This window comes from Pleurodeles waltl, chromosome 12 (assembly GCF_031143425.1).
Source record: "Pleurodeles waltl isolate 20211129_DDA chromosome 12, aPleWal1.hap1.20221129, whole genome shotgun sequence".
In the NCBI taxonomy this organism is placed as follows: Eukaryota; Metazoa; Chordata; class Amphibia; order Caudata; family Salamandridae; genus Pleurodeles; species Pleurodeles waltl.
The window spans coordinates 200,704,659-200,776,747 of NC_090451.1; positions in this window are offsets into that span (position 1 = coordinate 200,704,659).

Here is a 72,089-nt window from a genome sequence, read left to right on the forward strand (position 1 = left end):
GACAAAATAACCAAAAAAATTAAAAGATACATATTGGTCAATAAATGATAACAGTGATTCATCACTATATTCTTTAAACATTTCTACATTTTCACCCAACATCACATATTTATATCTAGTGTACACTAATTTGTTATCCCTTTCTCCTGAAAAATCCCATTGCAGCAACCAGTGCATATTTTCTATATTCAACAATTAAATTATAACATGCCATCATGGCTTCGTAAAAGTTTAGAAAGTAATACATTCCCCTTAACACACCGATGATGGATTGGCCTCTCCTTTTAGCCACTCTCTTAGATGATGGATGTGCATTGTACGGTGTGTCAATGGATTGGCCTTCCCTTTCAGAGCTCTCTCTTTCTCTGTTGATGGATATACATAGTAGGGTGTAGGGTGTGTGGATGGACTGGTCTTTCCTTTCAGATTTCTTTCTCAGATGACGGATGTGTTTTGCAGGGTGTGGATGGACTGGTCTCTCCTTTGAGACATCTCCTTCTGATGATGGTTGTACGTAATAGAGTGTGCGGATGGACTAGCCTCTCTTTTCAGACCTCTCTCTCAGATGACAGGTGCATGAAGTAGGGTGGGTGGATGAAATGGCCTCTCCTTTCAGATCTTCCTCTCTGATGACAGGTGTGCATTGTAGGGTGAGTGGATAGATTGGTCTCTCCTTGCACACCTTTCTCTCAGACGACAGGTGTGCATAGTAGGGTGTGTGGAAGGACTGGCCTGTCCTTTGAGACCTCTCCCTCAAATGTCAGGCATGCGTAGTAAGGTGTGTGGATGAACTGGCCTCTTCTTTCAGGCTTCTCTCTCAGTTGATGGGTGTGCATGGTAGGGTGTGTGGATGGAATGGCCTCTCCTCTCAAATCTCAGTTGACCTGTCTGCATAGTCACTATCCAGAGACAGCCCCACAAGATCGTAAAAATTGTTTTAAAACAATATACATTTATGTTTATCACATCATTAGACCAGTGGTTCTTAACCTTTTGACTTCTGTGGATCCCCACTTAACCACTACCAGTCATTACTGGAAGCCGGGTCCCTGGCCTAAGCATTTTTGATGATTTAAAATGCAAACCAATACACGAAAAATATAGAACAAGCATTCATCAAACAAATATACAAACAATTACAAATATTATTTAATTCACAAACAAATTCAAAAAGTTACATTTGTTTTCATAGAAACAGTTTTTATTGTTTTATTCATACTAATAAGAGTTAAAAGGAATATAGTTGCTCTTTTTTGGCATACATCATATACATTGTGCAATCCCTTTTCCCCTCCTCTGTGGCCCCATCAAGTGCTTGACTCCTGGAGCTAGTCAGCCCTCTTGTTAACCATCCACACTGTTGTGTGTTCCCCATTTTCTCCAAACGTTCTTATATTTCAGAGGACATCCCCTGGTTAAGCATAGAGTTTCCTCCATTTTGGCACACCAGTCTATGCAGTTAGTTCACACGGTTATAGAAGGTGCAGCCCGTGGATTTGAATGCCTGGCAATATCTCTTTTGGCCACCAAAGTGCCATTCGCACCAGGATCCTGTCCCCCCTGAGCCCTTCCAAATCCTCTAGTATTCCCAGCAGTGCAATCCTGGGGTGTTCCTCAATGTGTGTCCCCACTATTGCAGATAAGGTGTCCTCATAATGGTGGTCCAGTAAGTATGTATAAATGGACATCACCACACCATGTGGCAGAAGTCCCCCATGTGCCTTGACATATGTTGCACTTTTGGGAGGTGCGGTTGACAGCCTTCCATAATCAGAGGGGTGTGAAGTATGCCTGATGCAGATGTTTCAATTGCACCATCCAAAGTCTTGCAGATATCACTAGGGTCTGAGAGGCCAAACAGGTATCACGGCGGTCTGCCACATCAAATGTTCCCACTGACCCATCCCACTTTTCTTTCAGTGACTCCAGCAAGTTGGGGGAGTTCAACACCAGGGTTTTATATATCTGAGAGGTCACGCCCTTTCCCAGGGGGGCTTTTTTCCCAGGTGGTCCATGAGCAAGCGTCCCTCCAGTGGGTTATTCTACGGGATGTCCTCCAGGCTTCTTTGGTATTCACTCAGCATGTGGTGAAGTTGTAGGTACTTAAAGAGTTGGGAAGTGGGCATTTGGAAGCCAACAGGCTCTGGAAAGTCTTGATGTGGCTTCAGTCCCACATGTCTCCAAGTTTAAATATCTCTATGTGGGCCCAGTCTTTGAAGCCCTCCAAGCCCAAGACCTGGGCCAGCCAGCAACCCTCCCATAAGGGGGTTTCAAGTTTGAGCTTTTGGTTCCATTCCATCCACCTCTGCACCACCCTCCATACCTAGAAGACCACCTGGGTCACCTTCAGGAGGGAGTAAGGGATGGGTGCCCCATACAGGATCGCTGTCACTGCAGTAAGGTCGAGAATGGAGAGTTCCCCATGCTATGTGGGGCCTCCCCGCCTTCATGCATCCATTCATTTACGGTAAGCAGGTGGGCTGCCCAGTAGCAGAGTCAGACATCTATAACGGTAAGCTTGCCTATGTATGCCGAGTAGATGCATTTATCCAATGCCACTCTAAGGGGCTTACCTGCCCAGACAGATCCACGCCCCATGGCCACAACTGCTTTGGACCACATCTGCGGGGTGTGGAGGGGTAGTCGTGAAGAATGCACAAAAACTGTAGGAGGTTTGGCATTTTAAAAAGGACTAATCGGCCCATTAGTTTAGGAGAAAGTTTCCCCACCGCTCCATGTCTTCCCATGCCTTCTGCACCAGGGGTCGTAGATTAAGGCTCCAGGCAAGGCCCAGTTCCCAGGAAATATAAAGTCTGAGGTACAGGAAGCTCAGACAGTGTACCGGGATGCCAGGTTTCGTCCTGGCAATCACCTCTAATGGGCACCAGGATAGACGTATCCCAATTAACTTGTAGCCTGGAGGCCACCCCAAAAGTATCAATAATGTGAATAAGTCAGGGTCTGTGTCCACTGGGTGGGTGAGGAACAGCAACATTCCATCGGCGTAGAGGACTATTCGATCCACCATTGCCAATGCTCAGTAATATGCAGCTGAGCTTGAGGCGTGACATAAAGGACTCTGACTTGGGCACTGAACTTGGGCCCGAGTCCCTTCTTAGTGAGAGTCTCATCTAAAAATGCCCACTGAACAGTGTCAAAGACCTTCTTGAATTCTTTCAGTAGGAAGGTGATTGGGCCTTTCAAGTCCTTAACAGGGGCTAGCACCAGGTGCACCCTCCATATACAGTGTCTAGTTATGCAGCATGGTATGAAACCATATTGGTCTTGGTGGACCACCTTGGGAGTCATACACAACACACAGTTGGCTAGGAGTTTAGCATACATCTTGACCTCCATGTTGATGAGGGAGATGTGATGCTTAGAGAATCATGGGGTGACCCAATTTGAGTATGATGACTAGCTTTGCCATGTCCATATCTGGGGGGAAAGAGTCCTTAGTACTTGCCTCGGTAAACAAGTTCAGGGAGGGTGGAGGGATGTCTGGTTGGACCTTGCTGTAGTATTCCTCCAGATAGCCATCAGGTCCTGGTGTGTTCCCAAATTTTAGGCCCATCAGGGCCTCTCCAACCTCCTCAAGTGAAATTAACTGCTTTAGGAATTCCAACACAAAACAAGGACAGCCCTACACAATAAGAAGCAGGGAATTCAATAGTATTAATAGAACAGTGGTTCTTATTAGAAATACTTGCAGGTTTATACTATATACTGTTCAAGGATGCAACAGGAAAGGAAAATAAGTACTCACAAACAGAATATTTGAAAAAATCTGTATTTTTCTTGAAAGCATATGCATGACGTGCAAGTTGTCCTAAGTGAAAAGTGAAACAACAAACAATAAAAAAAATTACATTAGATTACCAACAAACACAAAAATGGTGTGCATTTTACCAAAATCACAACAAACGACCACATGAAGAGAAATATCAAATTAAACCAAGCCCTTTTGACAATCAAAGGAATCGAACAATTGGACTGCTTGTGTGCGTCAATGATGCTTCAATCACCTTTGTAATATGGGGTTTCATCAGGACCAAAGGATAGAGGGGACATCTGAATATAAAAAACACGGGTGACTATTTGGTACTTGGACAACAACAATAAAGTGTCTGAATCATTACTCTTCAACACCATACCTGATGGGATCAAAAGTAAAACACAGAGAGTGCACACCACCCAAGTGCTGATAAAGAAGAGGGGAAGAGTACTCACATGGGACACCCTGGACAGGAACTAAGTAAAAAACAAAAAGAAGTAGTAACTTTTTTTGTTTAACAACACGTTCAGAACAGAAGGACTGTTATTGAAAAATGAATACCTCACCATCAGTGATTTAAAGGCTATGGCAACACTCATTGAAGAAATAAAAATAAGGCTTATCCTCAAGTCGATGGTTTTGCTTGAAAAGCAATTTGCTTAGATCAATGAGCTGGGCACCAGGGTTGGCAATACAAGTAGAAAATAGTGCATACATAGCACAGTCCAAGAGAGTTTTTAGGAATCAAATACGCAGGTTGTAGAAATCAAGGCTCACTGCTTACCTAAAATCAGCAAAATTGTGACGGTACTGTGTGGTAAGGAATTAATCCAAGTAGGGAAAGCAGGTTGCAGACATCCAGCTTTGTCGCCCGTCAATGCCAGCTGGAAGATAATTCCCCATTCTTCCTTATGACTGTCTGAGCCAGAGATGAAAGCGAAGCTTGCAACCAAAGCATTCCAGGCCCACAGTGTCCTGGAATGGACACAAATGTGAAAACAAAGTGAATTGGTTGCCAGGGTGACTCATAAAGCGTAGCTTGTACACCCACAAATGGATGGATCCATTGATTCAGGAATGCCTCTGGCGCTGAGCCCTCAGCTCCCTCTGGGAAGCCTACATAGCGGAGATTATTACGGCGGGCCCTATTTTCGGTGTCCTCTGCACGATTGTTAGAAATGGGGTTTCTGGTTGTCTAGGGTATGCAACTAAGCCAGGCAGAACCCACCCACTCTAGTCAGGGCAAGGGAGTTGCACGTCCAAGATAACCCCTGCGCACCCCCTTGGGAGCTTGGCACGAGCAGTCAGGCCTATCCCAGAAGCAATGTGTAAAGCACTTGCACAACACACGCTACACACGTGATGCACTATCCCCACCATAAAGGAAACACAACACCAAGTTCTATGAAAAAATACTGTATTGTACACAACGCAATTATTAGACCAAACACTCACATGTCAGTAATATCCTGCTACCTTGCCAGTTGTCAGAACGTTACACATTAGTTACTCTGCAAAACTACCGTTAGTCACATGTTACGCACAGGTTACTTAGCATTCTGCAACATAAGCAGTAGTCAGGAAAAACGTTATTACACCAAAGCACTTGCCTTAGGAATATCATAAACGCCCATATTAGGAACATTATAAAACGTATGGAAAGTCAGAAAAACATATCAGCATGTTATGCCCATACAAGGAACATTAGCATACATATATAAAATATCATAAAACAGGTAGGTAACATATAAACCAATAAAGTCTTTAAAAATAACGTATGCCATATATATTTTCTTTTTGTAGTACCTGTTTAAGATGAAGGCACCTCCAGTGCCAGGAGAACCAAAATGGGGTCCCCGGCACTCCTCTGCGGCAAACGGGAGCCTCCCAAGAGTTCTGGGTTTGAGGGGGGTGACACGCACACTGTCTGGATTAATGACAGGCCCCTCATGGGGCCTGTGATCGCTGGGGGCCACCCCAGGCCTCAACCGGCCCTCACGAGGGGGGGGCCAAAGTCAGCCAAATGATTTATGACGGAGGGGGGCGCTATGCACCCCCTCAGCTGTAATAATGGGCCCCTCCTGTGGCCTGTGATCTCTGGGGACCGCCCCAGGCCTTCACTGGCCCTCCAACGAGAGGGGGGCCAACACAATGGCACTAGCCCACAAGGGGGCACAAAATTATACCAGAGTTGCAGGGGGCCTCCGGCGAGGCTTGCACCCCGCCCTCGGTCTCTAGTGACAGGCCAAGGGTTTTGTTGGGCAGGGGGAGCCTCCGATGAGGCTTCCTTTCCCCCACCTGGCTTCTGGTGCAGGCTGCGGCCCGCCCGGCCATCACAGAAGGCAAGCACCAGAGTAAGTGCCTGCCTGTTCCCTGGGGGCACTCCTCGGAGCACGCTTCATCCGAGGGACACGATAGGAGCGCACTTGCTACTTTTGTTCCCTTGAAGGTGCCCCAGGGGGACATTGTACAGCGCATCTCCAATGCGCTCAGAAGTCAATGAAGCCCGGGTCACTGCAGTGAAATGGGCAATGCAGTAATGCACTTCCAAAGCACAGGGCATACACAGACCCCGGGTGGCGGCGATGATTTCCTAATGGTGGCAGAGCGCTATCAAATCGCTTAAGGGCACAAAAAGGAGAATGTCAACAAGCCGCTTGGAGAGTATCAGAAAAGCGCTCTCCAGGCACTACAGGGTGTAAAGATGAAGCTCTTCCAGGGACCCCAGCACCCTGCCCCTGGGGGACAACAGGACCAAAAAGGAGCAGAGGGCGGCAGGGCCCAGCAGCTGGCCAGCACAAAGAGGATGCAAGCAAGTGGCAGTTCCGTACAGTGACCAAGCAGGTCACAGGTCAGCACAGCAGCAGCAGTCCATGGTGGTTCCTGGTGAGTCCTTCTAGTCTTCTGTGTCCAGTTCCAGAATGTCACCAAATTGTGGGGAAAATTCCCCTGTACTTATACTCAGTCTTTACAGTGTTTTATAATGGAAGGGGAGAGGAGGTTCCAACCAGTTACAACTGGTTCTGGGAGTGCCCCCTCTCTCCTCCAGCACAGACTCCAAACATCAGTTGGGGGTAAATAACCCTATTGTGTGAGGCCAGGGCACAGTCTTTACAAATGTCGGTGTGCCCCGCCTCTCCTTTCTCTCAGCCCAGGAAGACTATTCAGTGTGCAGATGCACCTCTGTGACAACTCCACCGTCCCTGTGTACTGGCTGTCTGAAAATTATGAAAAAAGCCCAAATGTCACTCTGCCCAGACATGGATTGGAGTCAAGCTGCAAAACACCAGAGTCATAAGCTCAGAGAAATGCTCACTTTCTAGAAGTGGCATTTCTGTCATAGTAATAAAAAATCCACCAGTAAGCAGCATTTCTAATCACCATTACAACCATACCAAACATGCCTACGCTACCCCTCATAAATCAGACAATATCCCTCACACATAAGGAGGACATTTCTAATGCAATCCTATGAGAAGGCATCACTCACAGCCGTGAGACCCAAGTTAGGCTGTTTGTCACTACCAGGACAGGCCACGCAACCTGGCACATGTCCTGCCTTCTACATACATAGCACCCTGCACATAGGGCTAACTAAGGCCTACCCTAGGGGTGACTTACATGTAGTAAAAGGGGAGGTCTGGGCCTGGCAAGTAAATTTAGGTAAAAAAATCAAAAGGGTGCCAGGTCCCTGTGGCAGAAAACTGCGCACACAGGCCCTGCAAGCCTGAGACAGGTTTGAAAGGCTACTTCAGTGGGTAGCACAAGCAGCGCTGCAGGCCCACTAGACGCATTTAATTTACAGGCCCTGGGTATGGAGATACCACTGTACAAGGGACTTACAGGTAAATTAAATATGCCAATTAGGTATAAGCCAATCATACCAACCTTAGATGGGAGAGCACCTGCACTTTAGCACTGATCAGCAGTGATAAGTGCTCAGAGTCCTAGAGCCAACAGAGAGAGGTCAGAAAAAATAGGAGGAAGGAGGCAAAAAGTCAGGGGATGAACCTGCCACAAGAGCCAGGTCCAACAATGATCCTGCAGCGTTTTGGTGCTCTGGACCAATCAGGCCACCTTAAACCACAGACCCCGCACTGAGTCTTCCAACTCTGATATTCTCCTTTCAGCTTTGGTCACTCTGTCTACCACCTGGTGAAGGTCCTGGTGGAGCTTGGTGACATCCATGAGACTTCTCCTATCTTTCTTTCCAAGGCAGTTTTAGAGTCTAGTATGGCCTGGAGGATTACTGAGGTTTTGTACCCAGGTGGTGGTGCTCTGCCACCCTGATCCCCAGTTCACGAGCACCATATACTTGTCCATCTTAGCTTGGCCTTGTGGGGCTTTATCTTGGCCCATCTCAGCAGTTCCTTGTAGACCTCCAGATGGGACAACGTGCAGGACTCCACGCCCACTCTGGCGCCTCTGTGCATCTTGCTGCTGTGTAAGGATCAATGATGAAATCACGTTTGTTATTGGCATCCGACCCGCTTGCTCCAGTGGCCTATACCTGGGCAGCACGAGCGGTCACCTCCCAGTCATCTTCATGTGGCCCACCCAGGGATCCATAGTGCAGGCCGAACCAACCCACCCCAGGTCTGTGGCCGGGGGAGTGGCAAAAAAAGGTGCTGCCCCAGCCCCAGGATGATGGTGTAGGCCTCACTGGGTCCTTCGTCAAGTTTCCAGGTCCTGCAAGGTCTAATCACATGGAATATTGTAGTTGCGCAGATGATGGGAGGCAGGCAGGTCCTGGGACAGGGACTGGGACAGGCACCAGAGAGTCCCCCTCCCTAGCTCAGCCCCCACCTAGTTTGGTGCTCGCTGTATCAGCTGGCCATATGCCTCTCTGGTCCTCATGGTCTCCAGGGCACAGCTTCGGACTGCTGCTTCAGAGCTCCACCTCATCGGGGGACTGCCCCATGGGGCCCATCAGATTGCCACATCCACCGCAGTTCAGGGAGGTCATCGAGTGGACCTGCTTGAGAGAAGCACACTGCAGCACCAATGCTGCTGCTTGCCTCAACTGTCTGCTTGGATGCTCGCCGCAGTTTAATCTAATATGTCCCTCATATGGCTGGGAGGGGGGTGTAGTCAAGCATAGCCCCCGACTGGCACTCATGGACATCCCCTGGTGTGCGGGCTACGAGGCCCAGCCAGTCCCAGCTTCTCCTTGCAGTGCCCTGTGGACTGGGTGATTTCCTTTACCCGTTCTATATCTTGGGGTGATCTCACAAGCTCATCACAAAAGGGCCACCTCAATCTCGGCACTGTTGCCACTGCCTGCTTCAAGCTCCTCTTTGGGCTCCCGATCACAGTCTCATCCACTGTGCCAGGTCTCGCTCACTTGTCCTTGCATGGTCCAGGGAAGCGCCGCTCACTACCTCAGGCCACCTCTTATCGAAACCCTCAGGCTGTCAGAAGAGCTGTGGCCTATATGTAGAAGTGCGGGCCTTGAAGTGCAGCATGGGCCCGGTCTGATATTTTTGCAGAGTGTGGCAGTTCCTAGTTGCAGTGTCGGCCCCGTCCGCCACCTGTTCAAGCCATTGAAGGACCCCTGCCACACCTGTACCCAGTCAGGGAGACGGTCAGGGTCCATTCTGGCATTGAGGGGCAAGCCAGCACCCAGTCAGGGCTACTTCCCAGCGACAGTTGACAGGAGCTCAGCAGAGCACTTCGCCAAGTTGGCTGCTCAGGCCATGCTCCCAAAATGTTAATTGTAATGGGAAGGTTGTAACTTTTCTAAATTCAATTGAGGCAACTCAGAAACCATACTATGTCATGTTCGATGCACTTGCAGTGCCCTCATGAATGAATCCGAGGATACTAACTTAAGGCCTGAATAACAAAGGTAAACTTACACATGTGTGTAAGTTTGCAATTTTTTAGTATTAAAAAAGTACATTTTAATACTAAGTTGAAGAGTGCGCAGACTCCGCAGTCAGGGCATAGAACACAACACATAAAAAGATATGCCATCCCCCATAGCCCATTGCATAATAAAGGGAGTGGGGAACCCTCTCCCCAAGCATTAATAGGCCCCAGGGACCCTTTCCCCTGGGACATTTTGCCATAAAAAGGGAAGGGAGCCACACTGCCCTCCTCCCTGAGCCTTAGTAGGCCCTGGGGATCCCATCTCCTGGGGTCTTTTGCCATAATAAAGGGGAGAGAGGCCACGTGGTCCCCCTCCATGAGCCTTATTAGGCATCAGGGATCCCATTCCCTGGTGCCGATCCTTATATTGAAAGGAAGGGAAGGCATGCATCCCCCCTCCCCAAGCCTATTGTGGCCCCAGAGACCCCAGGCCCTTGGGCCTCTCTTAATGGTAGGTCGGTACCCCGGTGACAGCCCAGGGCACCCGCCAAGCAGCAATTAATATGAACAAAACCAATTAACTTTGCCAATACTTGTTATTTCACCATATGCCACTTTAGCAGCATTTGCATTGTGCACATCTGTCAATAGTAAGGCCTCATAGCACTGAATCACCGGTCATGCATGTTTCCACATGGTTCAAGGGTTCCTCTGAGTCCTTGACGTCATTCGATGATGTGTTTCAGGTACTCTGCTCTGGTCCACAGCTAAGTCTGTGTTATGTTCATAGCGATGTGAAAGCTATTAGCAACAATGCAGTAAGACTGTAAATGTCATGTCTAATGGGTGGGTGGCTGTGTCCTACTGAGCAGTGAGTGCATTGCCTCCATTACACTGAAGGCTCAGATATTTTTCACTATGTCCACCTGCACTTTTCCAACCGCCCCCCAAGTCTCTCGCTCTCTGTCTCTCTCTTTCACTCTCTCTTATATGTAGCCCTTGCATTTTCCTCCTCTTGTCCACACCAACCTCTCGACATGAAGTCAAGGCAGCTTACACTCCTGTATCTGTAAGATTCATCTCACTTCGCCTGTTATTCACTTCTCTATAACCAGGTAGCCTCAACGCTTCTAGAAGGTGATAAGAGGTTTTAATCCAACCCCTTATGCATTTTCGACTCGGACCAGCAGGCAGTATTGGAAATCTTTATCACAGTCAAGGCCATGTGCTTACCTTGAGGCAGTGGTATTATGCATTCAAACAGATAAACAGTAGCAAAAATACAAAAAAAATAAGAATTCTAAAAATCAATAACAATCTCTTCATGTAGTCTAAATAATTACGCAATCTGTTCTGGGAACCAATGCCCTCATACATCATGCGTTTTTTATGGTTGGTAAGGCCCTGATTTGCAAAATAAGAGTCTTTCTGCACACGCCATGTCAGTTTTTTTGTGTGCACCAAACCCAATTAGCAATTCGACCGAATTATTACCGAATTGCTAATTGGGTTTCGTAATAGATACCAAATTGTCATTTGGAAGGGGCATGTTAAGGGGGTGTCCCTTCCAAATACTGATCCCTTTAGGGATGTATTGTTTTACAACCCAAATTCAGTTGCAAAACATTAATATTTTATCACCTCCTCAAGGAAGGTGGCAAGATGCTTCCAAATGGGAAGGAGTCCTTAAAGGACCCTTCTTCTTTGTGAATATTCACAAAAACGTTTTTTATGAGCGAGCAGATGTCCATGAGACCACTACCTGTTCATAAAAAAGGTTTGTGTATATTTTTTTAAAGCATCTTGTTCTCCTTTAAGGAAAAGGGGCTATATTTAAAAACAAATTGCTTTATTTAAAAGCAATCACAGACGTGATCTCCTGATCCCAGAAGGCCACCATGCCTGTCACTGTTAGCCATTCGTAATCGGTCTCAATATAAGCCTATCTCATCAATATGTATGAGATAGGTCAAATTGCAACCCACTACAAATCGGTATTTGAGAATCAACCTATTAATACATAGGTCCGTTCTCAAAATATCTATGGATTAATTAGAAGCCGGTGCGAAAATTGCAACCACTTCTAACAAATCAATTTTGTATATTCTATTTAATGAATCACAAATTGCAAATCTCTATATTTCATCATCTACAATTCCTTAAATGGATTCTATATACGCAGGTCCAAGTACTGTGCATGAAGCACTAATACTCTGTTTCTTGAACTAGTAAATAATTCTAACTCCTCTGTGTCTCATTCGGTGCTTAATTTGTGGTGATCGTTGTCAGTGGCTGGCTCCAGCAGCCCTTGTTGGGGCAACAACTTATTTTTCATAATCAGGCTTTAACCCAGAAATAGAGAGAGAGAGAGAGAGAGAGAGAGAGAAGGGTAGAAGGTGAAGGAAGAAGGAACGGAAAGGAAAAAAAGTGACAAATGAAGAATGTAATAATGAAATAAAACCTTAAAGTGAGATCAATAGACAGAAAGTGTAAGATGGTGGAATTAACACTAAGCAGCATTGCATTCATTATCATCAGCTACCAGCTCTTAAGAAAAACCTTGGATCCCTGCAATTATGAATTTTACAGTATTGCTATCACCACGCACTACCCCATATTAGCCGAGGTAGTCAGATGATTTCCAGAACAAAACTTAAAAGAATAGTCACCCAGTGATAATTTGCATGCTGCAAATTCATCAGGAAATCATGGAAAACGTTTACATACATTTCAGTATGGCTTGTTAAACTCCTGATAGGTATTCTATATCATAAATCTTTCAATTCAATAAAATACCCTTTCAGACATACTAACGGATGAAGGACAACTAATACTATGGACAAATTAACACATTACTTTGCCCCCTAAATGCATGCCTTCTCTGGTTTCGAATAAAATAAAAATGATGATGAAACCATAACCTTGTAGCACATATGTCACGACTTACTTGTTGCTTGAGCCTGGAGTCTGCTAAACGAGTGACGAGGTTCTTGTTCTTGTAGGTTCTGCCTAGGCCCAGATAGGGGCGACTCTTTCTGGTAGCCACGGTACTGCAGGTGATGGGAATGCCAAGGGCAGTCCGTGTCCTTCAGAAGGAGTGCCTGAGGGAAAAAAAACCCTAACAAGGGGAAAAAAACCTCAAAAAGGAATATCCTGGAATAAGAGCAAAAAGATCAATACTTTTAGAACACAAGACCAAAAATGAACAGGAAAACACTGGAACAAAAAGCGGAACCAGTATCTGATGCAAGGGAGAAGGAGCAAAGACGCCATCCAACAGGAAGTGTTGCAGCGCAAGAATGAAAAGAATCACAGCCCTTAAATACCCATAGAACAAGAAACGACCGGCAGGAAGTAAAAGGACACCATATTGGATAGGGAACAATATATAGAACGCAATGGACAAGGCACCATAGTGAGTAGGGAACCAAGGTATGCTGGGAAGAGAGGGGAATGATGGGAAAAAGGGAAAACATAAAAGGGGAGAAAAAACGAGGGCGACAGCAAGAGAAGGACACAATAGCAGGTAAGTGGGGGGAAACGCTATCTGTTAATTAAGGCGCGCCGGGCCAGAAAAGAAACGAGGCCCCATGCCCAATTTGGGGCCTCGAGTAATGCAGGAGATGCTGGGGGCACGGTGCGTCCCAGCGCCTCGCGCCACGGCCCGAGCCGAGTGGCACTGGAGTCTCACTGCGTTTCTTATCTGCCACTCTTTTCATGTATCTCTTTGTGTCCAGTAGATTAGATCGAATCAGTCTATGGATTTTCTGAAGTCGTTTGGAAACGGAGGTGATAGCAGGAAGAGAAGAGGTAGACTTAGGAGTAGTAGGAAAAGAGGTAGGATTAGCCATAGGAACAGAAAAAGGGGGTGACCTTGGAGGCACTATGGACAGTGTTGTTGTAAGAGAATTCTGCGATACGAAGGTTAGTGTTCCAGTTACTCTGAGTAGAATTACAGAAGCAACGAAGATACTGCTCTAGTCCTTGGTTGAGACGTTCAGTCTGCCCATTGGTTTGGGGATGGAATCCAGATGACAATGCTATGTTGATGTTCAGGGTGCTACAGAAATGTTTCCAAAACTGAGAGATGTATTGAAGTCCCCTGTCTGACACAATGCTGTGTGGGAGTCCATGAAGACGAAAAATATGGTGGTTGAATATCTGACTTAGTTCTTGTGAGGTAGGTAATTTCTTCAGGGCAGTAAATTGAGCCATTTTTGTAAAGGAATCTACCGTTACCATGATAACCCAATTTCCTGCTGATGGAGGTAGTGAACACATGAAATCGGTCGAAATTGTGTGCCAAGGAACTGGTGGAACAGGTAACGGTTGCAGTAATCCTGCTGGCCTGGTACGGGGTATCTTTACTTGGGCACATATGGGACAGGCCTGTACATAACTTTCGACATCCGGTGTCAAAGTAGGCCACCAAAAGGATCGCAAGAGTAATTCCCACGTGGCCTTGATACCTCTATGACCAGCAATCGGAGAATCATGGCACATCTGAAGCGCCCTTTCTTGCACTCTTTTTGTGGGGAGAAACAAAAGGTCCCTATAATAATAATATCCCTTCTGTTTGTCTATCTGGGGGTATAAGTCCTTATGTTCTTGTTCAGAAAGGTTTGCATATTCCAGCTGTACCTCAACCAGGAATGATTGAGCTACACCAATGATCTTGCTAGGCTCAAGTAGACACTGTGATGTGGTAGGAGTACAATCAGGATAACGGCGAGACAGGGCATCGGCCAGAATATTTTGGGATCCGGTAATATAGATGACATAGAAGTCGTACTGACTAAAGAAAAAGGGCCTGACGACTGTTCTGGCATTGAAAGTTACGTAAACATTGCAGATTCTGATGGTCCGTTCTCACTTCAAAAGGTTCTTTGGAACCCATAAGGAATTGTCTCCACTCCTGGCAGGCAGTTTTAAGGGCTAATAATTCCCTTTCCAGTACTGAATAATGTTGTTCAGTCACAGAGAGTACGTGGGACAGATAAAAAACTGGATGTTCTAAACCATCATCATCTTGTTGTTTGAGTAATACTGCTCCGATGGCTCTTTCGGATGCGTCAGTAACAACAACAAATTGTTTGTTGGTGTCCGGATGTCTCAGTATCGGTGCTTGAGTGAAGGCCTTTTTTAGACTTTGAAAAGCTGCTTCAGCCGCTTTTGTCCAGATAAATCCATTTTGTAGATTCTCATTTTTTAGTGTTTGAGTAATTTGACTGGTCTGTTCCGCAAAGTCCAAGATAAATTGACGATAGAAGTTGGCCAGTCCTAGAAAACATTGGGTTTTCTTGATAGATGAAGGGGAAGGCCAGTGTAGGGTGGCTTGTACCTTTTCCGAATCCATTGATATTCCATTGGGACTGATGTGATAGCCCAGATATTTGACTTCGGTTTTATCAAACTCACATTTCTCTGGCTTACAGCAGAGTTGATGTTGCCTGAGTCCTTGTAGAACTTGTTTCATGTGTGTAGAATGAAGATCAGGACATCTCGAATATATAAGGATATTGTCTAAGTATATCACAACTGTATGGTTCAACAAATCAGAGAACACAGAGTCCACGAATCTTTGAAATATTGAGGGGGCATTAGTTAGGCCAAAAGTCATAACCCTGTATTCATAATGACCAAATGGGGTTCGAAAAGCAGTCTTCCACTCGTCTCCTTTCTTGCTGCACAAAAGGTGGTAGGCTCCACGAAGATCTAATTTGGTAAACTGTTGTGCCCTTCTGACCGCTTCCAGAATATCTTTGATGAGAGGTAATGGATAACGATCCTTTATAGTGATTTTATTTAAACCACGAAAGTCCAAACGGGGCGAAGATCTTTAGTTTTCTTGGGTACAAAAAAAGGGGGAAGGAGCAAAGACACCATCCAACAGGAAGTGTTGCAGTGCAAGAAGGAAAAGAATCACAGCCCTTAGATACCCATAGAACAGGAAACGACCGGCAGGAAATAAAAGGACACCATATTGGATAGGGAACAATACATAGAAACCAATGGACAAGGCACCATAGTGAGTAGGGAACCAAGGTATGCTGGGAAGAGAGGGGAATGATGGGAAAAAGGGAAAACATAAAGGGGGAGAAAAAACGAGGGCGACAGCAAGAGAAGGACACAATAGCAGGTAAGTGGGGGGAAAGTCTATCTGTTCATGAAGGCGTGCTGTGGCAAAAAAAAAATGAGGCCCCATGCACAATTTGGAGCCTCTGGTAATGCAGGAGAGGCTGGGGGCGTGGCGCAGCGCGTCCCAGCGCCAGGCGCAGTGGCCCAAGCCGAGTGTTCGGCTTGTGCCGTGCACCGCAGCCCGACAACATAGGTCTCAGTAAAGATGTTATCAAATCATCACAAAGAGCATGTCCTTGTACAAGTCTCCTGTAGTCCCTCACTCTCAGCAACATGGCTCACCCAGTGTTCAAGAATACCAAATACTTCTCTGCCAATTACTCGGTGGGTCAGATTGAACCCAAATATAGGCCTGGGCATTCACAAAAATTGGTCCAGATTAGCAGATTGTAACCTTTCATGAAACATTGCTTGGTTAGCATCAGAGAGCTGATTTTTAAGTTTGTAGGGTCATTAAAATTGTAAAGGCTGGAAGCACCATAATTCCACTGCAGCTTACCCACAGTTCTCCTGATGCACAGTTTAAAGTATTCAAATCTTTTCACTCTCCCGTCCTTGAATCAGATGCACATCTTTAGGTACTTTAGGTCCCTTTGTTCATTCTCACCCTCTGATCCCAATGGGCAGATTCTCTATTATGGCTCTGGGGCTGCTTCTCTCTGAAATGTATACGTTTAGTTAAAAGAATATTAAATAGATTGATTTATTCAAATCAGTGTATTCAAGTCTAGGATGCCTGTACTAGGCAGCCTGCCTCCCCTCCTTCTGAGCAATGATGTCCCGATTCACAAAGGTAAACTTAGACCAAAAGTCTACGTTTAGACCTAAAGTCTAACTTTACTCATAGTAAAGTTAGACTTTAGATCTAAGTTTAGAGTTTTAGTCTAAACTTAGATCATAAGTCTAAACTTATACCAAAAGTCTAGCTCTACTACCAGTGAAGTCAGACTTTAGGTCTAAACTATAGACGTTTGGTCTAAAATTAGACTTTTGGTCTCAGTTTACCTTTGTGAATCCGGCCTCAAGCAGGAAGTAAGGCAGTAAATCAACCGCCCTGCGAAGTGATACACAACACAGGGCTTACCTTTCTAAAGCTCTTCAATGCCATGACAGTCTTTGGTGGTATCCATTGTAGGCCAGTGACCCTGTCAGTGTCATGGTTTCAGGCATTGCAAGCTGCATCCCTGCGTTAGGCCCGAAGTCCATCATTCACAAGTTTAGATCCCACCTTTTCCCATTCGTCACATGGTAGGACTGAATGCGAGCACCGTACATGAGATCTGGCACCTAGCCCAATTTAATGATGAGTTTTATAATGCTAAACTTTGTATTAGGTATATCATGCTGAGACACCTAGGGCCTGATTCTAACTTTGGAGGACGGTGTTAAACCGTCCCAAAAGTGGCGGATATACCACCTACCGTATTACGAGTTCCATAGGATATAATGGACTCGTAATACGGAAGGTGGTATATCCGCCACTTTTGGGACGGTTTAACACCGTCCTCCAAAGTTAGAATCAGGCCCCTAGTCATGCTGTGGCACCCCAGGTCATGGCTTTAGGCTGATGACCCCTTTAATAGTGGAGCAGCTATATTAGTTTCCCAGCGAAGTTGATTTAAAGGAGAAACAGGGCTTTTGTTCCCTTGCAAAGTAGATCTAAATACATGAGCTAAGCTCAAAAGGTGAGATATGTGCTTAGAGCGTCCTGATTTGTGGAATACCAGAACAAAGTCAAAAACATTAAAAGCTATGACTTTGCATGTCTAAAATATGACAAGCATATTTGCAGCTTATTAAGGTTCTTTTTATTTAGATTGATTGGCGTATTGGTTCTAGAATGTTATATCACCACTGTGGACATGTTTGGATTTTAAAGATAGTTACATACTGTAGAATGCTTGATGTGCATGGTTGCATTAATCTGGGGATCTGGCTATGCCATATGGAGTTAAAATGTGTCCTATCTTCATGCCCTTAACATTGATGCCAAAAACACAGATTGGTTTCTGAATATTGAATATGAAAAAAGGTTAAGGTAATGCATATCAGTGATTGAATTTCTCTTTCTATTTCACGTTTCACTTAACCTTGCATTCCCTAATAGTATTAGCTATTTCTATTATGTTGTGTTTCAATTTTTTATTGTGCATTGTATTATTCTTGTATAGTGCATACTTTGAGTTGTGCCAGGTGTTAACGAGGGGCCGCGATTGAGAGCTCTGGTGCTGAGGCTGAAGGCAGTGCTGGTGACTGGGTTGGCCTCTGCAGAGCACACAGAGCAATAGTCACATATTCCAATGTTAATTAAAATTCTGTGTAAATGTGTGCTAAGGGGTTGCACAGTTGTCAAAATATTTACAAGACAAAAGTAAAAAAAATATAGTGCTTACATGAGAATAAGTGCAGTGTATGTTTGGGAGAATACCAGTGAGGGAGATACCAGAAAGTGCATTCAGAGGAGAGTGAAAAGAGGCTGTTAAACAGGAAAGAGATGAGGCTGGAGATGTGCAGATGAACAAGATGTGGAGAGAGAAAATGCATACATGTCTAACAGAATGTGCACATAACTGAAGACCAATACTTTTTCCACAGGCCATAATATTTAATTCACAGTCTCAAAATTTCAGAATTGAAATATGTTCAATATTAATTATTTATGACAAATCATTATTGTCACTCATTTATCTTAAACAACTAAAAACCATTGACAAAGCCAATAGTCCGGGCAAGTTTTAGGTGTATGTCAGTAGTAGTGTTAGATACCTGGATGCAATAACATCTCGGAGACAAACCAAAATACAGGTCGGGTGGCACACTATGGAAATCACAGAAATGTATTTTACATGTTCCTTTTTAGAGACCACCCCCTTTTTTCATCCCACTTTCATACCTGTCTGCACATATTTCTACATGACTGATTGCAGACAGCAGCTGCAGGTTCTTCCTAAAGCCTGGTTAGAGCTTTTTCTTCCACAGTACATTCTGCACATAGTGCAAGACACTGGGCAAGCACAAACTTTAAAGAGCCTGAAGTTGTTGCACTGTACAATTTGTACACTATAGTAACTGTTGAGCATATTAATGCAGCAAGATATGGAGTATTTTTTAATGTGGTTAAATATTTCATGGTTACATGTTCACAATTGTTTTATAAACCTTCATGCTTCCTCACTTAGGGTCTGATTTAGAAATTGGCGAATGGGATAACTAAATCCCAATGGATATAATGTGATTTAGATTTTGGCAGACGGGACATCTGTCACCATTGTGACGGAGTAACCCGTCTGCCAATGGCCCTAAATTATTTATTAAAATGTGCATTCAAATACACCATTTCTCTTTTTTTTTTCAAATGTTCTCAGTGGGAGGACCCCCTGACCTCCATATTTGTCCATTGAAAATGCTTGCTCTCTACATAAAAGTCATATCCATCTTTTACGCCACACCACTTTTAAAAGTCACCAGCCACACTGAATGCCAGAAGCCCCCAGATGTTAACAGGCTATGAAGCTCTGGGGCAAGGAAGTGTAGCACTGATAACACCTGTACTGTGGGATGGATGACATGGGGACAACATATGGCATGCAAGAGATCCGGCTCCAACTGGGTACACAGTCCCATGATGGTCTGACAGTTCAGACGATAAGTCTGAATGATGTGGCGTTCTTCCAGGGTAGCAAGGTCGACGACTAGGGGCCTGTACACTGGTGCATGTCTCATTCTCACCATTGCATGGTATCTAGGAATAGGAGAGTGAAAAAAACACTGCTGTATGTCATTAGTTCACATGCCACCTAACACTATACTTGTAGCACACAATAATAATGTGGACATAAAGCTGAAGAATACACAATCCATTTGGGCATGTAGCCAGGATGTGTATGCCATCCTAGATTACTGTTCCAGCCCCACACAAACAGTTTGCCACACATTAAACATGTTACACTTTAATTTCCCAATATCCAGTTCCCCCGGGTGATGAGGTGTACCTAACTTTTTGACGTACAGATATGGTAATTCCGTCTATGTAGCAGCAAGTGACTGCACATGTCCTGTCATTGTCAGAAGTCCATCTAATTACACTGTCCATGAATGTCACATGTGTGCACCCAGCTTTGATGTGTGAACATAGTCAGTGTGTGCACTTGTCACTACAATTTATCCATGACGCACTTATTATTCACCTACAATACACTGACGACATGTTAAATGGTAGCCACCTGTCCTGCATGCATAGGACAGATGGAAGTGACCTCATTCCGCCGGCGTTAGTCATTAAGGCAGTCACAACCGCTGTGCATCTCCTCCTTGGATAACATTGTTGCCTATGAAAGACTGGGGTCAATGAAGATCACCACCGGCGGTGACGGTCATATAAGTGGCTGCCATGACCGCCATTTCTGACACATAGCTCACTTTGACTCCTGACACTCATGCAAGCAAGACCTCCACTGTGTGTGCTGCTATGTACTGTCTCTGGGAGCCATAATGCCATGTCCTGCAGGAGATAGGGCCCCTGCCTTCACCCAGGAGGAGTTGGAAAGACTAGTGGATGAGGTCCTACCCCTGTATGGACAGTTGTATAGGGCACCAGAGGAGCAGGTAAGTTCATGTTACTATCCTGTCTGATAGTGGTGTGTGTGAGGCTGAAAGGCATTGTGATGATGCACATAGATTGGATGCATGCAGGTGGCAATGGTATTGGTGCTATTGTGCAATAAAGACATGGCAGTGTAAGCATGAGATGTGACTGATGTGTGAGGGTCACTGCTGTTGCTGTGATGCCCCTAACTACATAATGCTCTACTTCTGTCTGTGTCACCCATGCAGGCCAGCACCCATCATAAGAAAGGGATTTGGTATGCCATCACCAAGGAAGTGCAGACCCAGGGGGTCCATAGCCGGCGGAGCACCCACTGTAGAAAGTGGTGGGAGGACCTGAGACGCTGACCCTGGAGGACCGCAGAGGCCAAGCTGGGGATGTCCTCCCAACGAGGGAGGGGTGCCCGTCAGACCCTAATCCCCCTAATGGCCCGCATTTTGGCAGTAGCCTACCCTAAGGAGGATGGTGGCTTGAGGGCAGCACAGTAATCACAAGGGGGTAAATACACACTCACACCTTTGCTAATGTTAGGCCTGTATGGGTTTGGGTAGCCTACTAGTTCTAACATGTTTTGTAGATCATTAGTAGATGCACATGGACAATGGGTGGCAGCCACTCTTGCAGGATTTGTATCAATAATGTGTGCCAATACCATGCAGACAGTGACTTATGGGGGGACTAAATCCTTGTTTGGGACTGTCTGGACACCGTTCACATATTGTGAGAGACCAGCTCTTTTCGTCAGCATCAGTACACCTAAGGTGATAAGGCGTTGCCATCTGTATTACTCTGCCACAATGACAGAGGCAATATGTGAGTTCTCAATCAGCTGCCTTTTACGAATGTGTAGATGGCTGCAGGGGTCCAATAAAATACCGACCATATTGTGCAATGATTTTTGGGCATGCTACCTTACCATGCAAGATTCTATTGGGTAAACAGTACAGGATATGTCAATGTAATCAACCATGGGAATGTGGAAAGTACCATCCAATAGTGCATTGTAAGACTCTTCATGAAGTCAATGGGTGCCAATGTTCCTACATTATTAGGTTTTTTTCTGCATAGATTATGTTTCCCCTATGAATTCTCACAGGTATGCATGTTTAATGTAAATGCAAGCCCTGCCATGGCATACCAGCAGCATAATACATTGGTACTCTGTGTGAATGATGAGTAGGTATTTATCCATTCCACCCATTCTTTCTCTCCCACCCTCCCCCCGTTTCCTTCTCTGTCTTTGTGTGCTTCAGCATCATCAGGCAAAGGAGGAGGGGAAACAGCGAGTGGGGAAGCTCCAGCCCATGGGACTCAGAAGGCTGACACCAGCAGAGCCGAGGGGACCAGTGGGACGGAGGGCGAGGGAAGTGCCATCCAGGGACTGACATCACAGATGCAGCAGTGCAATGTCATGGAGGATACCCAGGCCTCTAGGGTGGGGGGGGGGTTGTGTGCTTTCCATCGTTTAGTGATGAGGCATTTGGCAGTCAAAATCACCAACCGCTGATTACCCTCAGGGATCAGACCACTGTTGTGGTCCAGACCTCAAAAGGTTACTCGTGCACACAAACAGATGAACACACCATTGTAAACGTCATGCCTGCACAAAATTAGTGGAGCACAGGCAAGAGTGCATCAATGAAGATTCATTCATGCAGCAAGTATGCACATTAACTGTGTGGAAGCTTCCTCAACACATAGCAGACAGAGTCAGGTCTGATCAAGAGTTCCACACACAAAAAAGTCATAGCATAGGCAGTGTGTGACCCATTGATATCAAAACAAGAATATCTTTAGGACCTAATATTGTATCCAAAATATTATGTTACTCAGAACATTGTGGAATATACAATAGAAGGTAACAATTTAGTGTTTTATACTTGGTAAAAATAATGATACATAGAATATTGTTTACCTAAATACTTTGTATTGTTGCTAGTGTAATTGATCATGTTTTAAAGTATTTTATCATGTTTTTTTAAATGTTATATTATAATAATGGCAGTCATTAATTTACTTTATGTTTTCTTACTTTTTCAAAATTATGTTATTTTAATTGTATTAATTTTTTTCTTGTTTTTGATTTTATTAAGTGATTCATTTTTACTAGTGAAATAATAAATTAATTTCAGTTATGTGTTTTTGGCTTGTGTATTTAAAAAGATCTTAATACATTTTAACGTGATGCTGGGCATTTAAGGGATTGAAGTCTGGAGCTATTTTTTTAAGAACATTTTTGAACTTATATTGTTTTATAATTAGTAGTTAATTGATTAATTTAATTAATTTATCAATTATGCTTTTAAATTAAACTAAGATGCAATTTAATGATTTGATAGGGTTTTAGGTGAATAGGGCTTGAGGATGTTTAAATAAACCTGTCTTACAAATGTGTACATTAAAAAATAATAACTCATTTATGAAATATTTTAATAATTTTCTTTGTTTATTATTTAAATTTAACAGCTGGTTGGATTTGTAGGGCAATTAGGAGTGAAGACTGTTTTTTAAATGTTTAAACGGTGTATGTTTAAAATGAGCAATTAAACATTGCATTAATATAATTAATTTGTTGATTATTTTAATAATTAAAATATGGTAAAATATAATGGGTAATTGGGCTTGTAAGGTAACATGCTGGCAGTTTTTTTAGATTGTATGGTATTTTTTAAATATGTTTTTAAAATAATTAATACATTCGATAATAAATTAATATATTTGCAGGAAATTCTCCTTTTCTGCATGGTCACCTTGGATTCTTTACCTTTGTCTTGACCATGTATGTGCTTGTTTCTGAACTTCTGAACTCTGTATTCATTACCCCTGCTTAAAAGGAGTAAGGTTACTATGCTGTCCCTTTAAACATGTTGAAATTGTCTTAAATATTGTTGGTGCGAGTGAAGGACTGGGCCTTCTCCCTCTTGGACAGGACAAAGGAGTATATTCAAAGGAGCAGATGGCTGACCTCCTGTGTGGCTAAAGGGAAACAGCAAACTGCAAAAGACCTTTTCCCTCAAGTGCCCCGCTGATCAGTGGCAATAGGGCATGGACTGGACAATGCTGTTGGCTTTTGTCAGACACCCTGAAAATCTCTAAGTGCCTTTCCCTGAGGTACTAAAGGCCTTAAAAGTGAGTGTACTCCTGTGTTTCTGGGTCCCAGAAGAAAGTTTGGAAACTTTTAAAAAATGTTTCCTCCATAGCTCTGGTGGGACTCCCCCGAAAAAGTACCCAACCAGCAGTTCCAGCATGAATGTGGACATCCACATCTTTCCTCTCAAAGGTCCCTGCACCTCCAAAAAAAAAACATGAATTTGCATTTTGCATTAGGACTTAGATTATTTTCAGCAAGAAATGTCCAAAGTTCCAGAGCACTAGGGTGACCAAGCTGCTTTAATTATTCAGCTTTCAATTCTATTGCAGCAGCAACAATTTCAGTAGCGACTGCAAAAGAAAGATTTTTCTTCTCAAGAAGTGACAAGTCCCATTCTGCATTGGGACTTAGAAACTTTTTTGAACTTTTGACTCTCAGACTTTCATCATGACCAATCCACTTGATGTATCCAACCTGCGTCCATGGCAGTCAGTTGGCCTGCTTTTTCCATAGACTTTTATTGGCGCTTTGTGTTTTTTTATACTATTTTTACATACAATATTACAAATTCTTACCTCTTGTTTCCCTTAATGAATTGTTGCTGTTTCAGTGTCACTTTGTTTATTCATTTTTAATCTATGTTTCTAATTCAGTTCGAGATTTTTAATTGCTGGTGTTTTGTCTTTATTACTGTTTTTGTACTGTATAAATACTCTAGGCATTGCCCTAAAATAAGCTGGCATACTGTCATAGTTACCAGGGATTGAGATCAGGTTAATTTAGTGAAATTGAGGGGTCTCGCCGACATGGAGTGTTAGTATTCCTTGAGGTGGACAGTCACCCACCCTAAATAATAATCCTTTTTTTTAATAGTATTAATGATTCACATACATCCACTTTAACATAATGTTAATATTAAATGTATACTTTCTATGTTAAGTATAAGTTTGGAGTTTGAATATTAGTCTTAAAGCACCCACATAAAATATAATTTCCCCACGTAGTGTGATTTTGGACTTAGAATAATACATTTGATGTCTCAAAAAATTAGCACTTTTACTTATGAGTGTGGGATTGCAGTTACAATGGTAAAGGTGATTTGCCCCAAGTTAAACATTTTCCCAGGTGACTATGGAAATTGTGTTAAAATAGTAAATATGGACTCCCTTCCACCATAGATATGTCCTGACCTTGATAAAAAGGGAGATTAGAGAGAGAACAGCAAATCTACCCTACCCAGTGATGTGTCTTTTTCCCACTGAAAGTGGTATTTGAGTTAAAAATTTAAATCTGCCTTCCCCATTTGAATGCCCTTTCGCTACTGAAAGTGATATTGAAGTGAAAATAGTAAATCTAACCTCCCTACTTATATATACTTTCTCCAAATGAAAGTGGGATTGGAGCTAAAATCGGAAATCTGGCCTCTCCAGTTATCTGCAGTTTCCCTAATTAAAGTGCTGTTGGTGTTACAATAGTGAATGTGACCTCTGCAAATATATACCTTTTCCAAAGTGAAAATGATATTGGAGGTGGAATGGTAAATCTGCCGCTAACCCAGTTAAATGCCATTTCCCCAAGTGTGATTGGATTTGGAATAATAAATCAGACTCCATCCCCACACATTTATGACTCCACCCCTCAAATATATGCCTTTTCTTCCAACTAAAGTATTATTGGGTATGTGCCCTTTCCTTATTGAAAGTGGAATTGAATTTAACATATATAATCAGAACTTCCTAAATATAAGCCTTTTCCCCAGTGAAAGAGGGACAAGAGTTAGAATAGTAATTAGAACCTCCCCAGTTATATGGACTTTCTCCAGTGAAAGTGGTATTGACATTATAACAGTAAATCTGACTCCCTCAAAAATGACCTCTGCAGTTTTATGTGTTTCCCCCAATGAAAGTGGGATTTAGTCTAGAACTGTAAATGTCACCCACCCAATTATATTCACTTTTTCTAATGGAAGTGGGGTTGGTGTTAGATTACCAAGGGCTGAAATCCGAGGACAACCACACTCACGTCGATGCTTACAACCCTGCTGGTCCGGCCCGCCAGTGGACCACTGTCCCTGGCCAGAACATGGTTCCTGACTGCATGACGGCAGTCAGTGTTGTACCCAGCCAGGGTGGTGCTGAACTCATCACCTTCTGACTGATTACAACTCCCCTCACCCCCAGGCATTCCATGGCAGAAAGGCTGGTGGTGAGGGTGTGTTGGGGGCCACAGAAGTCCCCTGCACTGCCGAAGGGAGCTGAGTGCTATCTCGTTGCACTGTTCTTCCAGGTCTGACTGCGGAGAGTGCTCTACTGCTGACCGGCGAGAGCATTGTAATAGAGCAGTGGGGATGCCACCACCATGGCGGAGGCATACTCCCCGCTGCTGTGGCGGCCTCGTGGTCGGACCGCCAAAGTCGAAATGAGGCCCTAACTTTCTCTGCACTCACCCTACATATATGGCCTTTACAAATATGAGTGGGATTGAACTCAGAATAGTAAATATAACGGACGCAAATATGTACAATCGCTGCAATGACTGTTGGAATGGTTTTAGAACAGTAATCGTGGTATCCAGAAATATTAACAATTTATATTTTGAACGCTAGACTACACTTAATTATGTTTATATTAAGTGATTATGATATTAACTATAAATGATATTTATTTTTCATATTAAAATATTTTACAATCTTATATAGTCATCTTGGTATTTTTAACAATTTAAAAATCTAAAAATAGCAATATTGAAGAATGAGAAAAAAAACATATCATGAAGAAAAAGTAATTTAACTATGACTTTTTATTAAATTATATTTTATATTTAGGTTTATAGAATAAGATAATTATATATTTTATATACGTTTTTAAACATTAGACAATTTGAAATATATTATACATTCAGTAAACGTTCATTTTCAAATTATAATTAATATATTATTTGAAAAATAGTTATTTCAAGTAAATGTTTGTTAAAAAAGATACAAATAAAAAAAAAAAAATATTGTAAATAAATGATTTTTTAATCTAATAGTATTTAGTAATAAAATAATGTTTTAAACATTTTTTCAGAAAATAGCATTTTATGTGGCATCTTCATAAATGATGACTTTTACACAGTTTCTTTATTGACTTCAATTGAAGTACAGTTTTGTTTTTCATTTCCATTTCAGCACCACTTTTTCATTACGTTTAAGTCTCTTTGTAGCCTCCACTTCTTCAGTAGGCAGTGGGGGTTGACAAGGATGGTGGTTCTGGGGATGCAACTCTGTATATTAGATAAGGAGAGTTATTTTGGGATTTAACATTTCTAGCATTTAATTAGTGTGTGTGGGTTAAGACTTCATTTTATAGCTAGTCGAATTTAGTATTTTTGGTAGAGTAAGTTCTGCCTGTCCATTAACCCCTTAGCTGCTGGGCCTCCACCCCCCGTGCTGAGCCCTTTTTTGGCTATTTGGGGTAGTTCGTGCTTAAGCCTTCATAACTTTTTGTCCACATAAGCTATCCACGCCAAATTTGTGTCCTTTTTTTCCAACATACTAAGGATATTCTAAACGTACCCAGAGTTTGAGGGTTCTCCTGGAGGAGACCAAGAAATTAGACAAAATACAGCTAATATTTTGTTTTGTTTTTCAGAAAAATGGGAAAAGGGGCTGCAGAAGAAAGCATGTGTTTTTTTCCCTGAAATCAGGGATCACCATATTCCCAGATTTCAGGAACAGGCGGACTTGAATCAGAAAACCACACTTTTCAACACAATGTTGGCATTTTACTGGGACATACTACATTTTTACTGTTTTTGTGCATTTAGTCTCCTTCCAGTTAGTGAGAGAAATGGGTGCGAAACCAGTGCTGGATCCAAGACAGCTAAACATTTCTGAAAAGTAGACAAAATTCTGAATTCAGTAAGCAGTCATTTGTGTAGATCCTACCAGGTTTTCCTACAGAAAGTAACAGCTGAAATAAAACAAATATTGAAATTGAGGTAACAAAAACAGCCATTTTTCTTCACGTTTTACTCAGTAGCGTTTTCCTGCAATGTCATATTTTCAAAAGTAATATACCGTTACATCTGCTGGACTCTTCTGGTTGCGGGGATATATAGGGCTTATAGGTTCATCAAGAACCGTAGGTACCCAGAGCCAGTAAAGGAGCTTCACCTTGCAATGTGTTTTCATTGTATAGCGGGTGTAGAGCAATTTATTTGGTGACATATAAAGAGTGAAAAATAGGTATCAAGGAAACCTTTGTATTTCCAAAATGGGCACAACATAAGATGTTGAGAAGCAGTGGTTATTTGCACATCTCTGAATTCTGGGGTGCCCATACTAGCATGTGAATTACAGGGCATTTCTCAAATAGACATCTTTTTTACATACTGTCATACATTTGGAAGGAAAAAATGTAGAGAAAGACAAGGGGTAATAATACTTGTTCTGCTATTCTGTGTTCCCCCAAGACTTCCGATAAAAATGATACCTCACTTATGTGGGTAGGCCTGATGCCCGCGGCAGGAAACTCAACATAGACACATCACATTTTCACATTGAAATCTGACGTGTTTTTTGGAAAGTGCCTAGCTGTGGATTTTGGCCTCTAGCTCAGCCGGCACCTAGGGAAACCTACCAAACTTGTGCATGTTTGAAAACTAGACACCGGGGGAAATCCAGGATGGGGTGACTTGTGGGGCTCTGACCAGGTTCTGTTACCCAGAATCTTTTGCAAACCTCAAGATTTGGCCAAAAAACACTTTTCCCTCAGATTTCGGTGCTGCAAAGTTCTGGGATCTGAGAGGAGCTGCAAACTTCCTTCCACCCAGCATTCCCCCAAGTCTCCCGATAAAAATGGTACCTCACTTGTGTGGGTAAGCCTAGTGCCCACGCCAGGAAATGCCCCAAAACACAACAAAGAAACATCACATTTTTCCAAAGAAAACTGACGTGTTTTTTGCAATGGGCCTAGTTGTGGACTTTGGCATCTAGCTCAGCTGGCACCGAGGGAAACCTAGCATACCTATATATTTTTGGAAGATAGACACCAAGAGGAATTCAGAATGGGGTGACTTGTGGGGCTCGCACCAGGTTCTGTTACCCAGAATCCTTTGCAAACCTCAGAATTTGGCAAAAAGAACACTTTTCCTTCAGATTTCGGTGCTGCAATGTCCTGGAATATGAGAGGAACTGCAAACTTCCTTCCACCCAGCATTTCCCCACGTCTCCCGATAAAAATGGTACCTCACTTGTGTGGGTAGGCCTAGTGCCCGCGACAGGAATAGATCACACAATGGTCAATGTTGTTCCTTACATGAGGGCAACCGTTGACCCTGGTGTGATCCATTCCTGATGTAGGCACTAGGTACAGGCACTCAAGTGGGGTAGCGTTTTTATCAGGACAGGTGGGGAAACACTGGGTGGTAGGAATTTTGTGGATCACAGCATATTACTGTAGTTTGTGTAACAGAAATGCAAGAAGAAATTGAGTTTTTATTCAAAATTGTACCTTTGCAGGGTATTCTGGGTAAGAAAACTTTGGGGAATCCACAGAAGTTACACCTCTGTGGACTCCTCCAGATGTTTAGTTTCCAGAAATGTCTGGGTTTGATAGAATTCCCTATAAGGCCGCCAAGCCCAGGACCAAAACTGCAGGTGTCTGCCTTACAAAACCAGGTTGGTTTGTGATAGATCATTTTGATGTCTCCACAAAACGATTTGGGCAGTGGAATTTGGGGCTGAACTAAATTGGGTAGCTCCCAAGAGAGCACTCTCCCTGTGCTTGCCGCTGCTTGAACCTGCTCTCTGGGTTGGGCTAACCTGCTACTGTCCTGCTGCACAGACTATGCTTGTGAAGGGACAGCAGGACTGTCCTGATCACCTCCCTCATGATCAATGGAAGAGGAGTTATTGAATGGGACCCCTCCGACTGAAAAATCACTCCCAGAGTCTGTGCCATTGTCCTATCCCTCAGATGCTGTCTCAGTATCTGCTGTCTCAGTCTCTGACCCTATGTCAGAGCTGTCCTCTATAACCCGAGGGAGGGCTTGAGCAGCAGTCATCCAAGGAGATGCCATCTCTGCTACAGACTAAACTGTTGCTCTAAAACACTAGCCTACTTAGACAGTCACACAATTGCTGGTGGGTGTGTGTGATACGTGCAACAGTAGAGGTCACCTTACGTTCACTTCTTCCCTCAATCAGCACGTTCTTTCAAGACACTCCATTACTTCACCTTGTCACATACCAATCATCACAGTCTTTAGCACCTCTAGCGCCCAGTCCAACATTCATTATTGGTGCTCCCACTCCCATCACCTCCTCATCGGATTCCCTCACTACCACCCAGCAAAAGTGCCCTTCATCTCTCCATAGCCCCCTGCACATACATTTAATTTGTATTATAGCACAAGCAATGGCTGACTTCACTAATGTAATCAGCTAGTTACATAAAGTACAGGTTTGATCTTTGCAGTAGGCATATAAACCTTCTGCTACTTTATGGCATCAAAACTGCCACTAGACAAAAGTCTGATCCTTTTGAAGCAGAAACATAATCACAAGACCTACTTGACTTTTTTATTGCTGCTGAAAAGCTACAGTTGAAACAAGTCAGTTGAAGTATGTGCATTGCTTTGAAGGCGCAAGCTGCAACTGCAAGACAACTGGTGGCGAATATATATATATATATATATATATATATATATATATATATATAGATCACTTTTATATGTGGGTCTGGTTTTCCTGGGAGTCGATCGCAGCCCCCAGAGAAACCACACATGCATTGACAAAAGTGATCAATATATATTCAAATCTATCTATCTATATATACATATTTTCCTATAAAGATAGATATATCTATATATGTATAGATCTATATATGTATAGATCTATATAATTTTTAGTATCTGGATGGTTTCCTTGGGGGCTATGGTGGCCCCCAGGGAAACCATGCAACTACAAAAAAAACATTATTGCCCTCACAGAGGGTCACCCTGCTCAGGGGCGACCCCCTGTCAATTTCTTTTTTCTTTTTGTTTTTAGTTTTTTTTATAAAACAAATGTAGCCCCTGAGGGGCACGATCGGGTGCGACCATGCCCCACAGGGGTGAACCTATCTTTAATAAAAAAATAATATGCCCTCGGGGGGCCAGACCGTTTGTTGAGGGGGCTGACCCCTGCCCCAAGTTTCCTGGCCCTCAATCGCAGCGAGGGCCAGGAAACCAGTTCATGAAGGCCTTGTTTGAAAGAGGAGAATCTCCCCTTTCAAACGAGGCCTTCCCAAACGTCAAGAAGGCCCTTTGGGTCTGTTTTCCCCATTGGAGCAGGAAGCGGTCACAAGGCTGCTTCCTGCTCGGATGGAGAAAATAAACAGTGACGTTAGCACGTCACAAAGGGATGGGTTGGGTGGACAGGGGGAGACACGGAAGATCTTCTGGGTCTCCTGGTTTTTTTCTTAACCCCATCCTTGCTGTCGGACACTGGTAGTGACCCGCACCAGGGAGGTAGCCCACACTAAAGCGGTTAAGGACAAATGTAGAGAGTAGCATTTTAATAGTGTATTGTAAATATGGTATCAAAGTTATGTTTTGTCAGGGTTTGTCTTTGGCTTACCGTCCAGGCCAGAGGGAGATGGCATGCGGCCTTGGTTCTTGCAAGTCCGGCTCTGGCCGAGGTATGGGCGACCCCTTCTGGTAGCCACGGTGCTGCTGACAGTAATACACCACCACAGTCCGTGCCCTCCAGAAGGAGTCCCAGAGGAAAACCCCATAGGGAAAAGCCTCCAGACAGGAACTCCCTGGAAGAAAAGGAGGACACAAGAAAAATCAGAACCTTGATGCCAGGAAAAACTCAGGAGGAACAGAGGAAAAACAGGAGTAAAAGCTGGATTCTGAATAGAAGACCAGCCGGAGCGTGGTCACCAAAGTGTTGCAACGCAAAGAAAAGAGAATTCAATCCCCTTATATACCCCTAGACAGGAAGTGACAAACAGGAAGATGAAAAACGGCCATCTTGGATTGGAAAGGGTTTAAAGAACTAGATAGGAAAAACACCCCAGTAAGAAGAGAAGCAGATGCATGCAGGGAACAAGAAAAAAGAAAGGTATGCTGGGAGACAGGAAAAAATGGCTACTAGAAGAATGAGGAAAAGGAGAAGGCCGTTTAATGGGCACCAGGTAAGTGGAAGGCCGACGGGGGGGGCGCGGACACCAAAAATTACCACCCCCTCCACGGACAATGCGTGGCGAGAAGCGAAGCCCAATCCTGGACCCCCGCCACAGCAGAGAGGACGGCACGAGGTCAGAAAAAAGGACGAAAGCGGGCCCTGCGGCCTGTAAAATGGATCGCGGCCCCTGCTGCGGCTCGAGTAAGTGGATCTGTGGGACCCCGTGACGTGACAGTAGGTCCCTTCCAATGGATGAGATATTGAAGAGGTCCACAGAAATATTGAGAGTTACAGATCTCCTGGACCACGTATTCCGGCACATTGTCAACCAATTGAGAAGGAGGACAGGAGAATAGTCTGTGAAAAGGATCAGATACATATGGTTAAAGCTAAGCTACATTAAATACTGGATGTATTTTCCAAGTCCGAGGTGAACGAAGAAGAACAGAGATGTGATTGATGTTTTGAAGAACCAGAAATGGACCATAATACCGTGGTTTGAACTTATTTTGGGATAACCGGAGAGGTAAAAATTTAGAGGAAAGCCAGACCTTATCATTGATTTGATGAGACGGAGCCTCACAGCGTCTCATGCCAGCCATTCTTTTCATATGTATTTTGGTGACTTGAAAATTAGAGTGTATGACACTTTGGACGGTGCGTAGTCGTCGAACAAACGTTGTGATGGCAGGAAGTGTAACTGATTCTCTGAGTATAACAGGAAAGGCCATAGGATGGAACCCATATGAGCAATAAAATGGGGAAACCTTTGAAGCACATGGACCAGGTATTCTGCGTAGCATTGCAGAAACTTCATAGATACTGTTCAAGCCCTTGATTTAACCATTCAATCTGTCCATTTGTCTGAGGATGAAAACCAGAGGAAAGAGCCACGTCGATCTTGAGTGTTCTACAGAATTGTTTCCAAAAACGTGAGATGAATTGGGAACCACTGTCTGAGACGATGACTTGAGGGAGGCCATGAAGCCGAAAGATCTACTGAATAAAGATTTGACTTAATTCTTTTGCCGTGGGTAACTTTTTTAATGCAGTGAAATTAGCCATTTCAGTGAATAAGTCTACTGTCACCATTATTACGCGATTCCCAGTTGAGGGAGGCAGAGAACACATGCAGTCAGTGGATACAGTGTGCCACAGAGCCAGTGGAACCGGTAAGGGATGGAGCAATCCTGCTGGTCTGTTACGAGATGTCTTTGCTTTTGCACAGATAGGACAAGAAGTCACATAACTTTCAGTGTCAGCCTTATGAGTGGGCCACCAAAAGGAGCAAAGAAGTAGATCTTGGGTGGTCTTGATTCCGCGATGACCTGCAATTGGGGAATCGTGGCACATTCGTAGGGCTACTTTTTGGACTGTTTTAGTAGGCAGGAACAAGGCTTTCTTGTGGTAATAATATTCCTTATCCTTGCGTAATTGTGGACGTAATTTATTCATTTCAGTTTCCCCTAGATTGGAATACTCAGATTGAACTTTGTCAAGAAAGGACTGCACTACCTCAGTAATTTTATCAGGTTCAATTAGGTTTTGTGCAGTAGAATCACTACATTCTGGATAGAGTCTTGATAGAGCATCAGCCAAAATGTTTTGGGAGCCAGGGATATACGTGATGTAAAAGTCATATTGGCTGAAAAAGAAAGCCCATCGGGCTTGCCGACTATTTTGGCATTGAAAGTTTATTAGACACTGAAAATTCCGGTGATCGGTTCTCGCCTCAAAAGGTTCTTTGGATCCCAAAAGAAATTGTCTCCATTCCATACAAGCCGTCTTCAAGGCGAGCAGTTCTCGTTCTAACAATGAGTAATTATGTTCAGAGTCGGACAGTATGTGGGAAAGGTAAAATACGGGATGTTGTAACCCATCATCACTTTGTTTTTGTAGCAAATTAGCCCCTATTGCTTTTTCCAAGGCATACGTGACAACAATGAATTGTTTGGTGGTATCTGGATGCCGTAAAATGGGAGCTTGAGTCAAGGCATATTTTAGTGTTTGGAAGGCTGCTTCTGCATTTGTGTTCCAATGAAAACCTTTCCGTAGATTTTCTTTCTTAAGAGTTTGTGTTATATGACTGGTCTGCTGGGCGAAATCAGCTATGAATTGACAGTAGAAATTGGCCAGTTCTGGAAAACACTGGGTTTCTTTGATGGAGGAGGGAGATGGCCATCCAGAATGGCTTGAACCTTTTCCGAGTCCATAGCAATCCCTACTTGGTTGATATGTTACCCCAAGTACTTCACTTCAATCTGATCAAATTCACATATTTCTGGTTTGCAGAATAGATGACATTGCCTAAGCCTCTCTAGGACTTGGAGTACATGCCGCTCAGGGCGAGTGGAGAAGCTAAGAATATCATCTAAATAGACAATCACTGTTTGGTGTTAAAGGTTAGAAAAAATGGTGTCCATGAATCTCTGAAATATGAAGGGAGCGTTAATAAGCCCGAAGGGCATTATCCGATATTCAAAATGGCCAGAAGGGATTCTGAAGGCAGTCTTCCATTCATCACTCTCTTTTATCCTTAAAAGATGGTAGGCTCCCCTAAGATCTAATTTGGAAAATCTCCTAGCTCCTCTGACAGCTTCTAGAATATCTTTAATGAGGGGTAGCGGATAGCGATCTTTAGTAGTGATCTTATTTAATCCGCAAAAGTCGTTGCAAGGGCGCAAGTCTTTCGTCTTCTTCGGTATGAAAAAGAGGGGAGCCCTTGCGGGAGAAGAGGAAGGAGCAATCAGACCACTCTGTATATTCTCTTCTAGGTATTCTTTGAGGATCTTCTTCTCAGGCTCAGTAAGAGAATACATTCGCCCAAAGGAGACTACAGCATTGGATTCTAAAAGAATGGCACAATCATATTCTCTATGAGGCAGAAGTAATGGTTTATCAGGTTTTTGAAAGATGTCTGCATATTCCAGATATTGACTGGGTACTCCTTGAAGGAGGTTGATGGAACAGTTTACTTTAGTTGACAACATTTTCTTCGGAGACCAATAAGTTCCTGCTAAATAACAGTGTCGTTGACAAAATTGGGAGGACAGTGAAATGGTTCTAGTTTCCCAATTAATATGGGGATTGTGCCGGGTGAGCCATGGAATACCTAGAATCATGACGTGAGTAGGTGGAGATATCAGATCAAAGGGAACATATTCCTGATGTTTCCCGAATTGTAAACACAAGGTAGGAGTGGTATTCGTAACAGGACCAGAGGCTAACAGAGAACCATCCACTGTATGAACTTGCTCTGGTATGTCCTTGGGTACCTGAGGAATCTACCTTTCCAGAGCCCATGTTTCATCCAAGTAGATACCACAGGCCCCACAATCCAACAAGGCTAAAGCTTTTTCTTCTCAGCCATCTGCTAATTGTAAGGTGATAGGTAAAAGAAAAAGAGCTGTTATTTCTTCTCTGGAGGAACAGATGGAAGAAATCTCAGAATATCCTGTCATCTACCTCCTCACAGAGGACAGGAGCTGGTGTTTCCCAAGGGCCTTGCCAGACGAACGGGATAAGCATGAATTAGATGACCGGAAGCACCACAATAAAGACATAGGCCCTCATTATGAACACTGCGGTGTCTACAGCCATGTTCAGGCTGGCGGTCATTTAACTGACCACCAGCCCCCCTGGGACGCCACCGGCTACATAAAGAACATTCTGCTGGGCCGGCGGGTGGAAACATTGTTTCAGCCCGCAGGCCTAGCAGAATGCCTGGCCAGGACATTGCCGGTGGCGTGGGTGCAGCTGCACCCATCTCGCAGACCTGAGCGATGGGGCACTGCACAGGGGCCCCTGCTCTGCCCATGCTGAGAGCATGGGCAGTGCAGGGGCCCCCAGGGGGGCCCCAAATCACCCCAAGTTACCCATTCTGCCAGACTTTCCCTGGTGGTGCGAACCGCTGGGAAAAGGCTGGCGGAATGGGTATCATTATCCGGAGCAGCGCTGCCTGTCAGATTGGAATACACCGCCCCGCTAGTGTTTCCGCTGGCGGTGGCGGTGTATTCCGCCGTGGGGTTTAGGGCGGTCCATTATATGGCAGTCTGGGCCTCCATGCCGGATGGCGGTATTTACCGCCACCGCCGGCATGGCCCCCTGTGGCCCCCAGCACTGGCTTTCTGCCAGTCTTTCCATGACGGAGAGCCTGCCATGGAAAGGCTGGCGAAAAGTGAAGTTGTGAACTGCACAGTGGTGCTGCTTGAAGCACCACCGTGGCTGAGTACGACTTCGACTGCCACCTACCTGTCCGGAACCATGTTCCTGGTGGTGCTGGGGGTCCCTTGGCGTTTTGACCACCAGAATCATAATTTGGCAGTCAGACCTCCAGGAGTGCGATGGTCGGACCGCCACCACAAGTCTGGTAGTTTAAAGACCGCCAGACTTATAATAAAGCCCTAAGTGTGTAAAATGTTAATATGGTGTTGGTATTATTATAATTTTGTGATGTTTAATTGAAAGTGTATATTTTATTTCTATATGTTGACATTCGATTTGTTAACTGGAGATGTATGGTAATTTTTAGGTAAAATAATATTTTCTAAAGTAAGGTAAATATAACTTTATATCATTCTAACTATGTGTTCTTCTATTTTCAACTTTTACTTTCAGTATGAAAAATCGAAATTATTTTTAGTTATTTTGAAAATATTAAGTAGATATCCAGGTTTCCTTTTGGTATTTAGTTTTTAGTTTGGGGTTCCACTTTGGTGAAGTGGGTTAGTGTGATCCATGGTTTCTACATAGTATAGTCCTTGATTATTTTTCAAAGAGCATAACTTTTGCAGTTAACATTAAATTTTAAATTTTAGGGTGTCATTTTTTTTTTACAGCTTGCTTTTGGTATATGTGTTGATAACTGTTTTTTGAATAAGTATATTTAAATGATAGAGTGTAGGTGGCTTCTTCCAATTGTTCCTTGGGATGAGTTATCCCACCCTTCCATTGAATTATTAGTTTTGGCTTCCTGGTACAACACTGGTATACACATTCCACCTGGGTATGTGAAACTTGCATAGGTGCATGTGCCCTGAACGGTGCAAGCGATCAACCCAAGTGTCTTCAAAATAGCGTAATATTAACAATAATTTAATAACCTAAATAGTCTAAGCAGGGAGTTCTTTTTCCATTTGTGTGGTAGAATACAGGCACATCTTAACGTTTGCTACTTCTGCTGTTTGAATGTATGCTACAGTTATGAGGTTTTTTTATTTCAAAACCGCTTGACTATTAGTTTTGTAGTCAGGGCTTAAGGTGGATGTGTCTATATGTCTCAATGGAACTTGAGTAAAATGCAAATAACATCCTTGCATTGTTATTTGAGGGTATATTTAAAGGAGGACTTGTATCATTCCCCCCAAAAAATATTAAAGTTTTTGGAGTTTGAAATTGTTTTATTTTTTCTTTTATTATACTTAGTAGTTTGTAATATGTGTTGATTTGATTACTGGGTAAGAGTGCATACATTGTTTAGAATGTTAGCATTTTGGCTAAAATATTTTGTATTTCTGGGTAAAGATTTATGGACAGGATCTAAATGTGCCATAAATTCGCCAGATACTTTAGTGTGTTAGGGTTAGTATATTGTTAGCTGTGCTGAAAACTATAATCCTTTTGTCATTATTTTCATTGACATGTAGCGTTAATGTCCCCTTTTTATGAGTATCTTTTAAAGGGTCAGGAATTCATATCTCTTCACATTTGATGATGTAGAAATGCCTTTGTGTTTTTTTGTTGTTCGGGTTGTATGACTTTTCCTTCTTACATTTGGAATGGATCGCATCCTTCCCATTACTCCTTCTTGGACTATATTACAAATTTGTACCTAAGCAATGTAGGATGGGTGATAGATCTTTTCATGTTTTCAGCAGTATCATTTATGGTAGTTGCATGATCATAACAGTCATTTGAATAGCATGTATAAGTTAGTAATCGTTTGCCTTTCTGTGAAATTGTGTATGTAGCTGCATTTGAAATTGTAATATATTTGATATAAATACCAGAAAAATAAGCTTAAAATTGTGTTTATGGGTTTTAAAAACGTCATTTTTACATAGTCTGTAATTTGTATTTGTTTTCTTTTCTGGCGTGATTTAGATATGTGCAGGACTTCACAGGATTTCCAGATTTCTTGAGCTTGGTTTTCACTGTTAATATCTGTATTCAGACTATAACAAAAAAGAAAATACATTTACTTGGTTTTTCAACTGTGAATTATTTCTAACTCTAGTTTAAAAGGGATTAGAAAGAGAGTTCTTATTTATAAAGAATGAATTTACTAACTCATACTCGGTCTCTGAAAGTAATTCCTTTGGTTAAGCAGAGTGAGGCTCGAAGTTGCCGGATGGTTTGCATTTAGTCAGAGTGATGATCTCCTTTGGTGTGAGCTAGCTGTGTGGCAGTTAGTGTGTACATCATTGTCTGTATGTATGCTCTTTATTAAGTACTTCTGTTGTGCTATTTCATTTGTTACCTGTTTTAGTTTCGCATTTCATGAGTTAACATTGTACTTAGCCATCTCTTTTCAAGTGTTACTTTATACTGAAGACACTAATAAAACTGTTACTTATGTTTGTTGGTTTGTTTAAAGTATATTATTTGGCAATTTATTTCTTTGTGTTTCTCTGCATTATTTTACGCATATTTATTTTTTTATTTAAAACATGTATCAATCATTGATAATTTAGTAATCAGTGTTTTTTTACAATGATATATTAGTATTACAATATGTTTGTGGCAGATATTGTGACTTTCAACCACCTGGACAGCAGCTGTGTAAAACATCATCACACAAAACAGATGTGACCCGGGCAGTACTGTAAGCCTTCTGACAAATCAGGTAAAATATGTAAAGCAGCTGTGCAGGAACAGGTACACCTGTGATGTCATGTCTTCAGGGCATGGGTGGAATGAAGGTGTGGGCGCTGCTGCGTGGAGTGCGAGCATCAATTTGAAAACCACTGTCTCTTCCTAAGAGAAGAGACAGTGATAATGTCACTATTTATATCTTACCAATGTCTTCTAGAACATTTTTACCTATTCAAGATTGTAGAACAAATTCCCTCATTTTTCTTCATCCTAGTCCAACATGGCACCACTTCCTGTTTCCTTCTTAACGTTTCCTTTTTGCTGTTTATAAAGGGAGGATCAGAACTATTTACCACTGCGCCGCAACACAGCCGTAGTCCTGACACTGTGGCTACCTCACCCAATTTCTAGTCTGTGTTCTACTATCCGCAAATTGTCTCCGGACCTGTTGGTGCTTTTCGGCTTGCTTTTCTCTCCAGACCAGTTGGTGTTCATTACTGGTCTGCTTCCCATCTTCTTAAATCCCTCTGCGTCATTCTGGCCTGGAGTTATCTTTTTCAGCTTTGGCCTTGAAGGATGTGTTTGCCTAGTGACTTTTTCCTCTTGGTTCCTTTCCTCTGACAGCCCAGATCTAGAATCAAGAACTCAGTTCAGCAAACAGCCATTCACAGGGAAGCAATAATGATGCAAGCTTACCTCATAAAACAGCTAAAGTACGGAAAGCACCTCTGTAGTCCTCCTTTACATAAATCATGTACAACATACAACAGGGTGACCTTCCTTTGCACAAAACACGAAATACCCCACAAAACTGACTTATTTTGGGAAATTGAGAATTGGAAACTTAAAGGTGGTGTTCAGACCTAGCAAATCAACTTATGCCATATCTTAAACTTTAGGACAGATCTCAATTTGTATTATTAAAATGTGACCAGTCATAATGGTGAAAACAAATGTACGAGTTACAGCAAGCTAAATGAGGTAGGCTAAAAATTTAGAATTAGATGAAGGTGCCACCTCTGACATTGGCTCACTTGGTAACTATGAATACATTCAATGACACGGTGAAACATCCATGACACCCATCCTTAAATAGCTTGTGAGAAAGCAGCAGCAATGAAAATAAAGCGAGCACTGGCAAAGCCAATAAGTCTCGGGAAACATTTTGGCTCTGCAAGTACTTGTTTGCACTGATACTGGAGCACCCAACACATTTGTGCATGTGTGTGCAACTCTTGCGCATGCTTCCATGCACATGGCAGCTCTCTTAGAATGGTAAGAAACTCATTCCAAGATGGCTGCCAGAGCTGTGCATAGGTATGCATGACATGCATTGTGGCACATGAATATGCATACGTCTTGATGCACCTGCAATCACTTTGGTCATTTTTACAATACCATTCAAAAAGGGCTAACAGCTCCTGAATAAGGAACAATAGTGAAGTAAAAATATATTAATAAACAACACAGGAGTGCAAAATCACAAGACAGAGGTCCGCTGGCATTTTATAGCTGCTGTGCACCATGTTATCGAACAGGAGGGGGAGCAGTAAAACTCAAAAGACATGTGGGCAGAGGTAGGTAATGGAACAAGTACACCTTGTGTCTGTGCCAGAATCAGGTGACACATTAGTTTCAAGTGTACACAACTGCAAACTGCTTTGGGCTGATACCAGTGCTAATGGAGAGCCAACTTAACCACTGCCTAAAAGAATCACAGTACCCCAAAGGCTTGAAGGAGCTGTCCAAAAAGGTCCTTTCTTTTTAGGTATCTATGTGTATGCTGTCTGTTGTGTATTTTGTTGTGGGGTCTGTTTTGTGTGATGGAAATAGTTCTCACCAGAGGGCTAAAGCTGTAGGCAAGACCTAACCATTCCTACTGCTACTGGTGGGTAGTCCTGACCTGCTCTCTCCATGCCGATGACCTGTTGGGCATCACTATGTAGGGTCCTACACCTTTCCCCTGTAAGCCAATGCTTAACAGTAAAGAGGCTCGAAAAATCATTATGTGTTGGATATTGCATTGCCATTCCAGGTTTTTCTGTTGCCTTTTTCCTGAACCCTTTATTGCTGACTATTGATGGCTGTACTCTTTGCCCCTGCTAACCAATAGTCAAGTGCTAGTGCTTTTGCTTTCAACATTGTATAATCCACACTGGCACATTTAATGCACTCATAAGCCCTAGAATATGCTACCAAGTGTATCCAAACCCTGTCCATTAAATGCTACCAGTGGCTGCACCGCTCATTGTGCCATCCACCGCAGTGTTACTGTAAATCATGTTGAAAGGCCTGCTATTGTAGATTGGCAGTGAAGTTTAAAACTGTCAAAATAAACCATTCTGACAGACCAAATTCTTCCTTTTTAACATTAATAACTTCCCCCCAAGGGAGGCCTTAGTGTCCATGATGTATTTAAAAGTAGGACATGTAAAAGGTTCATGTTTCACATTTCCTTATGGTGAAAAAGCCTAAATGCTATTTTCACTGTAGCAAGGTTGGCTGCCTCCGTAGGAAAACCATGGATCACATTGTACCACAAATGCGAATTTCAGGTTGAAAACAGCTACAGAAATATGTCAGGGGCTCTTTTTAATAGCTAAACATAATCTTATATAATTGTAAAGTAGAATTCCATCTAACTATTATAGAAAAGGTGTTTTAGAAAAGTTATTTTCCCCTGCCCAAATCCTAAAGGCTTTTCTGTAAGTTTTCCAACTGTCACCTTGCAATTGATGGTTCCCCTGCAGCGAGATGTGAATTGCCCCAGGGTTAGGGATAATGGGCCTTGGATGTGGGGAGATGGTGTCCTTCCCTTGACAGGACGGCCTGGAAGCTGTACTCAGGGACTTCATTAATTTCAAAAGAGAGCTACCCTACCACAGGCAGTGGTTGCTAACACATGGTGTGTCCCCTCTATTGCCCTTCTAGTCAGGCTGGTACCCACCCCTGTGGGAGGAGCAGCTGCCCCGGAACTGGTTTAGCTAGACCACAGTCAAGGGTTTGACATTTCCATAGCCAAACCTCTGGGAGGGCATAGAGAGCTCTGAACAGGGGAGGATAGGTTCGACCATGTTGGATTTAGGGCAAGAGGGGCGTTGTGGGATAGTTTACAGTAAAACCCACATGAAGTGCTATAAAAATGGGTAGGGTCACTCCTGGGAACATTTACCACATTGATTAGTGAGTGGCTAGGGGATGCCCTACCAATAAGCAGGCATACAAATGGCCCCCACAGTACTTTCCTCAGAACACTGCTTGGCCTGAGGAGGATTTAGAAGAGGATTGTCCTGCTATCTGAAGACCTGCAAAGACTGGACCTGCTTTTCTTGTACCCATAACCGCAGAAGGGACCCTAAAGTTTCATAAGGCTGACCTGTTGCACTAAAATGACATAACAGGCTTCAAGGGGCCTTTGCCTGCATTCCCACATGACAAGTTCCAACTGGACCAGCTCCAAACCTTGTTGCTGGCCTCTGCTCGAGTGAGCCTTGACCTCCAAGCGCCGTCACCAAGGTCCTGGACCCCTGGCTGATGTCAAAGTGTACTCCTCCTGCCTAACGCTAAAACCTGGGACTTATGGGAAGATTTTCAAATATTTGAATTAGGGATTCCCTATTTGTGAATCTTATCAAATTGCAAGTACAGAATTGCTAAACCATATGTACAAAAAAAGATATTTCGTTTTGCCAATTCATTAGGATTCACATTTGCAAAATAAGGAATCAGAAATAAGGATGTCTTATTTTGGGATAGAGTTTAGAGGGGGATTTGCAATTTGCAAATCCAGTTGATTCTTATATTAATCCACAGATGACAGCAATGTTTTGAGATGGTCCAGGTAGGTGAACTAACTGCCCACCTCCTAAACATATAAGAAATAAAAAAGGCCCACACAAGGCCTTGCTAATGGACGGCGAGCTAAAGATCGTTTGCAGACACTGCCAATTCGGGCATGGATTCTGGGATTTAGGAACCTTGTTATTGAATTATCAAAGTCTCATATAAAAGCAAAACAATTCATAACAAGAACTGACAAAGTTAATAGCGTTGGCTTTTATCTTGTAACAAATGTTTTCTAAAGGGCTAGTAAGACACCAAGAAAGTTGCATGGGCAAACCCATCACATCTCCCATACAGTATAGGTAGTGTAAGGAAACATAAGACTATGTAACACACTTTTCTCATCTTCTGCAGAAAATGTAGCTCATGGTCAAGCAAACCTGAAGCATTGACATCCACGGGAGACATACGGGTATGTAAGCAACGGGGGTCGTGGGCAAATATGTCCATACCTCTACTGCTTATGCCCCAGCACTTCATGCCTTCCTGCTTTCCTGCCTACTTTACCCCTGTCTCTCCTCACATCTAACACCTGTGCTTCATTACTTCTCCCCATTGTGCCTCCTTGTATATGTCCCATTTGTCCCTCATAGTCAGTGTCCCTCCTGCGTGTCATTGCATGTATTCTTTCCACCGATATAGTCACAAGGAATAGAACGTACTGGGTCAGCATTTCGAATGCAGTGGGAGCCTGAGTAAAGCAATGTCACAGGTCAAGAAAGGTATGTAAATACTGGATAATATTCGTCCTTTGTTAGTTGTAAAGAAAAGTATTGCTTTGTGCAGTGGTTTTGTTAAACACCAACACCTGTTGTTCGTAGAGGATGACGTCTGCCTTTTCCGTGGTTGCTTTTGCTTTCACTGAATAGCTCCTGCCACATGCTGAAAAAATGCACCTCATGCATTGTAATTAAAACACTTTCTGTGAGGTAGAATAGCCTATAGCATGAGGTAAGGCGTTTAGTCATCTGAAGCCCATTGTATATATCACAAGAAAGAACAGCACACACCAGCAGTACCAAAGATTGATAGGTTTCCTGAGCGCAAGCAGAGCAAGCCTTGAGTAACATAGTCTGAAGATGGTAGATGTCCTAAGATTGCAAAGTGGCAGCTTTGCGTCAGTGCCTAATTTGTAAATACAAACGTGCCGGTGCTTAAAGCCTTCCTCTTAAACACGCGGCTGCTGCAATTAAATGTGCGAGCACAGAATACTGAGACAGCATAATCCTGGAGCCATCTCGGGCCTCATTAATCCATTTACAGCCACTCTCCGCCCCTTCAGCTCACTCTTGCAGCTTCCTGCTTTTCCCCTTGCTGATGCTTTTTCTTTTCCTCCGTCTTTCCCGTGTGTCTCTTTTGCTCGTAGTAAATGCTTGAGGCAGAAAAATAAGTGTGGGCCCCTCAAATATAAGTGCCGGTGCTCTGCACCGGAAACAACAAGCACAAATTAAGCACTGTGTAGCGTATTACCAAGGCACTGAAAGTTACTGTGATAGAATTTCAAAGATATTTAATGAATGAGACGATACAGATACTAGTTAAACTGAATTATTTTTATACTTATTTTTACTATATTTAAAAAGGAGCACAAAGGCACTTACAATCAGTGACACAGAAGAGTTATTTTCAGTGATCACACCTTGTGGATTTCCAAGAGCCCCTAGGTGTGTGTGCACAGCCATGCCCTGTGTGAACAAAATGGAATATAGACTCGTTTTTCCCACCCTTCTTTGGATGATACTCATTAAAATATTGCAGTATTATGAATTCAACAGACCGTCTAGAGAAACTCTTACCAATTATAACTGAGAAGCAGTACCCCAAACCCCACCACCAAAATCAGTACATACACAAACTTTGAAAGTTCATCATATTTAGTGTTTATTATTAGCCAATCTAATGAATATTAAGGCCCTCATTATGACATTGGCGGCAAATGCTGCTTACTGCCACGTTGATGGCCGCCAAAAAAACGTCGCCATGGCTACAGACCGTCCATGCCATTATGACCGTAGACGGAATATCGCCAGAAGGTTAGCAGAATTCCGTCACCGGTCATGGCGGCGGACGACAGTAAGGTGGCGCCGCTGCCAGCAGCAGCGCCACACCAGCAAAACACTGCCTACCGTTTCATGTTCCATGATACGGCCTGGCGGTGTTTTGCTGGCAGAAGCTGCTGCTGGCAGCAGTGCTGCGTCCCGTCTCCTGCCGGAGGACCCCCTGCAAGCAGGTAAGTCGGGTTCTCTGACAAGAGAGGGGGTTGGGAGGTATGTTGTGTGCGTGAGTGGGTTTGTGTGTGACTGTGAGTGAATGCGTGCATGTGTGTGTAATGCATTTGTGCATGAGTGGGTGTGAGTGTACGTGCATGTGTTGTCGTGGGATTGCGTGTGTGCCTGGATATATGTTTGTGAGTGTTTATGAATGTATGAATGCTTGGATGAATGTGTGTATGCGTGTGTGTATGGGTGTGTATGTATGTGCATGTATGTGTGTAAATGTGCGGGGGGTCATGAGGGGGAGGGTGGGGGAGGATGCTAGGGAGGGGGCGCGGGAGACCCACATCAGTGCCAGGGAAGTAATTCCCTGGCACTGATAGTGCCTGCCACCATGGCTTCAGTGGCAGTACCGAAACCACTGAAACCATGGCGGTGGGCGGGGTCATAATGCCATGGGCGGCCTAGTGATGGCCGCCGGGATGGAGACTGAAGTCTCCAGCCCGGCTGTCGTTACCGCTGTGGCGGTCGGTGTGGTACATTGGCAGTTTGGCTTTGGCCAAACCGCCAATGTCATAATAGTGGAGGTAGGTACCGCCAGCGTGTTGGCAGTAATACCTCCACTATTCCACCGACCGCCAGGGTTGTAATGAGGGCCTACGTCTATTAGGAAGATCATCATAATAATGTACGCCTCAGTTATATTGTGTTCTGACAGAAGGAATGTTACTCAGCATCCAGTTTCTCTTACTCATCCCTAATTGACAAGACCTTCTGTACCTTTTTCTCCAAAGCACATCTTTTGAGCTGGTGGCAGCACCTCTCACTTAGAACCCTGTATTGCACAAATAGCAACATGTAGCTTAACATAATGCTTTAATCTGAAGCATGTAGAAGCACTGTTACATATTTCTTACAAAATTATGTTAGTGCGGAAATCTATGCTATAGCAAAGTCATTCTGCGGGAAAGGTTTTGCCTCCTAACTGCTTGCAGACACTGAATATTACAGAGATAAACAATTGCGTGTGTCAATTTCATACACGCAAAAATAAAAAAGATTATTTTGCAGAAGCATAGGCAAAGCAAGACCTCCTGCTAAACAAACACAATCATTTTTATCCCCATTGTAAGTCCTAATGCACACTTCTGCTAAGTGAAAATACAAGGCCACAAAGACCTTATTAATATATGCCATTAATCATGTCAAGGCCTGAAATGTATAATGGCATCATTATACAGATAGGGGGTCTCCAGGAGGCCATTTCACAATGACTTGAAATAAGAACTATAATGACACATACAACAAGCGACATTAAAGAAAAACCATGATAGCAGAGACAGCCAGTGGCATAGAAGAAGGACTGCAGTGATGCACACAATCTGTGATATTGGAAAAGGCCACAATGACACATGCCATGATTAACATAGAAAAAGGACCACAATGGCACATACAATGTTTTGCAGAGCACACACTGACCTCAGCATCATCCTGAACAGCAAGCTCACCATGAAAAACCAGATCAATGTCATCTCCGCTGCCTGCTTCCTCACTCTTTGCATGCTCCACAAGATCTTCAAATGGCTTCCAGTCAGCACCAGATGAACTGTCACCAACCCTAGTCACCATCAGGCTGGACTACTGCAACACACTCTGTGCAGGAATCACCTCACAATTTCTGAAGAGATGACAGATTATCCAGAATTCTGCAGCCAGACTCATTCTCGACCTCCCCAAGTTGACACCCATCACACCCCACCTCAGAAAACTCCACTAGCACTCCTTTCAGAAGAGACATCACATTAAGATGCTGATCCACGCATACAAGGCGTTGCACAACTGAGGACCAGCATACATCAAACACCGCCTGAACTTCCACCAACCCTTTTAACACCTAACTCCACCTCCCTTCACCTCGCTCATACCCCTCGCATACATCAAACCTACAGTAGGGATCATTCTTTCTCATACCTACTGGCCAGGTCCTGGAATGAGCTCCTTCTTCACCACCAGACCTCACCCTCTCTGCTGGAATTCAGGAAAGTATTAAAGTACTGGCTGTTCCACTAAGCCTCCACAGCAAGAACCTGAGCACCTGAGTACACTTACAGGTGATAAGCCATGCTATATAAGCCGGGTATGATTGATTGATTGATTGATTGTCCTCAAGAACAATGCAGAAATCTGATTAAAGTAATGACACAACTCTTTAAGAAAGGTATCTAACTCTTAGATAATATTTGTTAGATTTTAATTTTAAATAAAAGTATTTTATTATTCTTTATTCGAACAAAAAAGGATTTCTTCAAATATAACACAACAACATAAAGGACCTACATATTTATTTCTTAGATCATACATATAATAAGCATTGCTTCTACGTTCATCTCACAATATTTGCTGAAATCAATGCATCACATGCATTCCACTGGAAACCTTTCAGAGGATCGGATTGATACATCAAAGAACCAAACGCAAAGGACAAGAGATGTGTACTCCTCTGAAGCTCACTTTATATATATTTCAGGAAAGCAGTGGCAAATGCTATGCCAGATAGCTGCACTGTGCAATCAGACCTAAAAAACATGAGAATGTCGGTGGTCTTCTCCAGTAATGCTTTAAAAAGAAACCTGTCCATGAAAAAATATGCAATCTGTCGGTCGGAAAACTTTGAAGTCTTTTGATGCAGCAAACAAGAATAGGAGCTGAGTAACTATAACGTTATCCAATTTGATGCAAATGTACGATGTTGACTACGGAGCACATGTCAGGCTGGATGCGGCAGATTGTTCCCCATCGTCCTATGTCCCTTCACCCTCCCCCACCCCATTTCTTATCCACGCTCCATCCCTCACCCCCAGGCCAATCCACTGCTACTGAGAAACGTGAGAGAGGAGCAAAAAGTAGTCCCTTCTATTGTTAAACATGCCTTGGAGTCACCTGCTGAGAAACCAGGCTGTTCATGTCTTAATTCTATGCTGTCAGTGCACTTGCAATGTAACCTCTCAGGATGTGTTTTTAGCAACACACACTCCCAGCCTTTGGCGACCTATACGTGCTGAGACAACTGCCAGCCACTTACCCTTCAACCAGGTATCCAGGGTTCAACGAGGTGAGAATGGGTTGAGGCAGACACTAATGAATTTTGACTCAGGTTGCAAACAACACTATGAAAGAACAGCATTAACACTAAGCTATGTTTTTTTCACAAAATACATCCTTCCCCTTTCGCCTGGTACAGGTAGTTCTTGGTAGTTCTTTCATCTACCAAGTACCAGTCACTTATGTAAAAATGTTTTCAATGAACAATTTCTAAGCTCGAAATCCCTTCAAATGATAAAAACAGACATGTTAATCACAAAACGTAAGCATGAAATCTAAAATGTTCCTTTCATGTCCCACGCAGTCTGGAAGCCCTTTCAAAAAGGTAAATCAAAAATAACATGATCACAAAGTTCATGTATCATGTCACATTCTTTTAAGGTATAACAAATGCTTGACTTTGGGTTGATGCCATCCCTGATATCAACTTGTCGTTGGTATATAAATGATAACACAATAACACAGACTAACCCACCTTAAGTCATGTTTAATTACACAAGAGGAACAATAAAACGATTATTTATAAATATGCGTTTTTATTTAAATGTAGACTTATAGCCTCAGGTATTACATAGACCTTCGCCATGCTGCAAAACTTTGTAACTCAGCTTTGACTGTAAAATAAGCCCCTTCGCATTTAAGTGGAGGGTATGATAGGGCTGTGACATTATTCCTTGACGTCATTTGCATTGATTAAGCTAATTTGTACCCATGCGTAATACACAGGACGTCTGCCCTGGTTGAATGTATCTTCTGAATACACAGCTGCAGCTCAATCACTGATCTGTTAGACCCAGGGCTCCCCCCAAAAATTAATCTCCATGCTTGGTGAAGCCCCACAACTGTCTAGACTTTAGAGGTAAGCCAATGGATCCACCGCTACATGCCCCAAGATCGATTCTCCCATCTTCCCAAGCAGGAGCAAGGGATTTCTTCACTTGTTGTTGGTCACGCTGGAGCCAAAGTTGTGTAGTTAGGCTGAATTATCCCTGATTCAAACAATGAAAATAGCCCTCCCATCACCATAAACATGCACCGCGTACACCTGCAGAGGAGTCACCTCATCACCTAATGACAACATCACATCCTTGCATATGGCCTAGTAGTTATCATAATTGTAGAATAATTGGCATCTTGCTCTCAGTGAGTGGAGCGTGTACAACACATCAACTACAGAGAGCTTGTTGTTTTACTAATAAAGGTTTATCATTATACTTTTTGGGGGTTCAACATCTCACTAGCGGTGTTAGACCTGACAGCCTTACGGTAGTCTTCCCCCAACTTTTTGCCTGTCTCCTTCCATTTTTCTGATCTAATTGTTGCTGGGTTTAGGACTCCCCTAACCATAGTAACATTGCCTCTTACATAAATGGCATATTTAATTTACCTATATGTCCCTAGTAAAGTGCAATAAATGTGCCCATAGCCTGTAAATTAAACTCTGCTAGGGGGCCGCAGCACTGATTGTGACACCCACATAAATAGCCCGTTAACCATGTCTCAGGTCTGCCATTGCTTTGCCTGTGTGTGCAGTTTCACTGCCACTTCGACTTGGCATTTAAAACTACTTGCCAAGCCTTAAATTCCCATTTTCTTCCACATAAGCCACCCCTAAGGTAGGACCTAGGCAATCCATAGGGCGGGGTGCTATGTAAGTAAAAGGCAGGGCATGTACTCATAGGTAGGTTTTACATGTCCTGGTAGTGAAAAACTCCAAAAGACGTTTTTCACTGCTGTAAAGCCTGCTCCTCTCATAGGCCAGCATTAGAGATCCCCTTATGTGCTTTTAAGTGGTAATTTCTGATCTGAGAGGAATAGACTTGTCATATTTGGTATGGTTGGAATGGTAGAGTACGAAACCTTACTTACTGGTGAATTTGAATTTTACATTAATGTTTCAGAAAAGGCCACTTTTAGAAAGCAGGCATTTCTCTGCACTTACTGCCATCCATGCCTTACACCTGTCTCCAGTCCATGTCTGGTCTGTGCCGGTTAACAGTTCCCCTTGTGCACTCCCCTCAGACAGCCATAAACACAGGACATTCAGCTGCTTCTGCATTCATCTGCATACAGATGAGTTTCTCTGGGCATGAAGGGTAAAAGGACTCTCTCTTACACTTCAAAGTCCAGTGGCCTGCCCTCACACAAAGGACTGATAACCCCCCTCAGGGCTCCTGGCAGACAGGGCTGTGTTGAAAGGGGAACTTGTGCACTTAAAAACCACTCTTTGAGGTTTCCTTCACTTCAAAGGCACTTTTGGGTAAATATACTGGTCTGTAACTCCACCAAATCAGGCACTTCTGGATATACAACTGGACTCTGTCAGAAGTACTGCTGAGCTCACCAAAGGATTCGTCTAGACTGCTTTCCTAGAAGGAATGCTGTCCTGCTTGTTGCCCTGCTGTCTGCTGCTCCCTGACTCTGCTGGAAGGACTCTGCCTTCCTCCACAAGTGCTCTCCAAGGACGTGATTGAGCTTGCCGTCTATTCCGATGTATCAGGGCCAACAGAGACTTCATCTACTAGCTCCTAGCACTGACTTCAGTGACTCCAGAATTGACGCTACTGTCTGACGCTGCACTGCAGCCTCATCCGGCTCCATGGTCCTTGCTGACCGCAAAATCTGCGGCCTGCAATGTAAGCCTGATGTTGCAGCAATGCCGCTAAAGTCCCACTGTGTAATCGCAACTCTGCAAAGACGATACATTGCGTCTTGACCTGCTGGACTCATCGACCCCACTGGGTCACAGGGAACTGACGCCTCACCACCAACGACGACGCATCACCTCCCCTGCAATCGGACGGAACCAACACCTGGCCTCCCCTGCGCAGCATTAAGAAACCAACGCCTCACCTCCCTGGCCACAGTCAGGAACCGACTCCGTATTGTAAAAGGGGCAGGGCAATGAGGCATGACAGGGACTTAGGGGTGCGCATGTATGTTTGCCCAGCAGTCTTGGGTCGGCCAAACACACATGCACACTAGACTTTCTCCAACCCAGCACTGTGTTGCTGGGTTGGAGACAGCAAGCAGAGACTTCTACTCTGCCTTGGAGTGCCCAGCAAGGGCGCTCCATCCAATCCTAATGCTGCCAGCAGCATGAAAGCAGAATTAGGATTGGCCACAGGGCAGGCTGGGAGCCTGTGCCTGCAACTTCTGGCAGCCAGAGGAGCGAATCAGAATGGCGCAGCAAGAAAGGTACTTTTTTTTTAATTAGTATGTTTTTTTGTTTCCACCCGCGCCACACCTCCACGCCGCCTCACCTCTGCAATCATAGATTAACTCTTTGACACAAAGCAGCACAAAGCAGCACTAGCTCTACTTTTTGTTAATTTAGGGGGTACTTTCCAGTGCAAATACATTTTGTTCTGGCAAGAAAATTCGGAATGAACAGTTTGCGTTAGTTTGTGACTCTTTTGTGATGCAACCCCAGCACAAATTGTTTGCAGATCTGCCCACTTGGTTTGCAGGACAAGACCCTTCCAACAGTATGCTTATGTGTTGGGGCTCGTTTTAGGAGATTTGCAAGCCTTATGCACAAAGGCACCCTAATACACATATGGAGACATCCACGCACAGATACAAACACATCCAATATCGATGACAAGCTGACAAATACTGTGTTCGGATAAGCAGAAAAAGGTGTTCTGCTCATTTGCTGGGTTCATTGGTGAATTAAAGTCAAAAGTAGGGTGACCACCCGTCTGTAAATTTCACGGACTGCCCGTAATTTCGCCCTGCCGTCTGTTGTCCATGATGAAGGGCTTGACGGACAGCATTTGTCCATAAGTCTAGCCTTTTACCAAAAGGACAACGGACGTCAGTGCGAAATTTCGAGCAGATCTGCTTCCCCAGCTGGGTTGAAAGGCAGGGAGTCTCCTGTGCTCGGAGGGCGAGAGGGGCAGACAGATAAGAAACAGACCTTCTTGCCAATGGGTCTCCTTCCCTAAAGAAATGCAAATATGGGCAACTGGTAAATCTGCAAATGTAAAGGAGCTTGAAAACCTGCATCCACTTTAACCAAAGGAGTCACTTGAAGCTTTCTGATGGCAAAGATATTTTCTTTTAGAGGGGTACTGCAATGGTGTTCCAAAGTGAGCTGTGGAGTGTGTGGTTTTAATGGAGAGTTATAAAAACATGTTAGTACTAGGTATAAACTGTATATTATTCAAATCTGTATTTGAGAAGCACTTTCTTTTTATTTAACCGAAATGTATTTGCACCTTTTGTAGCAGCCTATATTATGATGTAATTGTATTTATATAGCGCTTACTATCCCTGACGAGGTGTCAAATGCATGTTTAAAAGAAGGACTTACACGTTCACAGTTCTTTCAGGGGCCACAGTACCTCATAGTACTAACAAACATTGTCAAAGCCAATAGGTCTCGTCTACGCAAGAGTTATTGGCTTTGCCAATGTTTTTTAGCCATGTTATACACCAGAGTGGCTGCAGTTCATGGCAAAAAGTTAGTGGCATAGTGGTGTGGAGTGGAGTAGAACGGCATAGGAGCAGTGGTGTAGAGCCCAGTGGTGCAGGGTACAGTGCAATTGTTTAGAGTGCATTGGCATGGAGTGCAATGGTTTAGAGTGCATTGGCATGGAGTGTCGTGGGACACAGTAGAGTGGCATAGAGTGCAGTGGAGTAGAGTGGCATACATTAGAGTGGCAGAGAGTGCAGTAGTGTAGAGTGGTGCAGTGGCATAGAGTGCAGAGTAGAGTTGTGTGGCAGAGAGTGCAGAAGCGTAGTGCCGAGTGGTGCAGTGCAGAGTAGAGTATAGTGCTGTAGAGTGGAATAGAGTGGCACAGAGAGCAGTGATGTAGAGTACAGTGGTGCAGAGTAGAGGGCAGTAGCGTACAGTGCAGTTGTATTGAGTGCCTTTGTGCAGGGTGCAGTGGCATAGAGTGGCATGGGGTAGTGTAGCACAGAGTGCAGTGGAGTAGAGTGGCATACAATAGAGAAGCAGAGTGCAGTGATGCAGAGTGGTGCAGTGTCATAGAGTGCAGAGTAGACTTGTGAGATAAATTTAGAGTCCCAGAAATACACTCTAGTGCTGTGAAACTACAGAAAAGTTGTGGGTACCTCACATCCTGACATTAGGTGTGAGACTGTCGCCCACACCATCTGCGCTGCCTCTTTAATTTTTGTTTAGGTTGAAAGTCCACGGGTGGTTGGGGTAAGCCAGATGTTTTTGTTCAATTTGTTTAAACTTACATAAGGTTAATTACCTTAATGTTTCCCAAACTGTTTGCCAAGGGTTTTAAAATGTTCAGAAACATAATAAAAAAATTGCTGTTACTTTCCCTTCAAGAAAGATTGGGTAGATTTGGGTAGAGGCAATGGCCTTGCCGCAGTACAGAAGGGCATTAATTTACTACTGAACAAAGACGTAATGTGACACCTGAATGTAGCATACCAGGAGGTAATCACAAAAAGACCACAGTGAATAAATAGTGCTATCTTGAAAAAGAGTAAATAACTGCACTGACAACAAACATATTGAGGCATGGCCTCTCTTGAGTGTGTCTGTAAAACTGATGTTTGTTCTCGAATTTTTGTCCTGAATTTTGACCCTTTGTCATGATTTTTTTACAGTCCTGTCTAGAATTTGCATCAATGCCAGGTGGTCACCCTAGTCAAAAGTGATGTTACTTAACCCCTTCTGTGCCGCGGACGTAGTGGTTACGTCCTGCGGCACAGTGCTGCTGTGCCGAGGACGTAACCACTACGTCCTCGGCACACAGCCCAGAGGGAGCGCTCTCGCTCCCTCTGTGGGGTTCCCCCTCACCCCCCCAAGTCAGGGATGGAAGGGGAAGCCCTTCCCCTCCCACCCCCGACCCCCCCCCAACCCCCCCTGTGACGTCAGCGCGCGAGCGCGCGCTGATTAGTCACAGGGTCTCCCCCCATCGCGCTGGAAGCAGAGCTTCCAGCACGATTGAAAAAGAAATGCTTTTGCATTTCTTTTTCAATCCCATGGGGGAGGCCCCGAGAGGCTTCAAAGGGAAGGAAATGTATTTCCTTCCCTTTGAAGTCTCTCACAGGTTTCAAAAGCTGGATTGCTTGCAATCCGGCTTTTGAAACCCCACTAGACACCAGGGATTTTTTTTTTTTCTTGAAATTGGCAAAAGGGAGCGACCCCTTGGGCAAGGGTCGCTCCCAGGGGGGCATTGTTTTAGGAAGGCCTTTTCTGCCCCCCCTGGGGGCAGATTGGCCTATTATTAGGCCGATCTGCCCCCAGGGGGGGCAGAAACCTCTAGGCACCAGGGACCATTTTTTTTTTTTTTTTTTTTTTGTGATGAATTCTTTTTTTTTAGGTGGGGAGCGATCCCTTAGGCAAGGGTCGCTCCCCTACGGGGCAATATATATTTAGGCCATTTCTGCCCCCTTGGGGGCAGATTGGCCTATTTTGATAAGGCCAATCTGCCCCCAAGGGGGGCAGAAACCATTAGACACCAGGGAGTTTGTTTTTGCGCGCGAATGTCACGCAACAAAGCGACCCCTTTGGCAAGGGTCGCTCCCAGGGGGGGCAATTTTTTGGGAAGGCCTTTTCTGCCCCCCCTGGGGGCAGATCGGCCTATTATTAGGCCGATCTGCCCCCAGGGGGGGAAGAAACCTCTAGGCGCCAGGGCAATTTTTTTTTTGTGTTTTTTTTTTTTGTTCATTTTTTTTTTTTAGAGATGGGGAGCGACCCATCAGGCAAGGGTCGCTCCCCTGGGGGGCAAATTGTATTTAGACCATTTCTGCCCCCCTGGGGGCAGATTGGCCGATTTTAGGTCAATCTGCCCCCAAGGGGGCAGAAACCACTAGGCACCGGGGATTTGTTTTTTGGCACCAATGTCACGCAGGGGGAGCGACCCCGTAGGCAAGGGTCGCTCCGGGGGGGGGGGGTGGGGGGGGCAAATTTATTTTAGGCCATTTCTGCCCCCCCGGGGGACAGATCGGCCTATTTTTAGGCCGAACTGCCCCCGGGGGGGGGCAGAACACTCTAGGCGCCAGGGCAATTTTTTGTTTTGTGTTTTTTTTTTTTTTGTTTCTTTTTTTAGAGATGGGGAGCGACCCATCAGGCAAGGGTCGCTCCCCTGGGGGGGCAAATTGTATTTAGACCATTTCTGTCCCCCCTGGGGGCAGATTGGCCAATTTTAGGTCAATCTGCCCCCTAGGGGGCAGAAACCACTAGGCACCGGGGATTTGTTTTTTGGCGCCAATGTCACGCAGGGGGAGCGACCCCGTAGGCAAGGGTCGCTCCCGGGGGGGGGGTGTGGGGGTTGGGGGGGCAAATTTATTTTAGGCCATTTCTGCCCCCCCGGGGGACAGATCGGCCTATTATTAGGCCGAACTGCCCCCGGGGGGGGGGGGCAGAACACTCTAGGCGCCAGGGCAATTTTTTTTTTTGTGTTTTTTTTTTTTGTTGTTTCTTTTTTTAGAGATGGGGAGCGACCCATCAGGCAAGGGTCGCTCCCCTGGGGGGGCAAATTGTATTTAGACCATTTCTGCCCCCCTGGGGGCAGATTGGCCAATTTTGGGTCAATCTGCCCCCAAGGGGGCAGAAACCACAAGGCACCGGGGATTTGTTTTTTGGCGCCAATGTCACGCAGGGGGAGCGACCCCGTAGGCAAGGGTCGCTCCCGGGGGGGGGGGTGTGGGGGATGGGGGGGCAAATTTATTTTAGGCCATTTCTGCCCCCCCCGGGGGACAGATCGGCCTATTTTTAGGCCGAACTGCCCCCAGGGGGGGGCAGAACACTCTAGGCGCCAGGGCAATTTTTTTTTTGTGTTTTTTTTTTTTGTTGTTTCTTTTTTTAGAGATGGGGAGCGACCCATCAGGCAAGGGTCGCTCCCCTGGGGGGGTAAATTGTATTTAGACCATTTCTGCCCCCCTGGGGGCAGATTGGCCAATTTTAGGTCAATCTGCCCCCTAGGGGGGCAGAAACCACTAGGCACCGGGGATTTGTTTTTTGGCGCCAATGTCACGCAGGGGGGAGCGACCCCGTAGGCAAGGGTCGCTCCCGGGGGGGGGGGGTGGAGGTTGGGGGGGCAAATTTATTTTAGGCCATTTCTGCCCCCCCGGGGGACAGATCGGCCTATTATTAGGCCGAACTGCCCCCGGGGGGGGGCAGAACACTCTAGGCGCCAGGGCAATTTTTTTTTTGTGTTTTTTTTTTTTGTTGTTTCTTTTTTTAGAGATGGGGAGCGACCCATCAGGCAAGGGTCGCTCCCCTGGGGGGGCAAATTGTATTTAGACCATTTCTGCCCCCCTGGGGGCAGATTGGCCAATTTTAGGTCAATCTGCCCCCAAGGGGGCAGAAACCACTAGGCACCGGGGATTTGTTTTTTGGCGCCAATGTCACGCAGGGGGCGACCCCGTAGGCAAGGGTCGCTCCCGGGGGGGGCGGGTGGGGGTTGGGGGGGCAAATTTATTTTAGGCCATTTCTGCCCCCCGGGGGACAGATCGGCCTATTATTAGGCCGAACTGCCCCCGGGGGGGGGCAGAACACTCTAGGCGCCAGGGCAATTTTTTTTTTGTGTTTTTTTTTTTGTTGTTTCTTTTTTTAGAGATGGGGAGCGACCCATCAGGCAAGGGTCGCTCCCCTGGGGGGGGCAAATTGTATTTAGACCATTTCTGCCCCCCTGGGGGCAGATTGGCCAATTTTAGGTCAATCTGCCCCCAAGGGGGCAGAAACCACTAGGCACCGGGGATTTGTTTTTTAGCGCTAATGTCACGCAGGGGGAGCGACCCCCGTAGGCAAGGGTCGCTCCCGGGGGGGGGGGGGTGGGGGTTGGGGGGGCAAATTTATTTTAGGCCATTTCTGCACCCCCGGGGGACAGATCGGCCTATTATTAGGCCGAACTGCCCCCCGGGGGGGGCTGAAACACTCTAGGCACCAGGGCAATTTTTTTTTTGTGTGTTTTTTTTTTTTGTTGTTTCTTTTTTTAGAGATGGGGAGCGACCCCATCAGGCAAGGGTCGCTCCCCTGGGGGGGCAAATTGTATTTAGACCATTTCTGCCCCCCTGGGGCAGATTGGCCAATTTTAGGTCAATCTGCCCCCAAGGGAGCAGAAACCACAAGGCACCGGGGATTTGTTTTTTGGCGCCAATGTCACGTAGGGGGAGCGACCCCGTAGGCAAGGGTCGCTCCCGGGGGGGGGGGGTGTGGGGGTTGGGGGGGCAAATTTATTTTAGGCCATTTCTGCCCCCCCGGGGGACAGATCGGCCTATTTTTAGGCCGAACTGCCCCCTGGGGGGGGGGGGGCAGAACACTCTAGGCGCCAGGGCAATTTTTTTTTTGTGTTTTTTTTTTTGTTGTTTCTTTTTTTAGAGATGGGGAGCGACCCATCAGGCAAGGGTCGCTCCCCTGGGGGGGGCAAATTGTATTTAGACCATTTCTGCCCCCCTGGGGGCAGATTGGCCAATTTTAGGTCAATCTGCCCCAAGGGGGCAGAAACCACAAGGCACCGGGGATTTGTTTTTTGGCGCCAATGTCACGCAGGGGGAGCGACCCCGTAGGCAAGGGTCGCTCCCGGGGGGGGGGGTGTGGGGGTTGGGGGGGCAAATTTATTTTAGGCCATTTCTGCCCCCCCGGGGGACAGATCGGCCTATTTTTAGGCCGAACTGCCCCCTGGGGGGGGGCAGAACACTCTAGGCGCCAGGGCAATTTTTTTTTTGTGTTTTTTTTTTTGTTGTTTCTTTTTTTAGAGATGGGGAGTGACCCATCAGGCAAGTGTCGCTCCCCTGGGGGGGGCAAATTGTATTTAGACCATTTCTGCCCCCCTGGGGGCAGATTGGCCAATTTTAGGTCAATCTTCCCCCTAGGGGGCAGAAACCACTAGGCACCGGGGATTTGTTTTTTGGCGCCAATGTCACGCAGGGGGGAGCGACCCCGTAGGCAAGGGTCGCTCCCGGGGGGGGGTGGAGGTTGGGGGGGCAAATTTATTTTAGGCCATTTCTGCCCCCCCGGGGGACAGATCGGCCTATTATTAGGCCGAACTGCCCCCGGGGGGGGGGCAGAACACTCTAGGCGCCAGGGCAATTTTTTTTTTGTGTTTTTTTTTTTTGTTGTTTCTTTTTTTAGAGATGGGGAGCGACCCATCAGGCAAGGGTCGCTCCCCTGGGGGGGGCAAATTGTATTTAGACCATTTCTGCCCCCCTGGGGGCAGATTGGCCAATTTTAAGTCAATCTGCCCCCAAGGGGGCAGAAACCACTAGGCACCGGGGATTTGTTTTTTGGCGCCAATGTCACGCAGGGGGAGCGACCCCGTAGGCAAGGGTCGCTCCCGGGGGGGGGTGGAGGTTGGGGGGGCAAATTTATTTTAGGCCATTTCTGCCCCCCCGGGGGACAGATCGGCCTATTATTAGGCCGAACTGCCCCTGGGGGGGGGGGCAGAACACTCTAGGCACCAGGGCAATTTTTTTTTTGTGTTTTTTTTTTTTTGTTGTTTCTTTTTTTAGAGATGGGGAGCGACCCATCAGGCAAGGGTCGCTCCCCTGGGGGGGGCAAATTGTATTTAGACCATTTCTGCCCCCCTGGGGGCAGATTGGCAAATTTTAGGTCAATCTGCCCCCAAGGGGGCAGAAACCACTAGGCACCGGGGATTTGTTTTTTGGCGCCAATGTCACGCAGGGGGAGCGACCCCGTAGGCAAGGGTCGCTCCCGGGGGGGTGGTGGGGGTTGGGGGGGCAAATTTATTTTAGGCCATTTCTGCCCCTCCGGGGGACAGATCGGCCTATTATTAGGCCGAACTGCCCCCGGGGGGGGGGGGCAGAAACCTCTAGGCGCCAGGGGAATTTTTCTTTTTTTTCTTTTTTTTTTCTTTGTTTTTATTTTTTAGAGATGGGGAGCGAGCCATCAGGCAAAAGTCGCTCCCCTGGGGGACAAATTGTATTTAGGCCATTTCTGCCCCCCCTTGGGGGCAGATTGGCTGAGTTTAGGTCAACCTGCCCCCAAGGGGGCAGAAACCACTAGGCACCGGGGATTTGTTTTTTGGTGCCAATGTCACGCAGGGGGAGCGACCCCGTAGGCAAGGGTCGCTCCCGGCGGGGGAGGGTGGGGGTTGGGGGGGCAAATTTATTTTAGGGCATTTCTGCCCCCCCCCCCCTGGGGCCGGCTGAGCTACAGGCCAAACACCACAGGTAGGCACCTTGCAAAAAACACCTCTGTTTTCTGTGAAAAAAATATGTTGTGTCCACGTTGTGTTTTGGGCCATTTCCTTTTGTGGGCGCTAGGCCTACCCACAGAAGTGATGTACCATTTTTATCGAGAGACTTAGGGGAACGCTGGGTGGAAGGAAATTTGTGGCTCCTCTCAGATTCCAGAACTTTCTGTCACCGAAATGAGAGGAAAAAGTGTTTTTTGGGCCAAATTTTGATGCTTGCAAAGGATTCTGGGTAACATAACCTGGTCAGAGCCCCGCAAGTCACCCCATCTTGGATTCCCCTGGGTTTCTAGTTTTAAAAAATGCACTGGTTTGCTAGGTTTCCTCAGGTGTCGGCTGAGCTACAGGCCAAAATCCACAGGTAGGCACTGCTTTTTATAAAAAAATGTGATGTGTCCACGTTGTGTTTTGGGCCCTTTCCTTTCGTGGGCGCTAGTCCTACCCACACAAGTGAGGTATCATTTTTATCGGGAGACTTGGGGGAACGCTGGGTAGAAGGAAATTTGTGGCTCCTCTCAGATTCCAGAACTTTCTGCCACAGAAATGTGAGTAACATGTGTATTTTTAGCCAAATTTTGAGGTTTGCAAAGGATTCTGGGTAACAGAACCTGGTCCGAGCCCCGCAAGTCACCCCTCCTTGGATTCCCCTAGGTCTCTAGTTTTCAGAAATGCACAGGTTTGGTAGGTTTCCCTAGGTGCCGGCTGAGCTAGAGGCCAAAATCTACAGGTAGGCACTTCGCAAAAAACACTTCTGTTTTTTTCCAAAATTTAGGATGTGTCCACGTTGCGCTTTGGGGTGTTTCCTGTCGCCGGCGCTAGGCCTACCCACACAAGTGAGGTATCATTTTTATCGGGAGACTTGGGGGAACGCTGGGTGGAAGGAAATTTGTAGCTCCTCTCAGATTCCAGAACTTTCTGCCACAGAAATGTGAGGGACATGTGTTTTTTTAGCCAAATGTTGAGGTTTGCAAAGGATTCTGGGTAACAGAACCTGGTCCGAGCCCCGCAAGTCACCCCTCCTTGGATTCCCCTAGGTCTCTAGTTTTCAGAAATGCACAGGTTTGGTAGGTTTCCCTAGGTGGCGGCTGAGCTAGAGGCCAAAATCTACAGGTAGTCACTTTGCTAAAAACAGCTCTGTTTTCTGTGATGTGTCCACGTTGTGTTTTGGGGCATATCCTGTCGCGGGCGCTAGGCCTACCCACACAAGTGAGGTATCATTTTTATCGGGAGACGTGGGGGAACGCTGGGTGGAAGGAAATTTGTGGCTCCTCTCAGATTCCAGAACTTTCTGCCACAGAAATGTGAGGAACATGTGTTTTTTTAGCCAAATTTTGAGGTTTGCAAAGGATTCTGGGTAACAGAACCTGGTCCGAGCCCCGCAAGTCACCCCTCCTTGGATTCCCCTAGGTCTCTAGTTTTCAGAAATGCACAGGTTTGGTAGGTTTCCCTAGGTGCCGGCTGAGCTAGAGGCCAAAATCTACAGGTAGGCACTTTGCAAAAAACACCTCTGTTTTTTTCCAAAATTTAGGATGTGTCCACGTTGTGCTTTGGGGTGTTTCCTGTCGCCGGCGCTAGGCCTACCCACGCAAGTGAGGTATCATTGTTATCGGGAGACTTGGGGGAACGCTGGGTGGAAGGAAATTTGTAGCTCCTCTCAGATTCCAGAACTTTCTGCCACAGAAATGTGAGGGACATGTGTTTTTTTAGCCAAATTTTGAGGTTTGCAAAGGATTCTGGGTAACAGAACCTGGTCCGAGCCACACAAGTCACCCCTCCTTGGATTCCCCTAGGTCTCTAGTTTTCAGAAATGTACAGGTTTGGTAGGTTTCCCTAGGTGGCGGCTGAGTTAGAGGCCAAAATCTCCAGGTAGTCACTTTGCTAAAAACAGCTCTGTTTTCTGTGATGTGTCCACGTTGTGTTTTGGGGTATATCCTGTCGCGGGCGCTAGGCCTACCCACACAAGTGAGGTATCATTTTTATCGGGAGACGTGGGGGAACGCTGGGTGGAAGGAAATTTGTGGCTCCTCTCAGATTCCAGAACTTTCTGCCACAGAAATGTGAGGAACATGTGTTTTTTTAGCCAAATTTTGAGATTTGCAAAGGATTCTGGGTAACAGAACCTGGTCCGAGCCCCGCAAGTCACCCCTCCTTGGATTCCCCTAGGTCTCTAGTTTTCAGAAATGCACAGGTTTGGTAGGTTTCCCTAGGTGGCGGCTGAGCTAGAGGCCAAAATCTACAGGTAGTCACTTTGCTAAAAACAGCTCTGTTTTCTGTGATATGTCCACGTTGTGTTTTGGGGCATATCCTGTTGCGGGCGCTAGGCCTACCCACACAAGTGAGGTATCATTTTTATCGGGAGACTTGGGGGAACGCTGGGTAGAAGGAAATTTGTGGCTCCTCTCAGATTCCAGAACTTTCTGCCACAGAAATGTGAGTAACATGTGTATTTTTAGCCAAATTTTGAGGTTTGCAAAGGATTCTGGGTAACAGAACCTGGTCCGAGCCCCGCAAGTCACCCCTCCTTGGATTCCTCTAGGTCTCTAGTTTTCAGAAATGCACAGGTTTGGTAGGTTTCCCTAGGTGCCGGCTGAGCTAGAGGCCAAAATCTACAGGTAGGCACTTTGCAAAAAACACCTCTGTTTTTTTCCAAAATTTAGGATGTGTCCACGTTGCGCTTTGGGGTGTTTCCTGTCGCCGGCGCTAGGCCTACCCACGCAAGTGAGGTATCATTTTTATCGGGAGACTTGGGGGAACGCTGGGTGGAAGGAAATTTGTAGCTGCTCTCAGATTCCAGAACTTTCTGCCACAGAAATGTGAGGGACATGTGTTTTTTTAGCCAAATTTTGAGGTTTGCAAAGGATTCTGGGTAACAGAACCTGGTCCGAGCCACACAAGTCACCCCTCCTTGGATTCCCCTAGGTCTCTAGTTTTCAGAAATGTACAGGTTTGGTAGGTTTCCCTAGGTGCCGGCTGAGCTAGAGGCCAAAATCTACAGGTAGTCACTTTGCTAAAAACAGCTCTGTTTTCTGTGATATGTCCACGTTGTGTTTTGGGGCATATCCTGTCGCGGGCGCTAGGCCTACCCACACAAGTGAGGTATCATTTTTATCGGGAGACATGGGGGAACGCTGGGTGGAAGGAAATTTGTGGCTCCTCTCAGATTCCAGAACTTTCTGCCACAGAAATGTGTGGAACATGTGTTTTTTTAGCCAAATTTTGAGGTTTGCAAAGGATTCTGGGTAACAGAACCTGGTCCGAGCCCCACAAGTCACCCCTCCTTGGATTCCCCTGGTCTCTAGTTTTCAGAAATGCACAGGTTTGGTAGGTTTCCCTAGGTGGCGGCTGAGCTAGAGGCCAAAATCTACAGGTAGTCACTTTGCGAAAAACAGCTCTGTTTTCTGTGATATGTCCACGTTGTGTTTTGGGGCATATCCTGTCGCGGGCGCTAGGCCTACCCACACAAGTGAGGTATCATTTTTATCGGGAGACGTGGGGGAACGCTGGGTGGAAGGAAATTTGTGGCTCCTCTCAGATTCCAGAACTTTCTGCCACAGAAATGTGAGGAACATGTGTTTTTTTAGCGAAATTTTGAGGTTTGCAAAGGATTCTGGGTAACAGAACCTGGTCCGAGCCCCGCAAGTCACCCCTCCTTGGATTCCCCTAGGTCTCTAGTTTTCAGAAATGCACAGGTTTGGTAGGTTTCCCTAGGTGGCGGCTGAGCTAGTGGCCAAAATCTACAGGTAGTCACTTTGCTAAAAACAGCTCTGTTTTCTGTGATATGTCCACGTTGTGTTTTGGGGCATATCCTGTCGCGGGCGCTAGGCCTACCCACACAAGTGAGGTATCATTTTTATCGGGAGACGTGGGGGAACGCTGGGTGGAAGGAAATTTGTGGCTCCTCTCAGATTCCAGAACTTTCTGCCACAGAAATGTGAGGAACATGTGTTTTTTTAGCCAAATTTTGAGGTTTGCAAAGGATTCTGGGTAACAGAACCTGGTCCGAGCCCCGCAAGTCACCCCTCCTTGGATTCCCCTAGGTCTCTAGTTTTCAGAAATGCACAGGTTTGGTAGGTTTCCCTAGGTGGCGGCTGAGCTAGAGGCCAAAATCTACAGGTAGTCACTTTGCTAAAAACAGCTCTGTTTTCTGTGATATGTCCACGTTGTGTTTTGGGGCATATCCTGTCGCGGGCGCTAGGCCTACCCACACGAGTGAGGTATCATTTTTATCGGGAGACATGGGGGAACGCTGGGTGGAAGGAAATTTGTGGCTCCTCTCAGATTCCAGAACTTTCTGCCACAGAAATGTGAGGAACATGTGTTTTTTTAGCCAAATTTTGAGGTTTGCAAAGGATTCTGGGTAACAGAACCTGGTCCGAGCCCCGCAAGTCACCCCTCCTTGGATTCCCCTAGGTCTCTAGTTTTCAGAAATGCACAGGTTTGGTAGGTTTCCCTAGGTGGCGGCTGAGCTAGAGGCCAAAATCTACAGGTAGTCACTTTGCTAAAAACAGCTCTGTTTTCTGTGATATGTCCACGTTGTGTTTTGGGGCATATCCTGTCGCGGGCGCTAGGCCTACCCACACAAGTGAGGTATCATTTTTATCGGGAGACGTGGGGGAACGCTGGGTGGAAGGAAATTTGTGGCTCCTCTCAGATTCCAGAACTTTCTGCCACAGAAATGTGAGGAACATGTGTTTTTTTAGCCAAATTTTGAGGTTTGCAAAGGATTCTGGGTAACAGAACCTGGTCCGAGCCCCGCAAGTCACCCCTCCTTGGATTCCCCTAGGTCTCTAGTTTTCAGAAATGCACAGGTTTGGTAGGTTTCCCTAGGTGGCGGCTGAGCTAGAGGCCAAAATCTACAGGTAGTCACTTTGCTAAAAACAGCTCTGTTTTCTGTGATATGTCCACGTTGTGTTTTGGGGTATATCCTGTTGCGGGCGCTAGGCCTACCCACACAAGTGAGGTATCATTTTTATCGGGAGACGTGGGGGAACGCTGGGTGGAAGGAAATTTGTGGCTCCTCTCAGATTCCAGAACTTTCTGCCACAGAAATGTGAGGAACATGTGTTTTTTTAGCCAAATTTTGAGGTTTGCAAAGGATTCTTGGTAACAGAACCTGGTCCGAGCCACACAAGTCACCCCTCCTTGGATTCCCCTAGGTCTCTAGTTTTCAGAAATGCACAGGTTTGGTAGGTTTCCCTAGGTGGCGGCTGAGCTAGAGGCCAAAATCTACAGGTAGTCACTTTGCTAAAAACAGCTCTGTTTTCTGTGATGTGTCCACGTTGTGTTTTGGGGCATATCCTGTCGCGGGTGCTAGGCCTACCCACACAAGTGAGGTATCATTTTTATCGGGAGACGTGGGGGAACGCTGGGTGGAAGGAAATTTGTGGCTCCTCTCAGATTCCATAACTTTCTGCCACAGAAATGTGAGGAACATGTGTTTTTTTAGCCAAATTTTGAGGTTTGCAAAGGATTCTGGGTAACAGAACCTGGTCCGAGCCACACAAGTCACCCCTCCTTGGATTCCCATAGGTCTCTAGTTTTCAGAAATGCACAGGTTTGGTAGGTTTCCCTAGGTGGCGGCTGAGCTAGAGGCCAAAATCTACAGGTAGTCACTTTGCTAAAAACAGCTCTGTTTTCTGTGATGTGTCCATGTTGTGTTTTGGGGCATATCCTGTCGCGGGTGCTAGGCCTACCCACACAAGTGAGGTACCATTTTTATCGGGAGACTTGGGGGAACATAGATTAGCAAAACAAGTACTATTGCCCCTTGTCTTTCTCTACATTTTTTCCTTCCAAATATAGGAGTGTGTGTAAAAAAGACATCTATTTGAGAAATTCCCTGTAATTCACGTGCTACTATGGTCACCCCGGAATTCAGAGATGTGCAAATAACCACTGCTCCTCAACACCTTATCTTGTGCCCTTTTTGGAAATGCAAAGGTTTTCTTGATAGCAATTTTTTACTCCTTATATTTCAGCAAATGAATTGCTGTATACCCGGTATAGAATGAAAACGCACTGCAGGGTGCAGCTCATTTATTGGCTCTGGGTTCCTCGGGTTCTTGATGAACCTACAAGCCCTATATATCCCCGCAACCAGAGGAGTCCAGCAGACGTAACGGTATATTGCTTTCGATAATCTGACATTGCAGGGAAAAGTTACAGAGTAAAACGTAGAGAAAAATTGATGGTTTTTTCACCTCAATTTCAATATTTTTCTTTTTCAGCTGTTATTTTCTGTAGGAAACCCTTGTAGGATCTACACAAATGACCCCTTGCTGAATTCAGAATTTTGTCTACTTTTCAGAAATGTTTAGGTTTCTGGGATCCAGCATTGGTTTCATGACCATTCCTGTCACTGACTGGAAGGAGGCTGAAAGCACAAAAAATTGCACAAATGGGGTATGCCCCAGTAAAATGCCAAAATTGTGTTGAAAAATTGGGTTTTCTGATTCAAGTCTGCCTGTTCCTGAAAGCTGGGAAGCTGCTGAGTTTAGCACCGCAAACCCTTTGTTGATGCCATTTTCAGGGGAAAAACCACAAGCCTTCTTCTGCAGCCACTTTTTCCAATTTTTTTGAAAAAAACGAAATTTTCACTGTATTTTGGCCAATTTCTTGGCCTCCTTCAAGGGAACCCACAAAGTCTGGGTACCTCTAGAATCCCTAGGATGTTGGAAAAAAAGGACGCAAATTTGGCTTGGTTAGCTTATGTGGACAAAAAGTTATGAGGGCCTAAGCGCGAACTGCCCCAAATAGGCAAAAAAAGGCCCGGCACAGGAGGGGGAAAAGGCCTGGCAGCGAAGGGGTTAAGAAGAGAACTTGCATTGAAGTCAAGATGGACAATCTCTGATTAAAACGAGTATTTAAAAAATCAGCGTATTTTGATTACGTGACATACTGAAATAATTTCCCTGCACGTTGAAGTCGTGTTCTTTGTCGAGCGACCCGAATGGAGGCTATTTGAACAAGAGTAAAGTGGTCTCTGATCAGACTATCTTCCAGAGGATTTCTATTTAAGGGTGAATCATCTCATTCCATTCAATTAATGGTACACTTTTCTAAAACACCCCATTAAGCGGTGCTTTAAAGAGTGAACATTCTGTTTTTTAATGGTGGCTCCTCGCGGAATGCATTTCCTTCGGTAAGTGCTCAGTGGCTTCAGGATGCCACACTACACAATGTAGAAGCGGTTGTTGTTGGTCATCATGGCGGCCATACTTGAGGAAGTGCTCCATTAGTTCTGAAGGTGACTGTAATAGTACAAGTTGAAAAAAACCTCTTATATAATATTTTAACTGTGTTTGCTGTATATGTGCAGGAATGGTTATAATTTAATGGATGCTCAGTCTGATTTATCATTTGTTTTAGTAATTCAGATGGTTTGCAGCGAAGGCTGTGTCGTGTGCTGCAAGTTATAAAAAGTGACGGAGGTAAAAATAGCTGTAATATTTCTTTAATAGTCTGTATTGGAGCAGGAGAACCAGTGAAGATCTGCGCATGAGTGGAAGGAGTGTGGGCACACGAGACCACCAGGTGTACAGAGGTTCCGGCTACAGGCCGAACGGCGGTGCATCAGTAAAGCCAGAGTGGCACTAGGTATCGGAGAGCACGTGAGATCCTGGTGCTCTGGTGCCACAAGAGATGCCTGCTGCACCGGGACTATCAGTGTGCTGGACAGCCTGCTGTTTTTAGTCTCACCACCTGCTGTGCACACAACACCTCCCATTTCCCTGGAGAGAATGTGTGGAGTACACGGATAGTGGTAGATGTGGACTACCTTGTATTTTAGCAGTCACCCTTTACAAGTGCGCAGAAAAAATGCAGTCACTCACAATGCCTGACGAGCCAATCACCGATCCCTGTCCGTCAGATTGACTGATCTGGAATGTGAATGGCAAAGTCAACAGGACAATGGCTGATAGGTGCTGACCAGATTGCCCATCTGTGTGTGTGTCCTGTGGGCTGATCAAAGTAGGGAACATCACTTCAATCAATGAATAGCTGAAGGAGGCTGACTCAAAACCCCTATCTTTGCGAATTATAGTTATTATGTATATTACTGGAAGATTAAGATGAAGTGTCAAAAGAACTGCATATGAGCATGATACATACTAAAACAATATGTGCACACATGCGCATCAGCATCTATCCTCACACTTTTTCTGCAACACCTCGTGTTTCTGTGCTGCTAATAAATTCTCCGAACCAAGTTTAGAGCACTTTTCCAAGCCTCAATCTCCTTACTCTACAGCCCCATGCAGGCCAGGCTTCAATCCTCACCCTACTAACATGGAACTCGAAAGTGCCCCAGGAGCCTGGCGTGAATTCAAGGGTTTCACACTGTAATCAGGGATATGACGCGTTATATAAACTACAATGCAGAGCAGTCCTTCCAATGCCTCCCAAGTCAGTTATGTTGCCCCACTGAATGCTATTTTATAAGATCATAATTGTTGCAATTTTCACAACACTTGAAGAGGAATTACATTATATGCAGATATATTTGTGTAGATTTCATATGAGCTAACATCTGAAATGTCGATTGATTCTGAAAAAAACGTAAAAATAATTTGCTTCATTTGGGAACAACCGTTCTAGAGATTGCCAGGGCTGTCCAGTCCGTATTGCTTCTACTTAGTGATGTGCAATTGATTTATTTGCCAGGTGTGCGGGTCAGGCATGCTCTCAAGGGACAGGTTATACTCGTAATTTAACCAGGAAGACTAGTACTTTTTACAAAATCAACAGGGTATGGGGGTCGGAGTGAGGTGAGGGGGGAGGTGCTATGTATGGCCCAAGGTCAAGGATAGCCTTCAAATATTAAAAGAAATCCTGAATAGGAAGTAGGTGTCACGATGGTCTCGTAAGGTCTACATTTGTAGGAGTAGAGAGTAAGGGTTGGTACCCGGACCGGTGCAACAGGAAGGGGAATTTATACAGGAGGTCTTCAAGGATAATGTTTTTAATTGTGATTTATCTAAATAATTGAATCCATAATGATTCCCTGAAATGTCACATCTTTAAAATACTTCAATAGTCTTTGACTTAAAAGTGTGTACCCTCTGTTGTCATCAAATTTCAATTATTCAAAACACTTCACCATTGCTCTTCTTAATCGACCACCTAAACAAACGATAAGGGGTTATACATGTGCAGTAAGATTTGTAAGTAAAATTACAAACACTTCCCTGAGCTCTGAAAGACACTGGGACATTAACAAGTAATAAAAGGGGTAAAGAATGGGGAGCAGATGATATGTCTGCTTCAAGGGCTACAATGGTCCATTGCTCACTTTATGGTGCCCTGATACGTATGACGTTCATTGCACCAGGGCTTTGGGGTGCAGCCAGTATAGTTCAGACCAGTGCCTCAAAGGTGGATTCATCTAGCAAGTGGTGGAGCATTTGACCTCTAGAGTATGTTAAAACATCAGCCTTGGTGCTGAAAAAACAATTTCTAAACTGTTGACCATATCCATAATCGACCCAGATTGAGCGGGCGTGGTCTCCAAACCACTGGAATACTCTCCCATATAACCTCCAAACACATCCCTGAACAATTTTATAAAATATTTAAGTTTAAGGACCAGACATTTTACCCAAGTGTTTCAGCATCCACATTTTATTGCTTCCATGAGCGTGCACCAGCAACATTAAATATTCGTCATATGCATAAGTGTGTTAATGATTTTGTGTGTCCGCACGCATGCACAAATACCATAAATAATTATAAAGATGGCGAGTTGGAAAATCAATCAGTGTGTCCCACTGTGAGGTCTAAGATGAAACGATAAAGACATGACAGATAATATTGCCAAAACCACCTCTGTAGCTAAACACAACTGTACAGCTATGGACGCCCCAGGTGGTGACCGGTTTGCTGATCTGGCAAATACTTTCTCCAAACTCTCCAACACACTGCTATTCTGAAGGGGGCAGAGGCCTAGCAGTTCAAAAACCCTTGCTGTGGAGAGTGGCTCGTGCCACATACACAGCAAAGCCAATGATCTCACCTACAGCACAACAACCTGCACTATTCTCTCTGAAGCCGCCGTCCGATCAATTCTCCTACCATAAATATCTTAATGTATTCGATTTGCAGAGCAGCAATGTACGAATGTATTAATTAATTCAAGTATGGCGGAAGCGCGATGTATTCTGAGATAAACAATGTATCATATGTGACTATAAAACGTCCATACCTTAGCAGACGCCGGGTTGAGTTAAATCATTGGAGAGTTAACACACAAAACGCCCCATTTGTGGAATTTCCAATCCAACCAGAGGAACAATGTGATCTAGAGGATAAATTGCCAACTGCGCGGCTAGAGAATTTGGGATTGAGTCCTGGCAAACCCCACGGTGTGGTACTAGAATATCGCAGTTAGAATATAATTTACAAAAATAACACCTATTTGGGTTTAATAATAGACATCCCATACCCAAAGGGACAATATTTATGTAAAGGATAATAAAACACAATATTTATGCCGAACAATATTTGTGGCTACGACATTCTAGTATACAACCTTCCCAATTTGCTATAATCTTCTCATCATGTGCCTCAATGCACCATCTGCCAGCACTGAAAGTGCTAAAATACAGCTGAATGCCACAGAAAAAACAACAAAAGTTTGGTTTTATACAGTATGGCAATTATGCTTCCATCAATGCCCTTTTACTACACACTGCCACAGGGCTGGCGGTGAAAACCCATCCCTCTTCTCTGCAGACAAAATGTTGAATGTGAACATTCATAACTGCAAACGGGACAGACAGCAAAACGTAGGCTGTAACCCAGTCCTTTTTCCAGTCTTGCATTGCCAACAATAGGGCTACCAGAAGTTCCCCACTATTTGTTGGTGCACTGTAGTATTTGCATGGACGTCATTTAGGTTTGCCAGGGTCGCAGCTGCCATGTGGCACAATCAGCAAGCTGACATAGCTAAAAATGCCTTTGAAAGTATGCTGTGTGCATATTTTGTGGGTGAGAGTTTGTTTATGTGAAATATTGCATTTTATGTGTAAGAGTTAAAGTGAATGAGATTCAGTGACAGTGAGTCAGAGTGTGTGAAAATGAGTGAGAGTGAGTGTCTGCAAGTGAGGCAGAATGAGTAAACATAAGTGTGGTGGAATGTAGAGTGTGAGGTTAAGTGATTGGGTGTAATGGTGAGTGAGGATGGGTGATTTAGATCGAGCGAAAATAAGAGTGATTGAAATAAGTGAGAAAGTATGAGTGAGTCAGAGAAAGAATGAACAGAATGAGTGAGGGAGAAGATGATTGAGGTGAAGGAGAGTGAGAATGAATGCGTGAGTGCAGGTGAGTGAGAAGGAATGACTGAGTTTGAGAAAGAATGTGGTGTTATGCTCTGCCGTTGGCCTGGGCATTCTGCTTGCCTTGTAGACATACTCATGGCAAAATACTGGTGCCGAAATACTAGAAGCAATTCTTAGAATTACAAGTACCTGACAAAATGCTGACAATAGCATACTAGAAGTAATCTTTGACATACTGGGCACCCATGGAAAAATGCTGCATAATTGAGGAAGACCTGTGGCAAAATACTGGCACAAGCAAATTGGAGGCAATTCTTGGCACAAATAAGGACACGTATCAATGAGAGGTGGGCCATGGCCAGTTCAGGCACCTGGAATACTAGAGGTCATTTTTAACATAAGTGTCACCCTTGAAATAGGGACACCAATAACAGCACAATTATGACACTGGCATATTGTATGAAATTTAAGGTTTGAGGGGGGCATATATAGCATATGGGGGACCAATGACAAAATGCTGGCCCTGGCAAATGGAGGTAAGTTGTAACATATGGCGACACCCAAAGTGTCAGGCTTAATTATTGACTTGACACACCATGAAAGAACATTAATGAGTGTCCTTCCAGAGCCTGTTGCCTTTCCGCAAATATATTTGAAAAGTGTGCTTCAAAATTGACTTTTTTATCCCATTTTGTCAAAAATGTCTTGGATGGATGCCCCCCAGCTCCTCAAAATCCTCTAGAAAGGTCTATCTCACTCACTTCACTTGCCACAGTTTGCGTGAATTATTGTGCACTACCACTTTCAAAGATAATATAAGCACCATAGCATAGTTAGTGTCTATAATAGATATTTCTATGTGTAATGCTGTTATATTAAGCATGCATTAATTATGGAATTTCATCGGTCAATTACTCTGACCGGGAACCAGGTCAGAGTTCTAGCATGCCCAGAGACTGTGGGCATTTGCCCAAGATGGGGTTCCACAGGGCACAGGAGGGAGACACTCTTTTAGCATGGTATTAATCTCTGTATGGGCCTCGGGTCAAAATTTCTACAAGACCAGGGCTGTGACCCCCTGGCCTCGCTCCATTTAGCAGCACACCTTGTTACAAAGTGCCTAGGATGGGGTTCTGCAGGCCCTGGAAGGGCTCTTCTGCTTTGCTGAGATAGACAGCTCTATCTAGGACCCTCCCTCAATGCCCACTAGCTCTTGAATAGCAAGCAGCATCTTGCCTTAGAATACATAGCACAACCAGATGAGCAGCCGTTGCTTCTCGTCATATGGGTGTGCATATCACAGGAATGCACTGTATGGCCAGATAGCCTTGCTGCCATTGAAGGCACGATGAGAGCTCATTTAAAGCTTCAAGTCCAGCCAGAGCTCCAAGAGATTCGATGCATTTCATTGAATTTCCCCCTAAATCACCCAGTAATCACATATTATAAGAAAGTCTGGTGTCCTCCATCCAGATTAGTAGGGAGAGGCTATGTGTGAAATGCTTTTCACATGTGTCTTCTCTCCAGAGAGTGCAAGTGCACTGGCCAGCCCATACAAGTACCCAGATGGCCAGTCACTGCTTCGAGTGTGGTGGAAAACTTTTATCGGGCTCCAGATCAGAGCTTCAGCAGGCCTAGGGTTGCAGGCTCCTGGGTTTGGGCTTCATTCACTACCGGTGGTATTACGAAGTGTTCAGAATGAATTTCTGCAATTGTGAGGACAGCTCCCCTACTTTGCTAGGTTGATAAGCACTGACTGGGCACCACTGAAAGCTCTGTGGGATTCCCTGCAGTGTTCCTCTGTGCATACTAGTCCCCTGAATGGCATTCCACCTTTAAAGGCAGGGTGCGACCAGCATTTTCTGTTTCCAGAAATATGGTTAAGTATGCGATTGGAAGCCATCCCCTCTCCCCTTTCCAGTGTCTGAGAAGAGAGGATGAGGGGCAGGCCCATATGCCAAGCTGTTCACATTTTTACACAGTGCATTTCTATGGGGTGTCCCTATCACCAGTGCTGTGGTGAGGCACGATCTTCATTGTCATACTCAGGCTGCGCCTCAGCTCACCACTCACTTCTGCTGTCAAGAAGAAGAGTGGGCTGCCAGTGCTCATGAAA